Source organism: Phyllostomus discolor, chromosome 9 (genome assembly GCF_004126475.2).
Source record: "Phyllostomus discolor isolate MPI-MPIP mPhyDis1 chromosome 9, mPhyDis1.pri.v3, whole genome shotgun sequence".
Lineage (NCBI taxonomy): Eukaryota > Metazoa > Chordata > Mammalia > Chiroptera > Phyllostomidae > Phyllostomus > Phyllostomus discolor.
Window position 1 is genome coordinate 62,121,012 of NC_040911.2, and position 72,089 is coordinate 62,193,100.

Consider the following 72,089-nt stretch of genomic DNA (forward strand, 5'->3'; position numbering starts at 1 on the left):
TGGGATGTGATTCCAAAAATCCTTGGTAGGGTGGATGAGTGAGGTGGGAAAGGAGATGTAGAAGGTCTTCTATCAAGCACTGTAGGCAAAGCACTCTGGGCCATGAAGCTGCAGACCCTCTGGGGAGCTATGGGAAAGTGCATAGTACACAACAGTGATCTCATCCAAATATTTCCTGTCTGTTCTTGTTTCTGACTTGCTGCATAGTCCAGAAAAAATCTCCAAGTAGACTCCAGGTAAGAGCAGTCCTTTGCCTTTAGCAGGTACATTGAGTACCCTGGGAAACAGCATGTGTTGCAAGGTAGAGGTGGATGTCCTATGTAGTGAGTGTGGCCCAGGAGCTCTGTAGGCAAATGCAAAACAGGAACAACATAGGTACAGCCTCTGCTCCTGGAAATAGAACAGTAAAATGAGGGTGCCTGAGCCTCTCTTGCATCAATAACTTGTTCTCTTCATTCTTCTTAATCTAGCCTCCTGGATTCATGAACCTGTTAGATATGTAACTCAGATTTTGTAGCTAAAAAAGTACAAAGCACAGTTTAACATTACATGGAAGAAGGGCCTTACTTTGCGGTGAATCCTATCAAGTTTTTGTTTGTGTGTTTCTAAGAGAAGAACCTCAAAATTAAGGTCTTTATAATAATGCATCAGTGTTGCACAAGGAGAGGACAGGAAGAATGTACACCCATTCCCTTGAGAGATTCTGAAAAAGCTACTAAATGGCCAGTAGGTGGTATTGGCTGCCTCAAGTGTCCCAGGGCTCTATGAGACCAGCAGTTATATTTCAGACCCTGGGCTGGCTAAGTAGGCTGTCACAAAGACTCTTGCAATACATATTCCTTCTTTGCTAACTTTTGATTTTCAGTTTCCATATTAATAATTTAGTAATCCTCCTAAACTTTATATGAAACAAGGCCAGGTCACATTCTTTAAATCCTGTAATACCTTTGGGGAAAAACAGTATTTTTTCCTAGGGAATAACAAAAATGTAATAGCTTTTTTTAAAAAAATAACATAGCAAAACATGCCTCTCTCTCTCTTCCTCCTTTTTATGGGGGGTGTACAGTTTCATAAGTACTACAAATGTATAGACCCTAGTGAGCCCCAGCACACAATTTGGATTCAGTATAACTACCTTTTAACACTTCCTTTATCTCAGATAGATATTTATTACTTTCCACCTTATTCATTTTACTGTATCTTAGGAAAATATATAACTAGCACAATGAAACTGTGTTTGTCCTGATGTTATCATTTAGGAACCAGATATAATCAATGTATAACTAATAAAAATAAGTTGATTTTTAAAATAAGTAAAGGATAAGAGTTATTTAGATATGGCAAAAGTCATGGGGTGGGAGACAAATGACAGAATCCCTGGAAATGTTTTCTCTACCTTGCCCAAGAACAAAATGATTCAGCTTGTGCTGGGGGTAGTCTGGGTGAGGTGCAGGGAAGAAAGATGTCACTGTCTGGAATGGTAAGAATTTAATAATTCAGAGCCCAACTGCTTATCAACCTTGGGGAGCACCATGTACCCAGATTTGGTTTCAGAGGATGACTTGAAAGTTTGGGGTACAATGTGCTGCAGAATCAGGCACAGACATTGCTTCACCAGAGCCTCTCATGCAAAACCAGGTTTTTATTTAACTTGAAAATCATGACACTAACAGAAAACATCATCATCTTGCCAGCTACGGTTATCTATAAAATAGAGTGTGGAATTGTTTCCCTATGTAAGACAAAATGTTTATCTGAAAATTTGTTGATATTTGTTCTTTTGTCCTTTAATTTGAATCCCCATATTTACCTATGCTTTATAATATTTAAAATTCTGATTTTAAAAAAATTGCTGCTCTGGCTGGTGTGGCTCAGTGTATTGAGTGCTGGCCTGAGACCCAAATGGTCACCAGTTTGATTCCCAGTCAGGGCACATGCCTGGGTGGTGGGCCAAGTCCCCATGAGGGGGCATGTGAGAATCAACCACCCATTGACCTTTTTCTCCCTCTCCTTCTTCCTCCCTTCTCCTCTGTTTAAAAATAAAATAAATAAAATATTTTAAAAAATAAAAAATACTTATACTTTCTATTTTAAGTAGTTTTGGCCAAAGTGACCTGCATCAAAAATATTAAAATATTAAGACACACTCATTCAGTCTGTGATATTAAAATGAAAAATGAAAGCAAAAACAAAACAACACCTACAAAACCTCAGTTAATCAAAGTCCACTTATTTATAGTTGCCCCATTTCTTATAGAAAATTTCTAAAAAGTATATTGACAAAACCATGGATTGAAAGACTGTGGGCTATAGTTAACCCAGCTGTTCAACTGGACTGTTCCACTGGTCTTATGAAAGTCTCTGCCTGGGTCATAATTTCACTTTTCTTGTTTGTAGAACAAGTGTTTGCACTAGATTATCTGTTCAGGTCTTTTTAATCTCTAAAATTTCATAATCCTTTATTATTCTCAGCTTCCTGTTTCTTTTCCCCAATGATGAACAGCAGTGACTATTTTTGGAGCACTCTCTACACAAAGAACTGTGGTAGGTTTCTTAATATGCAGGACTTTACTCAGTCTTAGTCTTATCCTGCAAAAGAGGTATTATTTCCCCTGGCTTCAAGTGGAGAAACTGAGATGATGAGAAATTTACATTGTAAGCTTTAAGTCATAAAGCTCATACACAAAAAGTGCAGACAGAACCGAAACCTAGGCCACATTCATTACCCACTTCCCTTACTGTCACCCCTTGGATTGCAAAAGCAAATCTCAGAAAGGAAATAACATCCCAAAGCCAGCTTCCCAGGATTGTTTATTTTCCTAATGTGCCTTATTGGGAACCACCTTGCCTGGTTTCAGAATCTGTAACCCCGCCATGGCTAAGGCTGAGTGAGCTACCTTTGGGCCATAAGCCACTGAGGAGGCAAAGCTTATCTCCCTGGCAGGGATGCCACCTCTGCCCCTTTTACTTCGCTCTGCCTGGCCTGCAATGCATGATCGGTTAGCCAATGACAGGTAATACTCCTCAAGGGAGGGATGACCTAAGACAGGCACAATTGTGGGGGCCCCCAGGGAAAGACTTGGGGGCTATAGCAAAAGAGGGCGATGGACCCTTGCCCCCTGATTTTGACATAGCTTAAGTCCTCATTCTGTCTGTGAGAAGTCTTCTAATCTCTTGGCTGCCTTACTTCCCCTTCCTGAGTTAAGCCTGAAACAATGACAGAGGGTGGTACAGCCCTGTGCTGGAAAGGGCAGGTTCCCCAGGGTGATCAGGCCTAAGAAAGAATATATAAAATTCTGAGAAACCTGATTTTCTAAGAATGCTCTCAATTAAATGATAAGGGTCCAAGCAGGAAAAAAGTTTGTTTCCCAAAGTTTTGTAGCCATTTAGTTAACAGACCCTGAGTCAGAATAAGCCCTCATAGTTCTTTGCATGCTATTTATTGTTTGATCCTTACTGCCTGACAATGATTAATGAGTTTTACCTGTATTCCTGTGTAAAATGAACCCAATAAAAACCCACTGAGGAAAAGGCTCTTCGTCCTTCTCCTTTGAGAGAATGGCCACCTTTCCTACCCAAGCAGATCATGTCTTGGTAGACTTATTCTCATTCACAGCAGATGGGGGTGGGGCTCTGTGGAAAATGCTCCCCCACATTGCCTCAAACAACAAATGTATTTGGGACTGATAATGAACTGCCAAGGAGTAGTCCCTTCCTGTAGGTGAATTCTTACAGTAAATCCACAAGCTCAGAATGTAAATCCCATGTCCATAATCTTTCCTGAATGAAGCTGCTCTGAGTGCTCAGTAGACTATAAAGCCTGTAGGAGCAGTCTTGGTTCACTTTGGGAGGTAGATGGAGGGAAAGAAAACATTTAGGATTATTTTAAAAATGTAAAGCCTATAGCTGGGTGAATATTTATTCCTTGGGGCACCCTCTTAGGGGCTAACAGATCATTGGGATATATCAGTTATCTGTTTTTGTCAATTTCCCTCTAACTCCCATTATTTGAGAAGGATTTACAGTGGCTCAAAGTAGAGAAGGTGGTGGCTCAAGGAATGAAGTGTCCTGAAGACTTAGTGTTCCAGTGAATGAATTAAGCCAGAAACATTTTTGCTGTTGTTTTAATACCTGTTGTTAATTTGATTCAATTCAAAAAATATTTATTCAATGTAAAGAAAAAAAAGCAGGTTGTAAGACATGTAAGTCTGATTTTACAAAGAAGAATATATATGCACCTCATTTTATTAACTATAACATGTCATCTACTACTAGAAACATTTAATCTTATATTTCACAAAAGTAAAAATATTGCCAGTGAAATGTATTACAATTGTTTCTTATCCCTCAGCATTTTAATTTTATAATTAATGAATTTTAAAGACATTTTATACATAGATTTCATCATATATCACTCTTTTAAAAATTGTTTTATTGTTGTCCAAGTATAGTTGTCTGCATATATCTGTATTTTATGTAATAAAAAGAGAACATAAGTTAAATAAATGGGTTAATGGATTTCTAAAACCTGTTTATGTTCCAAGTTTGGCTCTGTTAGACCATTTTTCAACTCAGACATTGATGTTCTTGTAAGGTTTGTTTGCTTGTTTTCCCACATGACATTATCCCTTAAGCCATTAAGACATTGAATATACAGCATTTCTGAAAATAATGTTTTACTATTGTATCCAATATTGTCTTCCAAGCTGATAACATTCATTCCACAAACTTTGAGGAATATGTTCAGGAAATGACAATTATATCATTACTAATGCTTGGCCAAATACATTTATAATACATTGTAATTTTAGGGTGACAAGTTAAAAAACAGGGGGAGATGAAGAAAGGACTGTAGATAAATTGGCAGAGCCTTCTAAATGACAGTCTGGCATTCAGTGCCTAAAAATGTCCATAACTCCTGCTTTCTTCTAAAATCTAATTCTTCAACCTCATTCCTCATGCTTTAAACATAATCGTTCTTGATATATTTACCATCCTCTCAATTAGCTTTTTTTTTTGCCTCTGAACCTTCATATATGCATTATTTTGCTAGGATTTTGTACCTCTTTTCCTTCCACTCTCAATTCACCAATGCTTCTGTTATCTTTTTAACATGCATTTGTCACTAACTCTGGTTATCTTTCACTGAAGTTTCACTCTTCTCCTCAATGCCTGGTGTAGGTGCGTCCCCAGTGATCCCATCCCTTCAGCCCACTTAATGTAGTTGGCTAAGAATTGTCTACATCCACCCCTACTTATGCATGCTTTGTGGGAAAAGGCCTTCCAGCTTAGCTGCCATCACATACAAATTGCCTACACAATGGCACACATGTAGTAGGCTCCCAAATATATTTATTAATTACTTTTGGTAATTTAATTTTTTTGTTTTAAAGATATGTTAAATAAGTAGATTAAAATAATAAATATAATAATAAGTAATATGATACATAGTGGAAATAAATAATACACAGTAAATGATTTATGTATGTATATAAAAATGCAAACTATAGCAACAAATGAGTTTCCAGTCACTTTCTGCTCCCTGTCTACTCCAGACATATATTGCAGAAGCTCTCTTTTTTGAGCAATATTGTTTGCAGTTCTTATCATGGTTGCTTCCTAACTCATAGATTTTGTCACTTTTCATGATGTAAACATTACCATCATGACATATTTCAAGCTTTTGGTGGTTTAACAACTGGCTTATTAAATTACAGATTATTAAACAGAGACAAAAATCCACTGATTCCTATGGCAGATATCTCAGTGTTTTCGTTTTCCTTGCTCCTTGCTCACAATGTTTGATAGTTGTAGCATTATTCTTGTTTTTTCTCCTATCATTTACCATTATAGCTTTTAAAAATATTCTTATACTGTTATCTTTAGTTTTAGTCAGTTAAGTCACCATTTTCCATCACTAACTTGATACTGTTTCAATGACAGAAAAGGCGATATCCTGCTTTGCTTTCCACCAGGAACTTTTTATTTTATTTTATTTATTTATTTTATTATTTTATTTTATTGTGCTTCAAGCACAGTTGTCTGCATTTTCTCCCCACCAATCCCTCCCACCACAGCCATCCTCACTTCCCTGTCTTGCTTCCACCCGCCCCCCCCTTGGTTTTGTCCATGTGTCCTTTATAGTTGTTCCTGAAAACCTACCCCCCATTTATTCCATGACCTCCTCCCACTTCCCCTTTGGCTACTGTCAGATTGTTCTTAATTTCAATGTCTCTGGTTACATTTTGCTTGATTGTATCTTTTCTTGATTAGGTTCAACTTAAAGTTGACATCATTTGATATTTGTCTTCCACTGCCTGGCTTATTTCACTTAGTATTTCCAGTTCGATCCATGCTGTCCCAAATGGTAGGAGCTCCTTCTTTCTTTCTGCTGCATAGTATTCCATTTTGTAAGTGTACCATAGTTTTTTGATCCATTTAATTACTTAGGTTACTTCTAAGTAACCTAAGTTACTTCTTCTAGGTTACTTCTAGCATTTGGCTATTGTGAATTTTGCTACTATGAACATTTGGGTGCATAGGTTTTTATGGATTGGTATTTTGACAAAGGGGACAGAAGCATAAAATTGAGTAAAAATAGTCTCTTCAACAATTAGTTTTGGGAGATCTGGACAGCTACATACACATAAATGAAACTTCAACACCAACTCAATGACAGTACACAAAAATAAATTCATGGTGGATAAAAGACTTAAATAAAAGTTGCAACACCATAAAAGTCCTAGAGGAAAACATAGGCAGGAAAGTCTCAGGTATTCTGTGCAGCAATATTTTTACCAATGTGTCCTTTAGAGCAAGAGACATAAAGGAAAAGAATAAACAAATGAGATCTCCTCAAAATAAAAAGCTTCTGCACAGCTAAAAAAAACAGCATTAAAATGAAGAGAGAACCAACTGCATGGGAAAACATATTTGCCAATGATACCTTGGACAAAGGATTGATCTCCAAAATATATAAAGAACACACATGACTCAACTCCAGGAAGAAAAATAACCCAAGTTAAAAAAAAAAATAGCAAAAGACTTGAACAGACACTTCTCCAAGGAGGACGTACAGAAGGCCCAGAGACATATGAAAGGATGATAAGCATCACTAGCCATCAGAGAGATGAAAATTAAAACCACAATTAGATACCACATCATACTGGTGAGAATGGCCATCATAAACATATCAAAAAACAAGTGACGGAGCGGATATGGAAAAAAGGAACCCTAGTGCACTATTGATGGGAATGAAGCCTGGTGCAGCCACTGTGGAAAACAGTATAGAATTTCTTCAGAAAACTAAAAAATGGATTTGGGGGCCAGAAGATGGTGGAGTCCACTTCCTCCTGCACACAGGTGGAACACCTAGCTGATATTTTGAGGGACAGAGTGAACAGCTAATGGTATCCCCGAATATATGAAGGTTGGAGTTCAAAATTGTAGCAAACATTGAAAAATAGTTGGTAAGGAGATTGCTTTGGGGTGATAAGTTCCCTGGGACCAGTATGGGGACCAGCGCTGATGCAGTCCCAGGTCTGGTGCCTGCCAGGCCTGCTGCAGGATTCTTGGAAGACAGGCAAGTCAACAGCTTCCACCCCCACAAAACAGGGAGGATAGAGCAGCACCAGGATTAACCAGTATGCTTGAAGTCATGGGGGAGAATAAAGACAAAGTGGCAGACACACAGGGGTGGCACTCACCTGCTGAGACTATGGATGCTGGCAGGGTCATTACCAGAGAAATTGGGGAGGCAGGTTACACCTGGAGAAGGGAAAAGAGTTGGGCCATGATGGACCATGACCCAGATAGTCTCTGGTCTGTTTGGAAAGTTGGGCTGTGTAATAGGCTGGATTCATGTTAGGAGTGGCATGCTAAAAAAATTAAAAAAAAAAAAAAAAGAAAAGAAAAAAGGCTCTTGGTGGCTGTTTAGGGAAATCTCCTGCAACAGCCACCTCCACCTCACCAGCCACAGCCACAACCTCGGCTGCACACCTGCCACCACAGTGGCTGAGGCCTTAAGATGCATTGTACACCTGTTCCTACCAACACAGAGGAGCATGCCCATACCTGCCACCACCACAACTATGCACCTGCCCCTACCTCCACAGCTGTGGCAACCTCCCCGCTCCATGAGGCCAGATTGATTTACTAATAGAAAGGAGGAGGCACCATCCCCGTAGAAGAGCAGCAGGGCTCAGGGAGTTAGCAGTATCCAGAAAGATTTAACTCAGTGCGGGAGCTGAACTATCCTGAAGAGACTTTGAGACTGCCTAGCACCTAAGAGAGCAGAGCTAAAAGGTGGCATGTGAGTTGCTCCTAATTGGTGCGCCTCAAGGACAGGTCTACTGGTGGATTGAAGGCACTGGTCTGCTGCAGACAGGCAGTGGGGTCCCAGCAGTGAACTGAGGAACTGTGCTGGAGGCTGAGCAACTGTAAAAGGTGGACCCAGATGTGGCCCCCATCATCATAAAACCATAGGAAGGGAGAAAAGCAAAATCCAGCCCCCTCAGCCTGCTGCACACAGAAAGATCAACAGAACTAGCTTAGCTGGTTTAAACTCAGCAGGAGGCTTTCCTTTCTTTCTTTTCTTCTCCCTCCTCCAAGTGACACAATAGGACCTGGAGCTGTGAAAGGACTACAATCAGACCCAAAGAGGGATCACAAGGCTAATCCTAAAAACTGAGAAACTAAGACAAATTTCACTTTGCATGCTATTGTTTATCTGTATTATTATATTTTTTCATTATTTTTACTTCTTTTATTTTATTAGTATTTTTTATTTCTATTCTTTCTTTTTAACTTTTCTTTGTTTCATTTACTTTTTAATTGCATTGTTTGACTGGTTTTCCTTGTTCTCTCTTTCATAGTGTATGTTTAAGTTTCCTACTTTCACTTCACTTGTGTTACAATAACACAGTACTCTAGGTTGTGTACTCCCTATTCTTGTTATTCAGATCATATAGATTCTGTCATATGATAGTTGTTCCAATATTATTGTAAATAATTGTTATTCCATACAATTGTAAATACTACCCAGCACCCCTCCCAGATCTTACCTCATTTCACTGTCTTCGAGAACTTTATTATTGCTGTGGTTAATTCTAGTTTCTCACATACTACGCCTATTTTCTATCCTTTATTCTCACTATATCTCATAATATGAAGCCCACAAACTCACTGTTTTCTGAATTAAATTCACAATACTTTCCCTCTCTAACAAGAGTATTATCTATTTTCCATCCTTTCTAAAAAGTGGCTAGCTGGGCGAAATATCAGGGTTAACACTATACTTATCCAAAGGATACACTATCTCTTCTCTATGGCTTGATACATTAAATCCCATAGAATACACCCCTGTTGTCTTAATCCATTGTGCCTTTCCCCTCCAACTGATCACATAAAAGAGTAGGTGGGAGCTGTGAACATCAGTATACCTGCTAGAAGAGAGAAGCCGCCAACACAGGAAGCACCAACAAATAATAAAGGAAGATGGTGAAGGGAATAAGTGGAAGCCACACTAACCTTTACCCAGGACCAATCTGAAATTACAACTAAATGGTGGGGAAATTACTCAGATTAAACAACTATACAATAGCCAGAGAGAAGCCTCAAAACCTACTGCAGACAGAATAATGAGCTTCAACACAATCCGTCAGCATGTGCATTACAGCATACCAGATGTGGTGAGCAGAGTGACCCACAGTTAAACAGCTGTAGGGAAGGACCCACCAAAGAAAGACCCAACAACAATCAAAGCCCAAGGATATCCAGAGAACCACATAAATGCCAGTCAAAGAGTAACAACTTCAAGAGATCAAACAGACTGCACCACAGAATCTTAATGATTTCCTACCATAGAAATTCAAATCACAAACCCAGGGAGTCATAATTAATCAATTTAAGAAGCAGAATCTAACAAGAAGAGTCTCACAAACAATGGGGAGATGAAGAAACAAACCCAAAATGAGAGAAAATGAGGAAGCCTCAGAAAAAAAATGCTAAATGAAAGATAAGCGAGTCAACTATCACATACTGAGTTAAAACCAATGGTTATAAGGAAGTTCAATGAGCTCACAGAGAATCACTGAAAACTGCACAGAAACTACATGAACTAACTGCAAGCTATATGAACATGAAAAAAGGAATTAGAAACTATCAACAAGGGCCAATACAAAATGAAAAATACAATTTCTTAATTGAAGAACTCAGTAGAAAAAATCATAAGCAGACTGGATGAATGAGAGGATCAGATGAACTAACTGGAGGACAAGGTTAAAAAAAAAAAAAAAAACACCCAGAAAGAGCAATGAAAGGAAAAGAGGCTCAGAAAGAATGAAGAAGAGTTAAGGAAAATGCAGGAAAACATGAAACACAATAATAACTGTATAGTAGGGATACCACAATGAGAAGAAGAGCAAGGGATAGAAAATCTGTTTGAAAAAGTAATGAAGGAAACTTCCCTAATTTGATGAGAAAAAGTCACACAAATGCAGTGAATCAAGAGAGTCCCACTTAAGAGGAACACAAAGAGGCCAACTGTAAGACACATCATAATTAAAATGGAAAAATTTCCAAGACAAAGAGATAATCTTAAAGACAGGAAAGGGCAAACAGGAAGTAACATACAAGGGAGCCCCAATAAGACTAATAGCTGACTTCTCAGTGGAAATACTCCAAGCCAGAAGAGAATAGGAAGGAATATTCCAAGTAATGAAAAACAATGGTCTGCACACAAGACTACTCCAACCAGCAAGACTCTCAATTAAAATGAAAGGCCAAATAAGGAGATTCCCAGACAAAAGAAGCCTCAAAGAATACACCTCCACCAAACCAACTCTGCAAGAGATGCTGAAAGGTCTGCTTTAAAAAGAGGTGTGGGGGGGGGGGAGAAACATGAGAGAGAGAGGAACGTAGGTACAAAGGGGGGGAAAGTCAATGAATAAGTAAGTACCTATCAAAAATAACCTTAAACCTGAAATGTATTAAATGCTCCAATCAAAGACATAGAATAGCTGAATGAATAAGAAATGACCCACAAATATGACGCATACAAAGGACCCACCTCAGAACAAAAGACCAACACAGACTGAAAGTGAAGGACTAGAAACAAATATTTCAAGCAAGTGGACAGGAAAAAAAATCTAGAGTAGCAATACTTGTATCAGACAAAATAGATTTCAAAAGAATGGCTATAAAAAGACACCCAAAGGTCACATCATAATACTCAAGGGAAGAATCCATCAAGAAGAAATAAATTTTGTAAATGTGTATTCAGCCACCACAGAAGCACCCAAATATATAAGGAAAATCTTGGAGGAATTCAAGAAAGATATTGACAATAGCACCATTATAGTAGAGGATTTTAACACCCCACTATCTAAAATGAGTAGATCTTCCAAAGAATATATCAATATGTGCATTGAACAATATCCTAGATGAAATGGACTTAACTGATATTTATAGAGAGCTTCATCCAAAAGAAAAAAATGTATACATTCTTTACAATGCACATGGAACATTTTCAAAGATAGACTACATGGTAGGATATGAAACAAATCTTAAAAATTCAGAAAATTGAAATTATATCAACAATTTTTTCTGACCACAAGGAAATGACATGAGAAACCAACCTCAACAAAAAGAACTCAAAAACACTCAAACTCACATAAATTGAATAGCATGCTATTAAACCAAGAATGGGACAAGAATGATATTAAGGAAAAAATCAAAAAGTTTCTGGAAACAAGTGAAAATAAATTCACAACAACCTAAAACTTATGGGAATAGTGAAGGCAGTCCTGAGTGGTAAGTTCATAGCAATACAGGCCTACGTAAAAAAGAAAGAAACATTTCTAATAAACCACCTAACCCTACACCTACAAGAACTTGAGGAACAACAACAAAGACAGCCCAGAGCAAGTAGAAGGAAGGAAATAACCAAGATCAGAGCAGAATTAAGTGACATAGAGATGAAAATCACAATTCTAAGGATCAAAGAATCCAGGAGCTGGTTCTTTGAAGAGGTAAACAAAATCAACAAACCTTTAATCAGACACATCAAGAAAAAAAAGAAAGAGGAGCCAAATACACACAATTAGCAAAGAAAGAGGAGAGATTACAACTGTTACAAAAGAAAAACAAGGATTCAAGAAAATTACTACAAAGAACTACATGCCAGGAAATTTGAAAACCTAGGTGAATTGAACAACTTTCTAGAAAAACACAATCTTCCAAAACTGAATGAAGAAGCAGCAGAAAGCCTGAAAAGACCAATAATAATTGATGAAATGGAAACAGTCATCAAAATACCCCTGACACACAAGAGCCCTGGACCTGATGGTTTCACAAAAGAAAATCACAAAAAAAATTAAGGAAGAGCTAGCCCCTAACCTTTACAGACTATTTCTAACAATCAAAGAAGATGGCAACTCCCAAACTCCTTTTATGAAGTCAGCATAATCTCATCCCAAAACCAGACAAAGACACATGAAAGAAAAAAAGAACTTCAGGCCAATATTGCTGATGAAGATAGACACTAAAATCCTCAACAAAATATTGGAAAACCATATCCAGTGATACATTAGAAAGATCATACATCACAACCAAATGGGATTCATGCCAGAGATGCAAGGGTGGTACAATATTTGCAAATCAATAAACATAATGCCTCACATAAACAAAAGGGAAGACAGAAATCACATGATCATATCAATAGTTGTGGAAAAGCATTTGATTAGGTACAACACCCATTTATTTCTTGATAGAAATATTCAGCCAAGTTTGAATAGAGGAAACTTACCTCAACATAATAAAGACCATATATAAGAAATCTACAGCCAACATCACACCCAATGGGAAAAAGCTAAAAGCTGTTCCACTAAACTGTCAGTGTGCAGCTTAAAACTCTTTCCCAAGTGAACACACCTGTGTAACCCACACCCAGTAGAAGGCAGAGACATAAGCACACCTGAAGCTTCCCTATTCTCTTTCCAAGCCACTCTCCACACCCCAAGCTACAACTGTTCTGACTTCTAAGCATTGTGGGTTAATTTTGCTTGTCTAGAATTTAATATAAAAGGAAACATATGAAATATAATTTTGGTGGTCTGATTGCTTTTAAATTAGGAATAATATTGAAAAGTAACTCAATATTACTTTTGTGAGAATCATCATATTCTTGTTTATGATTATAATTAACTTATATAGTGTTCTATTGTATCAGTGCATATCTTTATTCAACTACTGTTGGATATTTGGGTTGCTTCAGTTTGAAATTTGTTACGGGCTGAATTTTGTCCCCCAAGATTCACATATTAAGTTCCTAACCTACAGAATCTCATAATGTGATTGTATTTGAAGTTAGGGCCTTTAAAGAAGATATTAATGTAAAATAGTGTCATTAGGGTGGACCCTGATTCAATATAACTGACCCCTTTATATGGGGTCACAGATCCACAGTATAAACACTCCTGTGTTTATATGAGGACACAGACACATAGAGACAAAAGACTAAGTGGGGATGCAGGGAGAAGCCAGACATCTACAAGCCAAGGAGAGAGGTCTCAGAAGAAACAAATTCTGCCTCACCTTCATCTTGGACTTTTAGCCTCCAAAATTAGGACAAAAAAAATTCTGTTGTTTAAGCAACTCAGTGTATGGTACTTTATTATGGCAACCCCAGCAAACTGATAGAGATAATTAAATGTAATACTGCTACGAACAGTTTGTATGTTTTGTTTTGTTTTTCCTGTGAGCATTTGTACAGATTTCTGCTAGAAATATTCTCACACACAGAACTGATATGTTCTGGAGTTTGTGTATGATCAGCATAATTAAATATCATCAAAGAGGTTTGAAAAGCGGTTGCATTGATTTATGTTCTCCCTGCAGTGTGTAAGAGTTCTCGTGGGTCCTTCCAATTCACTATTTAGCCTTGGGTCCCCTTCTACCTGAAACCTAGAACTTTGTCCTTTATTCTGACACCCTCCTCTGTACTCTCGCATTGATGAGTGTTGTTACAGCTCCTTCTGTAAGAAGTTATCTTACTCAAACTTGTTCTGATTGTATAAGTGCAGACTTTCCCCTTTCTTTGATTCACTAATTGCTTTCCTCCTAGGATGACTTTTTTCCCTTTCATAAAAGCTTATCTTGGCTTCAGCTAGATAACAGTAGGTAATTATGAATTAATCAGACAAACTGTTCATTGTAAATGGAGTAGGTTCCTTAGATGTTTATGGTTATATCCTTGGGTAATAGTCATATCCTGTTAAGTGTTAGAAATACTGGGCAATCAGACAAGAGACTATCCCATCAAGAGCTATTTTTGTGTTTCTCACAGTCATGATCAATACACAGCTGACTGTCCTTTGCAAGAGGTCAATTCTGGACATGGAAAGCAAGTTTATATGTTTTTTTTTTTTTTCACTCTATCAGGTCTGAATTTCCTGTTAACATTAAGACTCATTCATTTCCATGTTTGTTTTACTTTGCTTCATGCTAACATTTATTCAGATGTCCAACAAACTTAAGAAAGAGTGTAATGCCATTAACACCACAAATAATAATAAAAAAAACAACTAGTCACAGTAGGGCAATTTTGCTCATATAGCTTACAATTCAAGGCAATTTTGATCACAAACATGTGAGAGTCGATCTTCAGGAAAAAAAAAATTATATATAAGGGAAGAAGACAGCTTCCCTTAAAAGCCTGGTGCCTCTTGGAACAGCTTACTTGATGATGACTTAGAAACTATAGAACAATAATCTACTGTGCAAAACTCAGACAAAACAGCTGGAAGAACTACTTAAGGCAAAGGATAGAAGATGGGAAACTAACACTGATGTAGCCCTGCATGTAAAGTGCATGGCAACATGCTTTGCACTACTACCCTTTACCTTTCACACGAATCTATTCATTGGCAGCCTCAGTTCACTCAGGAGTATGTCAAAGTTCAGTATATTGAAATAACTTGCCCAAAATTACACATCCCTTTAGCTGTGGACTGGGGTTTGAACCCAAGCCTGTCTTTCTCTAAAATTCACATCTTTTTCACTCTAAAGATTCACTGCTATTGAAAAGACAAGTAAAGAGTCACAAAAAATATGACATTAGTCAAAGGAAATTAATGCAAAATGGTTTATATTGGTTTAAAAATACACAATTATATAAATGCAGGAAGGGTGAGATTTTTTTAACCTTTTTTATAATGAATGAAATGAACCTGAAATATGGAAAATAACTGACAATATTTGTAGTCAACAATAAAATCCAACCTTTCAATAGAAAATTAGACTTTTTAAATTATTGCTCAAGTACAATTGTCTCCATTTACGACCCAACAAGAAGGGTGAATGTGGCCCCACCAATTGCCACCTCCCACAGTCAATCCTCATCCACCAATATTTTTGTCCACGGGTCCTTTATAGACATGCAGGGACCCTTCTTTTTTTTTTTTTTTTTAAGATTTTTTTTATTTATTTTTAGAGAGGGAAGGAAGGGAGGGAGAGAGAGAGAGAGAGAGAGAGAGAGAGAGAGAGATCAATGTGTGGTTGCTGGGGATTATGGCCTGCAACCCAGGAATGTACCCTGGCTGGGAATCGAACCTGGGACACTTTGGTTCCCAGCCTGCGCTCAATCCACTGAGCTACGCCAGCCAGGGCTCAGGGACCCTTCTTTATTCCCCTGTTGTCTCCCTCACCAATCAGCTCTGGCTACTGTCAGATTGTTCTTTATATCAATGTCAGTAGTTATATTTCGTTTTCTTGTTTTGTTTATTATGTTTCATTTCTGGTGAGATCATATGTTATTTGTTGTTCACTACCTGGCTTATTTCACTTAGCATAATGTTCTCCTGATCCATCCATGCTGTCATGGAGGGTAGGAGAGCCCCTTCTTTCTTTCTTCTGAGTAGTATTCCATTGTGTAAATGTGCCATAGTATTTTGATCCACTCTTTGACTGATGGACACTTAGGTTGCTTCCAGTACTTGGCTATTGTAAATGGTGCTGCTATGAACACTGGGTGAACACGTTCTTTCCAATTGGTGTTTCAGGATTCCAAGGATATAATCCTCAGCAGTGTAATTGCTGGGTCAAAAGGCAATTCCATTCTGAGTTTTCTGGAGACATTCCTTACTGTTTTCCACAGTGATTGTACCAGTCTGCCTTCCAAAAACCAGTGTACTCAGGTTACCTTTTCTCCAAAACCTCTCCAACACTTGTTTATTGATTTGTTTCTAATGACCATTCTCACCAGCGGGAAGTGGTATCTCATTGTGGTTTTAACTTGTATCTCTCTAATGGCTCGTGATGCTGAGCATTCTTTCATATGTCTCTGAGCCCTCTGTATGTCCTCCTTGGACAAGTGTCTGTTATGTCCTTTGCCCACTTTTTAATTGGGTTATTTGTCTTCCTAGAGTGGAGTCATGTGCGTTTTTTATATATTATGGAGATCAAACCCTGGTCTGAGGTATTATTTGCAAATATAGTTTCCCATATGGTTGGTGCCCTTTTCATTTTGCTAATGTTTTCTTTAGCCATGCAGGAGTTTGTTTGTTTTTTTTTCTTTTTTTTTTTAGGGTTTTTTTTTTTGAACTCCCATATGTTTATTCTTCATTTTATGCCCCTTGCTCTAGGGGATATATTGGTGAAAACATTGCTACATTGAATATTTGAAATTTTCCTGGCTATGTTCTACTCTAAGACCTTTATGGTGTTGTGACTTATATTTAAGTATTTCATCTTGAGTTTATTTTTGTGCATAGTGTAAGTTGATGGTTAAATTTCACTTCTTTTGCATGTAGCTGTCCAGATCCCCCAACATCAATTGTTGAAAAGGTTATTTTTCCTCCATTTTATGCTTTAATTCCCTTTGAACAAACTATTTCAAACTATTTTTTGGAAGAGTTTGTTGAATATTAATTGACGGTAGAGACTTGTGTATATTTCTGGGCTCTCTATTCTGTTCTATTCTTAGATTGATTTCATTACCATGACCTTGTAATATAGTTTGATATAGGTATTGTGTTACATCCTACTTTGTTCTTTCTCAAAATTGCTGCAACTACTGATTCAGGGTCATTTATGGTTCCATACAAAATTTTGAAATGTTTGTTCTATATCTGTGAATTATGCCATTGGTACTTTCACAGGGATTGTGTTAAATCTATAAATTGCTTTGGATACAATAAACTATTTCGTGATGTTAATTCTTGCATTCTATGAACATGGTATACACTTCCATCTCTGTGTCTTCCTTAATTTTTCTCTGCAGTATTGTGTAGTTTTCTAAGTACAGGTCTTTTACCTCCTTGGTTAGGTTAATTCATAGGCACTTTATTTATCTTGTTGCTATATCAAATGGTAGTTTTTTGCTGATTCCTGTTTCTGATATTTCATTGTTGGTATACTAAAATCCCTTCAATTTCTGAATATTGACTTTGAATCTCATTGTTTTGCCAAATTCACCTATTAGTTCAAGTACGTTTTTAATGGAGTCTACAGGGTTTTCCATGTACAGTATCATGTCATCTGCAAACAATGAGAGTTTTGCTTCCTTCTTTCCAATTTGGATGCATTTTTTTTTTCTTGTCTGATTGCTGTGGCAAGGTCTTTCACTACTATGTTGAATAGACGTGCTTAAAGCAGACATCCTTGTCCTGTTCCAGATCTTAGTGAAACAGCTTTTAGCTTTTCCCATTGGGTGTGATGTTGGCTGTAGATTTCTGGCATATGGTCTTTATTATGTTGAGGTATATTTCTGGTATTCAAACTTGGCTGAATATTTCTATTATAAATGGGTGCTGTACCTAATCAAATGTTTTTCCACAACTATTGATATGATCATGAGATTTATGTCTTCTCTTTTGTTTATGTGAGGCATTATGTTTATTGATTTGCAAATATTGTACCATCCTTGCATCCCTGGGATGAATCCCACTTGGTCACATTGTATGATTTTTTTTGACATACGGCTGGATACGGATATTCAATATTTTTTTGAGAATTTTAGCATCTATGTTCATCAGCGATATTGGCCTGAAGTTTTCTTTGTTGTGCTTTTATCTGGTTTTGGATTAGGATGATGCTGGCTTCATAAAAAATGTTTGGGAATCTTTCATCTTCTTGGATCATTAGGAATAGTCTGTAAACAATAGAGTTTAGCTCTTCCTTATATGCTTTGTAGAATTCACCTGTGAAACCGTCCAGTCCAGGACTTTTGTGTGTCAGGAGGTTTTTTTTTTTTATTTTTTTATTTTTTATTACATCTTCAATATTGTAAGCTGTTATTCATTTGTTCAGTGTTCAGCTTTTTCATTCAGTTTTGGAAGATTATATTTTTTCTAGAAATTTGTCCATTTCATACTGGTTTTCAAATATCTTAGTATAGAGTTCTTTGTAATTTCTTGCAATATTTTGTATTTCTGTGGTATCAATTGTAATTTCTCCTTTTTCATTGCTAATTGTGGTTATTTGGGTTCTCTCTCTTTTTTTTTTTCTTGATGAGTCTGCTTGAAGGCTTTTTGATTTTGTTTATCTCTTCAAAGAACAAGCTCTTGGATTCTTTGATCCTTAGAATTGTGTTTTCAGTTTCTATGTCACTTAATTCCATTTTGATCTTAATTATTTCCTTCCTTCTACTTACTCTGGGCTGTCTTTGTTGTTATTCCTCCAGTTCTTGTAGGTGTACATTTAGGTTGTTTGTTTGAAATGTTCTATCTTTTTTAGGTAGGCCTGTATTGCTATGAACTTACCTATCAGGACTGCTTTCACTATGTCCCATAAGTTTTGGATTGTTGTGAGTTCATTTTCATTTGTTTCCAGAAACTTTTTTATTTCTTCCTTGATCTAATTCTTGACCCATTCATTTTTTAATAGCATACTAATCAATCTTCATGAGTTTGAGTGTTTTTGAGTTTTTTTCCTTGAAATTGGTTTCTTTTTTCAGTCACTTATTGTCAGAAAAATGTTTGATATAATTTTAATTTTCTTGAATTTGTTTATGATTGTTTTGTGTCCTATCATGTGGTATATCTTTGAAAATATTCCATGTTCTTTTGACTGTTGGTGAAATGAAGACTGGTTTAGCCACTGTGGAAAATACTACGGAATTTCCTCAGAAAACTAAAATAGAACTGCCTTTTGACCCAGCAATTCCACTGCTGCTATTTTATCCTAAGAACACTTAAATACCAATCCATAAAAACCTATGCACCCCAATGTTCATAGCAGCACAATTTACAATAGCCAAGTGCTGGAAGCAACCTAAGTGCCCATCAGTAAATGAATGGATAAAACAAACAAACAAAAAAACATGGTACATTTACATAATGGAATACTATGCAGCAGACAGGAAGAAGGAGCCCCTACCCTTTTCAACATCTTGGGTAGAACTGGAGAGTATTATGCTAAGTGAAATAAGCCAGGTGGTGAAAGACAAATACCATATTATCTCACCTTTAAGTGGAACCTAATCAACAAAACAAACAAGCAAGTAAATTATAAGCAGAGACATTGAAATTTAGAACAATCTGACATTAGCCAGAGGGGAGGTGGAAGGGGATTTGGAGTGGGCAAAGGGAGAAGGGTTTTCAGGAAAAACTATAAAGAATACATGGACAAAACCAAGAGGCTGTGGAAGCAGGGGAGGGAGGTGGGGATGGCTGTGGTGGGGGTGTGGGGGTGGGTGGTAAATGTAGACAATTGTATTTGAACAACAATAAAATAATTTAAAAAATAAAAAATAAAGAAAATGTTCTATGTTCATTTGAAAAGAATATTTATTTTCCTTCTTTGGGTGAAAGCCCTATAAGTGAAGTTCATTTGATGCAGGAGATTGTTCAATGCCACAATATCTTTGTTGATATTTCATTTGGGAAATCTATTCATTTTTGACAGTGGGGTGTTAAGTTCCCCTACTATAATTATGTTGATGTCAATATCTTACTTGAAGCCCTCGGAGATTTTTCTTATTTATTTGGGTGCTCTTATGTTGGGTTCATATATGTTTATATGTTTATAACTTCTTGATGGATTGTTTCTTTGAGTATTATGAAAAGTCCTTCTGGGCCTGTTTTCATCACCCTTGTTTTGAAGTCTATTTCGTTTGATTTGAATATTGCTACCCCAGCTTTTCTTTCCTGTCAATTTGCTTGGAATATTTTTTTCCAACCCTCCACTTTCAGTGTCTGTCGGTTTTTTGCTCTGAGGTGGGTCTCTTGTAGCAGCATATGTGTGGGTGATGTTTTCTTATCCATTCAGCTACTCTATGTCTTTTGATTGGAGCATTTGATCCTTTAACATTTAAGGTTATTATTCATAGGTATTTGTTCATTTTCCCCCTGTTTACCTGTGTTCCTTTCTCTTTCACTCCCTTCCTTTATCTTCTTATAACAGTCCCTTTAGTAAATCTTATAGGGCTGGTTTGGTGGATATGTTTTCTCTCAGCCTCTCTTGTCAGAGAAAATCCATATTTTGTCTTCCTCTGTAATTGGGGCCTTGCTAGGTAGAATAATCTTGGCTTCAGACCTTTGTTTTTTATTAGTTGGTATATCCCTTGCCATTCTCTCCTGAATTGGAGTGTTTCTGTTGAGAAATCAGCTACTAGCCTTATCAGAACACTTTGTATGTTAGTTTTTATTTCTCCCTTGCTGCTTTTAAAGTTTTCTTTTTGTCTCTAATACTTGGCATTTTAATTATGATATGCCTTGGATTTTACCTCTTTGGACTCATATTGATTGAGACTCTCTGCACTTCCTGAATTTCCATGTTTTTTTTTTTTTTCTCTCTCCAGGTTCTGAAAGGTTTCAGTCATTATTTTTTTCAAACAGGGTTTCTATCCGTTGTTCCTTTTCTTCTCCTCCTGGTATTTCTATTATTCAAATGTTATTGTATTTCATGTTATCTTGGAGTCCCCTTAAGCTGTCTTCATATTTTTTAGTCCGTTTTTGTGCAGATTCTCTATCTGTGTGTTTTCTTCAACTTTGTCTTCCAGCTCACTAATTTGGTCCTCTGCTTCATCCAGCCTGCTTGTAATTCCTTCTAGTATATTTTGTATTTCCAAAATTTTATTGTTAATTTTTTCCTGTTTTTTGTTTATAGTTTCTATTTCCTTTTTCATACTGTTGTCATTCTTACTCAGTTCCTTGTAATTGTCTGTGTCCCTTGAGCATCTTTATAACCATTTTTTGGATTCTATATTTAATAGTTTACCTCCATTTCCTTTAACTCTTTTAGTGGGTAGCCTTCCACTCCTTTTGATTGCAAGTTCTGTTTTTGTCTCTCCACTTTAGGCAACTCTGTTTTTTTTTTTTTTTTTCCCTGCACTCCCTGGTGTTTCACTTTGCTAGCTGTATTTGTAGAGGGAATTTCTATGGTAAGAATTCTATGGGATTCAGTGGTGTGGTCATTTTGATCTCCTTGTCTGTATGCTCTAGGTTTGCCCTTTCTTCTGTTTGTGTGGGCTTTCTCGTTGTACTTTGGTTTTTCCCCGTTGGTGGTCCCTTTGTTGGTGGCTTCTCTCTTCCAGCAGGTATACTGATGTTCACAGATCCCACCCATTCTTATATGTGATCAGTGGCAGGGGTTAGGTAAAATGGATTAAAACAGTGAGAGAATATTCTATGGAATTTAAAGTACCAACAAGTAGAGAAGAAATAGGAGATCCTTTGTATAAGTATAGCATTAGCCATTTAGACATTTCACCCAACTAGCCAGTTTTTGTAAAGTGAAAGAGAGATAAGACTCTTGTTAGAGGGGAGGAGCATTGCAAGCTGAATTTAGAAAACAGAGAACTTGCTGTAAGGTTAGATGTTGAGATATAGTGAGAGTAAAGGATAGAAAGTAGACATAGTGTGAGAGTGAATAGAGATGACCACAACAATAGTCATGCTCAGAAATAAAGTGAAGTGGGCTAAGATCAGGGAAGAGTAATGTGTAGTATTTACAGTCGTATGGAACAACAGTTTTTTTTTACAATAGTACTGGAAAAACAATACCATCACAAGAAATCTATGATTTGAATAACAAGAATAGAAAGTACACAATCAAGTGTTATTGGAACACAAGTGAAGTGAAAGAAGGAAAGTTAAAATACAATGTAAAAGAGAGAATAAGGAAAACCAGTCAAATAATCCAATTTAGCAGAAATAAAAGGAATAAAAGTAAACAGAAAGAAGAGAAATGAAACAATACTAATAAAATAAGTAAAAATAATGAAAAATAATAATAGTACAAATAAACAATACATACCAGCTCTATGGGATAGCAAAGTGAAATTTGTCTCAGTTTTTGAGGTTAGCCTTTTTCTTCCCATTTGGATCTGTCTCTGAACCTTTCACAACTCCATGTCTTATTGTCTCACTTGGGGGGAGAAAAAAAGAAAAAAAAAGAGAGAAAGAAAAGAAAAATAATAGCCTATTGCTGACTTTAAACCTACAGAGTAAGTTCTGCTGGTCTTCCTAGATGCCACAGAAAGAGGGGTCTGGGCTTCACTTTTCTCCCTTCTTAAGGTTTTGTGAAGATGGGGGCCAGGTCTGAGCTGAAATATTCACAGTTGCTCAGCCTCCAGCCCAGGTTCACTGTGAGCTGCTGGGCCCCCACTGTCCATCCACACCAGCCCTGCTCCTTTAATCCACCAGTTGCCCCAAGGTCCATGTGGTGTGCCTCTTCCTTGCTCTTTTCAAGCTCACCGTAGCCTGAGCCCACTGCTGGCAAGCAGCACCAGTCAGCACCGGGGTGAGCAGTGTGTCAAACTTGGGTGCATTGCTCAAATCTGCCTCATGACAAGTGGCACCATTAGTAGCCAGAATCAGCTGCAGGGCAAGCTGCACCAGTCAGCCTCCAGGTGAGTGGTTTGACTCATCTTGTGGGCTTGCAGCCAGTCAGGTTCAGGCAAGCAGGTTGAATCAACCTCAGGGTGAGCAGGCCAAGTCATCTGCCCAGCAAACTGCTGGAGTCAATCATGGGCATGCCACTGAAATCTAGTGTTGGGACACTGCCCTAGCCAAGCACAGGCTCACTGCTCAAATCACCCTCTGGGCAAGCCAGCCATGAGTTCCTAACAAAGCAGCTACACACTTTATTTTCTTTTTCTTTTTTCTTTCTTTCTTTTCGTTTCTTCTTTATGTCATTTATGTCTGTCTGGCTTTCTTCTTATTTTCTTTTCCTGTTCTTTCATTACTCCTTCCTCCTCCTTCCTTCCTTCCTTCCTTCCCCTTTTTTTTTCCCCCCCTTTTCTGTCCTTCCTCCTTTCCTTTCCTCCTTTCCTTTCCTTTCTTTCCTCTTTTCCTTCCTTCCTTCCTTCCTTCCTTCCTTCCTTCCTTCCTTCCTTCCTTCCTTCCTTCCTTCCTTCCTCTTTTTCTCTCTCTCCATCTCTCTCTCCCCCTCTTCCTTCCATCCTCCCCCTCCCTCCCTCCTTCTTTCTTTCTTCTTTCTCTCTTCCATTCCTTTCTTTTCTTTCCTCTTTTCCTTCCTTTCTTCCTTCCTTCCTCTCTTTCTCTCCATCTCTCTCTCCCCCTTGTCCTTCCATCCTTCCCCTCTCCCTCTCTCTCCCTCCCTCCCTCCCTCCCTCCCTTCCTTCCTTCCTTTCTTCCTTCCTTCCTCTCTTTCTCTCCATCTCTCTCTCCCCCACTTCCTTCCATCCTCCCTCCCTCCCCCCTTCCTTCCTTCCTTCCTTCCATCCTTCCTTCCTTCCTTCCTTCCTTCCTTCCTTCTTTCTTCCTTCCTTCCTTCCTTCCTTTCTTCCTTTCTTTCTTTCTTTCTTTCTTTCTTTCTTTCTTTCTTTCTTTCTTTCTCTTCTTTCTTTCTTCTCTTTCTCTCTCTCTTTCTTTCCTTCTTTTTCTTTCCTTCTTTCTTTCTTCTTCTTTCTTTTTCCCCCCCCCCCCTTTCTGTAGAAGCCTCTTCTTTAAGCCCACCACTAACACATGCCCATTTTTTCAAACAACCCAACTTTCTAAACAGACTGGAGGCTATCTAGGTCAAGGTCCCACATGGCCAAACTCTTCTCCCTTCTCCAGGTGTCTCTCGGCTCTCCAGTTTGCCTGTTAAAGACCTAGCTGGTGGCATCCATGGTCCCAGCAGGTGTACACCACCTCTGTGTGACTCCCACTTCATCTCTATTCCTCCCGGTGACTTCAAGCACCCAGGTCCCTCCTAGTGCTGGGCTGCCCTTCCTGCTCTGGTAGGAGAAGGAGCTGGTGTTCTAACTGTCCTCCCAGTACCCTGTGGCAGGCACTGGGCAGGGGGCCACAGCAGCTTAGATCTGCTTAGATCCCAGGGACCTAGGTATCCCAATGCAATTTCCTTACCATCTGTTATTCAATGTTCTCTGTAATTTTTGGCCTCCAAGCTTTACATAAGCTGGGATTCTGTTGGCTGTTCACTCTGTTCCTTGGAAGATAAACTAGGTGTTACAGTTGGGCACAGGAAGAAATGGGCTCTTCTCCCACTTACGTTGCCATGATCTTCCATCTCCTTATGCTGTTTGAGTTTATTTTTGTGTATGGTGTAAGTTGATGGTATAGTTTCATTTTTTTACATGTGCCACTCCAAAGATCCTAACATCATTTGTTGAAGAGGCTATTTTTACCCCATTTTATGCTTCTGTTCCCTTTGTCAAATATTAATTCAACATAGAGACTTGGATTTATATCTGGAATCTCTATTCTGTTTCATTGACATATGTGTCTGTTCTTATGCCAGTACCAGACTGTTTTTATTACAGTGGCTTTGTAATATAATTTGATGTCAGGTATTATAATCTCTCCAACTTTATTCTTTTTTCTCAAAATTGCTGAGGCTATTTGGGGTCATTTATGGTTCCATAGAAATTTTTGAAATGTTTGTTCTATTACTGTGAAATATATAATTGGTATTTTAATAGGTATTGTGTTGAATCTATAAATTACTTTGGACAATATGGGAATTTTGATGATGTTAACTCTTCCAATCCATGAACACAGTATATGCTTCCACTCTTTTGTGTCTTCCTTGATTTCTTTCTTCAGTGTTGTGCAGTTTTCTGAGTACAGTTCTTTTACCTCCTTGGTTAGGTTTATTCCTAGGTACTTGCTTTCCTTGTTGCTATATTAAATGGGATTTTTTTTCTGATTTCTGTTTCTGATATTTCATTGTTGGTTTCAATATTGACTTTGTATCCCACTTTTTTGCCAAAGTCACTTATTACTTCAATTAGTTTTTTGGTTGTGTGTAGACTATCTGGTTGTCTGTAAAGAATGACAGTTTTTCCTCCTCCTTTTCAACTTGGATTCTTTTCATTTATTTTTCCTGTCTGATCACTGTGGCTAGAACTTTCAATACTATGTTGAAGGGAAGTGGTAAAAGCAGACATCCTTGTCTTGTTCCTGGTCTTAGTGGCAAAGCTTTGAATTTTCACCCTCTGAGTATGAGTTTGGCTGTAGGTTTCTTGTATATGGCCTTTATTATGTTGAGTTGTACTTCTTTTACTCCTATTTTACTGTGTGTTTTTATCATACATGAGTGTTGTACCTTATCAAATGCTTCTTCTGCATCTATTGATATGATCATGTAATTTTTTTCTTCCTTTTGTTTATGAGATGATGTATTACATTTATTCACTTGTGAATATTGTACCACTCTTTCATCCCTTGGATGAATCCCACTTGATTATGGTGTATGGCATTTTTTTAATGTACTGCTAGATACAGTTTGCCAATATTTTGTTCAGGATTTTAGCATCTGTGTTCACCAGCTCTTTTACAGGTTTTGATTGCTAGTAAGAGTTCACATCTAAAACTCTGTTTTATTATTTGATTTTGGAAACCCACCCTGCCTCATACTATTCTATGTGGGAGGAGGAATTAACCATTACTGAATCTTGACACCGCAAATAGTGATCCTTACTTAGATTGTAGCGATGGAAGCCCATATTTAGGAATATAAGTTTCCACAAGGGGGTGTTAATCCTCACCACTCATCAGCATCACTGCTAGAAATGGTGGCAAATATTCACCAAAGAAACAGACTATCCTGGTAGGCAAGAAAAGATGAGACCAACATACATTAGAGGGCCAGAGCTTGATACATGTATAGGATACATGTATAGGATTTGCTAAAACAAGCCTAATGCTAAATGGAGTTCTAATCCTTTAACCCATGATTATTTTTACCTCTCCAACATCTCTCTGTAACCACCCTCTTTTGTTGAGAATGAATATTCAGTCACGCATATATCAGACATTTCTCACTAATCAACATTTAACAGGCTGCCCCAAACTGAGCCCAAACTGGGATGGATAAGTCAGTCCTTCACATCTTCCCCACATTGATGAGACTTACCTAATTTTTGCTTCTGGGAATGTAGAAGAGTACAGTATTCTCAAAACCATGGTACTTAAAGCATTACCTTCTCTGCTGTTTTTGTTAAAAAAAAAAAGGTAATAAAAAAGTTTTAAGATAAAAACTAATGGAGAGTTAAGGCAGACACAATTCATTGTCTGAACCACCTCAAATGATCTTAGGGAAAAAAGTCTCAGGTCTCTGGTCTGTTGACTAAAACAGAGAAAAAGTTTTGATCAAACTAGGGATAACATCAGACCCTCCTCTCTTTTTTTCCTAATGTAACTCCAATATGAGAAGGGATGGATTGTGTTTTTTTAATCTTACATTGTTCAACAAGTTGCCACATGGGTTCATTTAAATTTAAATTAATAAAAAGTTAAAAAATTAAAAATTCAGTTCTTTAGTCACACTAGCCACATTACTAGTGCTGAATTGATGCATGTGGTTAATAGCATAGTGGAACATGCAGACATGGAGTAGCCCCTTTATCATAAAAATGGTTTTATTACAAGACTGTCCAAGACAGTTAGGATACATTATTCTACATTGTCAGTAGAATTTTTCCTAGGATGACCACAGGACATGCAATTTTGGCTAATGACATCTGAGAGAGAATGCTTTGAAAGATTCTGAAAAAGGGCACTTTGCTTGAAGAGACAAAAGCGTGCTTCTCTCTTTCCTTCCTGCTTAGGAAGCTGTTATTGGAAGTGAGGATGTGGTACACAGGTGTGGGATTAATGCTAACAAGTGGAGTATCAGAAGGACTCAAGTGTGGACCTTTGATGGCCTCATTTGGAGCTGACAAATGTGCCTACCTACAAAATTCTTGCTAACTAAAAACTTTATATCCATAGAATTTAAGCCTAAGTTATTTGTGTTCTCTTTTACTTGTAGCTTAAAATGTTCCTGACTGAAATAAGAAATTTGGAAAAAGACTAGGAGAGAAAACATTTATTCTTAGTCCTTCTAACCCTCTTCCCTGCTCCCAAATCACGTTATTTTTATCTGTGAATGTATTTTATATGGCCATGTCATATTGTCATATGATATATGTACAAACATCTATTTTTTAAACATTTTTAAGATTAAACCATTGTGTGAACTGAAGAGTATAGATGAGTATAAAGAAAAATATTAAATCACCCAATTAGTTACTCACCATGAGAGAGAATCAATGTTAACATATAAAGATTTGCCTTAAAAAATTTCCATACATCTGATATACTTTATACACTGACTTAAGAATTATTAACACAGGGATTTCCACTATCTTAGATTGAAGAAGATGACAGATAGCACTACCATAATGTGAGTTACTAACCTTATTGTCAATTATAAACCCTGTCAAGCATGGGTTAGAGATGCAAAAAAAATGTGACTTAGTTTTTCTATAATGAATATAGATTGATTCTTTATGAAACTATGTAAAACCAAAATTAAAATATATACTCTAGACTCAGAACTATGAATTATACAAATTTTTTGGACAATTACTACTGTGGTAGGCAGTTAGACAGACATGAACAGAGCAAGGACGATGAGCCAGGTACAGAAGGTCACCAGGGCAGAAAGCCTCTGGTACTTAAAAGCAGGCAAAACTGGGAAAACAAGAATCTTTCCCCCAGGGTGACCTTTCTTCCTTAGCATGTCACTTGTCATGTAGTTTAAACCCCCTTTGATTTAGGCCCTGACAAATCCCTAGTCAAGTCATTCTACACTCCCTTGGACAAGGAACAAGGGGCCAGAGAATAATATCTTATGACTGACTGCCTTACAAGCCATTGCACAACCATTCCCTCAAGCATTGGGATCTCAAGAAAATGAAGTTCTGAACTGCCTCAAATGATCTTAGGAAAAAAATCTCAGCTCTCAGGTCTGTTGACCCAAACAGAGACAGAGTTTTGGTCAAACTAGAGATAACATTTAGGCCTCAGTTATGTTTCAGCTCCAAGTCCAGAAAACCAGCAAAACCATAGAAAGCAGCACCATGGCTGACATCAGGATCAGATGTAATGATTAATGAACTCCTGCCTTGGTGCCAACAAATGAGTGGAAACCATGACCCTGAAAGGACATACCCAGAAGGCTGATGAATATTCCATCGGGATCCTCCCCTGGGACCTCCCCTAAGATCTCCACCTTTAGAGCATGGATAAAACTTCTTAAGACAAAGGGCTCAGCATGCTCTCCTTAGAGCATGCCTGCATCCCTCCCTTTCTCAGGCCTGTGCTTTTGCTTTTTCACCTAAACTCTAAGGGTTCCCACAAATCTTGCAACAAGGAGAGAAGCAGGCACTGATAGCTCATCTTGTGCTACCCTCCTGAATCTGTCTCCAAGCCCCACTTTTCTCTAACTTTTCAGGGAGTTAAAAACATCATTGCTCTGGCCCACTTCTGACACTTACTTTGACTTCTCACTGAGTCCACACAGTCCTGGGTAGCTCACTTCTTTCCCAAAACATCACTAGAGGGCCAAAGAAGCACTGTCTAGGCACTTTCCTATTACTTTTTCTATCCTAGGTCCTTCATTTGTTTCATTGTCTGCAGCTTTAATAAACACACTCTCAGAATCCCCTGGACTCCTGCTGTAAAATCTTTCCTGCATAGAGTCAAGAACCCACCCACTACAGGCTGGCCTGGGGCAGACATCTTCTGTGCCCAGTTCCTTTTTGGTGACACTACAATCCTAAAAAAGGGAATATTATTTTTCCTTCTGTAGTTGCTTTATGATTTAGCTCCCCCCCCCAGGTTATTTTCTTATTGTAGCTTATATGCTTTATCAAAAACATAAAATCAAAACAACCAATTCTACAAAAGTTACATAGACATACTCTTCTCATTTTGATTTTTCTTTAAAAAACAAATCAAAACAGTAGAGCCCTGGCTGGTGTGGCTCAGTAGATTTAGTTCTGGTCTGAGGAACAAGAGGTTGCTGATTTCATTTTGAGTCAGGGCACATGCCTGGTTCACAGGCCAGGTCCCCAGTTGGGGATATGAGAGTGGCAACCGATTGCTGCTTCCCTCATCCATCATGCTTCTCTCCCTCCTTTCTCCTGTCTCCAAAAATAAATAAATAAAATCCTTAAAAAAAAACAGTAGAGATTATGCCTGTTTTGTTTCTTACTGTATCCCCAATGTTTGCTTAGCACAGAGCCTGGCATACAACAAGCACTTTACAGGGGTTTACCCAGCAGCAGGAGCACTGAGGACAAGCAGGAAAGGCATTATTTCCCTGGGTTAATTCCTTAATTAAGAAAAGGCCTTCAGGGAGAATTTTGGCAATTTTTTAAACATTAGAGGAAAGAAGTAAAAACAAAAACTAACAAATGAAATAATATTTGTGGACAGCTATTTGTAAAAAAGTTCCAAAATGCTATGGGGTGAGGAGATGAAAGGATATGAGAGATAAGTAGCATATATTTCCATAAAATTCTTATTCAATCTGTCTTTTAATTTCAAAATAAGAAATAATTTTCTTTCTAATATTTGTTTATATATTTTTTCTTTACTACTGCCTCCCTTAGTGGCCAGAAGTCTGAATTTTTCTTTGTTTTTCTAGCAATAAGTCTTTATTTATGTTCTGACTTATCTAACTATTAGCACCTGGCTTAATATGCAGCCCAATATTCGCTCTGCCTGTGCAGAATGAAAAGGTGAGTGGCTGCCCCTCACATTCTCCATCCTCACCTCCAGGGCTCCACTTAACTGAATCACCCTAAAGGGCCACTAGAAGCTGAGGTTCTGACAAAACAGGATGCCAGCAAAATCCTAAAGGGACAGCTGTTGGAGCCTATGCCATTTGAAAAACAATAGCTCAATTTAAGAAACAAGAGTGTTGCTATTGTTGGCTTTTGCAAAGAATAATTTAACTACTTAAAACAGTTCTAAGTGTTCCCAAATCCAGGAGAGTCTTGCATAAAGACATATACCTCAATACTGGGACCTTGATGCTATGCTCCTCTCCACAGCAACCATCCACTCTGGGACCAGTATTTGCTGTGGTTGACAACAGACCACCAAGTCTTATCCACTGATTTCCCTGAGGACAGGGAGCCTCACATTAGAACTGGGATGGAGTGTTTTAGATGGGGTTCCTGGGAAACAGTGTGAAATGGAAAATCATATATGGAAGGGTTATGGGGGAATGCTCTAAGGACATAACACCTGTAAGAAAATACAAAATGCAGGAAAAGGCAAAGGCAAAAAGTGACCCACAATTAGGGTACCACTGAAGCTTTAGTCAATTCCTGGGAACATAAATGACTCAGTAATTTTGGGGGCCAAGTGCAAAATGAGAAGAAGCCTCATGTTCAAAAACAGAAAACAGTTCTATCGACAACAGTAAAGTATACTTTTTCTTTTTTCTATCATCTTTCAAATTGTCATGGTGATTTTTATTTTCTATTTAAGATAAGAAAAAATAAAAATTTAAATTATCAGCATGAATTTTCTCATTCATCTTCATATTATGACTTGCCAGTTTTAAATGGAAATGTAAGAGCATTTAACTCTTATAGAAAATCACTAAAATACATTTTGTATTTTGTAGCAGCTACAATGTATCTCATGCATGCTTATGTATCTTGTTCTTTGTAGTAGACCATTCTGCATGGTATGAGCCAAGCTCCCACTCAGAGATGCACAGGACCCACGCCCACAGATAAGTTCTCCTGTGGGGAATCAGGCCTGCAATGTGCCTAGGCCACTTTTAGTCTTGCTTTTGCTAAAAAACTCCCTCTCCCTGAATTAAGGACATTCATGGCAAAGTAACTTCCTAAAATCCATGCTAAACTTCCAAGGATGAGTGTAAATGGTTTAACCACTTTTGCCTTTTCATTTGCAAATATCCCTCTTCTGTGATGTGATTAGTGGCATTGGCTCCTTTGTTTTCTGTAAAAGGTAACCACCTGTGCATAGCAAATGAAATGAAGACCATCATGTAATGGGCAGAAAAACCCAATAAAGGCCTGTCATGGCAGAGGCCACAGCTTTTGCTCCCCTTGAGAGAAAAGCCATGCTGTCCCTTTTCCTCCATTGGACTTGGTAATCCATGTGAATGTCTCATTTCATCCATAATGATGCGGACAATGTGGGCCGGTGTCTGCATCAGTTCTTACCTAATTAGACATGCTGCACAAAATTAACTCAATTTTTTAAATTGATTTTATTTCAATTCTTGATATGTTCATACTTTCACACTAGCATACTCTCAATTTTTGGGTACTGCTGAGTAAGGCACTACTGGAGGGAAAAGTAAACATTTGAATGTGGTTGGCTGAGTCAGGGAAATAATATGAATAAAAAAGGATATCATAAGATTACTGTTTCATAGAATGCCATTGTTCATGTTTCTCAGAAAGCTAATTATTCTCTTTCTGTATTTGAAAATAGTTCTGATCTGAATGCAACATATGGCTTCCTTTTATTTGCTCTAAATAAAAATTTAGTCTTTTTTAATTTATAAAACCAACATAGTCATTATAGTCTCAACACTACCATTTTGGTCAGTGTTTGTTTGTTTGTTTGTTTGTTTACATTTATTAACTACAGTTGTCTGAGTTTACCCACAGCCACTCCCACTCCCTCCACTCCAGCCATCCCCATACCCCTCCCCTCATTCTACCCACCTTGGTTTTGACCATGTTTCCTTTGTAGTTGTTCCTGAAAACGCTTACCATTTCCCCATCCCCCCATTAGCCCATCCTACCTCCCCTGTGGTTACTGTTAGGTTGTTCTCTTTTTTAAATTGTTTTATTGTTGTTCAAGTGAAGTTGTTTTTATTTACCCCCCACTACTCCCCACCCACCCCAGCTATCCCAAGCTCCCTTCCCTGCTTCTACCCTTCCCTTGGTTTTGTCCATGAGTCCTTTATACTTGTTCCTGAAAGCCCAGCTCCCCTGCCCCTGTATTATCACCTCTGGTTACTCTCAGATTGCTCTTAACTTCAATGTCTTTGATTATATTTTGCTTCTTTGTTTCTTTTGTTGATTAGATTCCAGTTAAAGTACAAATCATATGGTATTTGTCCTTCACCACCTGGCTTATTTCACTTAGCATAATGCTCTCCAGTTCCACCATGCTGTCTCAAAGAATAGGAACTCCCAATTTCTCACTACTGTGTAGTATTCCACTGTGTAAATGTACCATAGTTTTTTGATCCATTCATTTACTGATGGTCACTTAGGTTGCTTCCAGCACTGAGATATTGTGAATCGTGCTGCTGTGAACTTTGGAGTGCTTTTGGATTGGTGTTTCAGGGTTTGTAGGATATAATATGGACAATGGAATTGCTGGGTGAAAATGCTGTTCCATTTTTAGTTTTCTGAGGAAATTCCATACTACTTTCCACAGTGGCTGCACCAATCTGCATTCACACCAAAGTGCACTAGGCTTTCACTTTCTCCACATCCTCTCCAACACTTCTTGTTTGTTGATTTGTTTATGATGGCCATTTTCACTGGTGTGATGTGGTATCTCATTATGGTTTTAATTTTCACCATTCTGATGGCTAATGATGCTGAGCATCTTTTCATATGTCTCTGGACTCTCCATATGTTCTTTTTAGAGAAGCGCCTGTTAAAGTACTTTGTCCATTTTTTAATTGGGTTGTTTGTTTCCTAGAGTGGAGTCATGTGAGTTCTTCATATTTTTTGGGGATCAAACTTTTGTCAGAAGTATGATTGGCAAATATGTTTTCCCCTAAGGTGGTTTTCTTTTTCATTTTAATGCTATTTTCCTGCCTATGTTCTCCTGAAGGACTTTTATGGTATCATAACCTATATTTCAGTCTTTTATCCATCTTGAATTTATTTTTGTGTATGGTATAAGTTGGTGGTCAAGTTTCTTTTTTTGCATGTAGCTGTCCAGCTCTCCCATCACCATTTGTGGAAGAGGCTATTTTTGCTCCATTTTATGATTCTGCACCCTTTGTCAAATATTAATTGAACATAGAGACTTGGATTTATTTCTGGGATCTCTTTTCTGTTCCATTCTTCTATGTGTCTATTCTTATGCCACAACCAGGTTGTTTTGAAAACAGTGACCTTGTAATACCATTTGATATGAGGTATTGTTGTCCCTCCTACTTTCCTCTTCTTTCTCAAAATTGTGGCAGATAATCAGGGTCATTTATGGTTCCATATAAATTTCTGAAGTGATTGTTCTATATCTGTGAATTATGCCATTGGTACTTTAATAGGCATTGTATTGAATCTATACATTGCTTTGGGTAGTACGGACATTTTGAAGATGTTAATTTCCCCACTCCATGAGCATGGTACATGCTTCCATTTGTTTGTGTCTTCCTTAATTTCTTTCTTCAGTGTTGTATAGTTTTCTGAGTACAGGTCTTTTACCTCCTTGGTTAGGTTTATTCCTAGGTACTTTATTTTTCTCGCTCCTATATCAAATGGGATTTCCCCCCTGATTTCTGTTTCTGATATTTCATTGTTGGCATGCAAAAGTGCCTTTGAATTCTGAATGTTGACTTTATATCCTGCTGCTTTGTCAAATTTTCCTTTTGAAAATCAATTATATTGAGCATTTTTTTCTAGAGTCTATAGGATTTTCTGTGTACACTATTATGTCATCTGAAAACAATGACAGTTTTGTTTCCTCTTTTCCAATTTGGCTGCCTTTTATTTCCTTTTCTTGTCTGACTGCTGTGGCTATGACTTCCAATATGTTGCATAGGAGCAGTGAAAGTGGACAGCCACTTTCTGAAGTGATACTTGTCTTGTTCCTGGTCTTAGTGTGAAAGTTTTTAGGTTTTTCCCATTGAATATGATGTTGACCTAGGTGTCTCTTGTATATTCTGTATTAGGTTGAGGAATGCTCCTTCTGTTCCCACTTTTCTGAGTGTTTTAATTATAAATGGGTGCTGTACATTATCAAATGGTTTTTCCACGTGTATTGCTATAATCACGTGATTTTGTCTTTGATTTTGTTTATGTGGTGTATTACATTTATTGATTTGTGAATATTGTAGCATCCTCTCATCCCTAGGATGAATCACACCTGGTCATGATGTATGACCCTTTTAACATATTGCTGGATATAGTTTACCAATATTTTGTTGAGCATTTTAGTTTCTATGTTCATCAGTGATATTGGCCTGTCATTTATGTTGGTTCTCTGTATTTATTTAGATTTTGATTGTTGTTGGGTCTTACTTTGGTGGGTCCTTCCCTTCAGCTGATTAACTGAGGGTCACTCCACCCACTACATCTTGTATTCTATTGCTCAGGTATGGACAGGTTGTGTTGAAGCTCATTATTCTGTCTGCACTAAGTTTTGAGGTTTCTCTCTCACTTTTGTTCAGTTGTTTGTTCTGGATAATTTCTCCACCATTCAGTTGTAATTCCAGATTGGTCCTTGGCAGAGGTTAGTGTGGTTTCCATTCCCTCCTTCAACTTCTTCTGTTATTATCTATTGGTAGTCCCTTTGTTGATGGGTTCTCTGTACACAGCTGCCACATACTCTTTTATGTGATCATTTGGAGGGGGAAGGCAAAATGGATTAAGTCAGCAGGAGTATATTCTATAGGACTTAAAGTACCAACCCATAGGGAAGAGATAGGAGATTCTTTGGATCAGTATAGTGTGAATCATTATATTTCATCCAACTAGTTACTTTTCAGACCAGGTTTAAAATAGATAAGACTCTTATTGGGGGAGGAAGGATTGTGAATCGGATCCATGAAACAGAGAGATTGTGGGATGTCATAATATGAGGTGTAGTGAGAGTAAAATAGAAAATAGATGTAGTATATGAGAGACTAGAGTTAACCACAACAGTAATAAAATTCAGGAAGACAGTGAAATGAGGTAAGATCCAGAAGGGGTGCTGTGTAGTATTTACAATACAGTATTTACTGTGTAGTATTGTAAATAATTGTTGCATGGAACAACAATTATTTACAATGTTAATGGAGAAATGATCATATGACAGGATCTGTGTGATCTGAATAACAAGAATAGGAAGTACACAACCTAGAATAGTGTGCTATTAGAACACAAATGAAGTGATTAAGGGAGAATTAAAAATACACTGTGAAAGAGAGAACAAGGAAAACCAGACAAACAATGCAATTAAACACACAAAATGAAGACAACTAAACAGAAAGAAGAGAAATAAAAATTACTAATAATATAAAAGAAGTAACAATAATGAGAAAATAGTAATAATAATACAAATAAAAAATGACTTGTGAGTTCTCTGGAATAGCACAGTGGAATTTGTTTCAGTTTCTCAGTTGTTGAGATGACCCTTCTTTGGATCTGACTCTGGTACTTTCACAGCCCCAGGTCTTGTTGTCTTGCTTGTGGGGCTATGGGAAGAAGAAAGAAAAGGATGGAAGGAAGGAAGGAAGGAAGGAAGGAAGGAAGGAAGGAAGGAAGGAAGGAAGGAAGGAAGGAAGAAAAGAAAGAAGAAAGAAAGAAAGAAAGAAAGAAAGAAAGAAGAAAGAAAGAAGAAAGAATAGAAGAGAAAGAAGAGAAAAGAGAGAAAGAAGAGAAAGAGAGAAAAAGAAAGAAAAAACAAACCTCCTACTGGCTTTAAAGTATCCAGGTGAGTTCTGCTGGTCTTCCTGGCTGTGACAGGCTGAGGGGGGTTGGGTTTCACTTTTCTCTCTTACTGTGGTTTTATGTGAATGAGGGCCAGGTCTGAATCCTGTTCTTCAAAGTTGCCCAGTATCCAGCCCAATTTCTCAGTTCACTGCTGGGAACCCTGTGCCCTTTTTTGCTAGGCCTATGCCTTCAGTCCACCAGTTTTGCTGTCCTTGAGGTGCACTATTTATGGGCAACTCACACACTACCCGTTATTTGCTGTCCTAGGTGCTAGGGACTCTCAAAGCCTCTTCATGATAGTTCAGCTCTCTGACTGAATTATGTGTTTCTGGGGACTGCTGACTCCCTGAGCCCTACTGTTTTCCTCTTTGGGTGTGCCCCTGCCTTCCTCTTAATGAGCCAGTCCAGCCCCACAAGGCAGGGGCAGCAGGCACACTGCTGTTGCTGCAGGCATGGATGCACAGACTCTGCTGTTGGGTAAGGGGGGGGGGGGGCAGAGCAGCCACAGGTGCAGCAGGGTTGGTCATGGTACTTCTGCTGCTATGGTGGCGGCTGAGTCAGACACATGCTGCTGGGGCTACAGTCACAGGCAGGCACCCTCCACTGCTTTGGCTGTGGGGAGGATAGTAAGGTTACTTTTGATAGGTACTGATTCATTGCCATTCTTCCTCCTTTGTACCTGTGTTCCTCTCTCTCTTTCACTCTCCACCCCACCCCCGCCCCCGTCCTTAAAGCAGGCCACTTAGCATATCTTGCAGTGCTGGTTTGGTGGAGGTGTATTCCTTCAGCCTTCTTTTGTCTGGAAAAGTCCCTTCCATTTTAATTGAGAGCCTTGCTGGGTAGAGTAGTCTTGGTTACAATCTTTCATTTTTCATTTCTTGGGATATTTCTTGCCACTGCTTTTTGTCTTCTAGTGTTTCCATTGAGAAATCAGCTGCTAGCCTTATTGGAGCTCTTTTGCTGCCTTTAAGAGTGTCTCTTTGTCTGTGAATTTTGCCATTTTAATTATGATATGTCTTATAGTGCACCTATTTGGTTCATCTTGATTGGGACCCTCTGCTTCCTGAACCTTTGTGGCTTACTCCTCTCTAGGTTAGGGAAGTTTTCTGTCATTATTTTTTCAAACAATGTTTCTATCCCTTGCTCCTCAGGATGGGTGAGATTTGAAGTAGCCAACATTTTTAATATAAGCCTGCCATGTATCACAGTCACAAATTACAGATTAGTATTGACATTATAACCAATTCTGTGAAGCACATTTATAAAACCATACTCTCCTCTGAAGAGTATAAAGAAGTTTTGTGAGCCCTGGCTGGCGTAGCTCAGTGGATTGAGCGCGGGCTGGGAACCAAAGTGTCCCAGGTTCGATTCCCAGCCAGGGTACATTCCTGGGTTGCTGGCCATAACCCCCAGCAACCGCACATTGATGTCTCTCTCTCTCCATCTCCCTCTCCCTCCCTCCCTTCCTTCTCTAAAAATAAATAAATAAAATCTTTAAAAAAAAAAGAAAGAAGTTTTGTAGCATTGAAATATACTCTCAAAACAATGTTTCCAAAACATTTTAGGTGGTATTTCTGAGCCCTTATTTTTTTAATGTGTAAAGTGGGAAGAATCATGGCTCTTATTTCACTGTGTTGTTGTAAGGGATAAAGAGTTAAATATTTAATGGGATGCATGGTTCTTGGCTCATATTATGCATTTTCCCTGCTGTTATTTCATCTGGAATTTCTTTTCTAGCTCCAAATGTCACACATTAAGAGTAAAGAATCGCCCTGAGTTGTCTCCAGAAAGAGCTAAGTAGAGGTTTCCATCTGAATATCATCTCAATGGCACAAAGGAGCAGAATAAAGTCTGGTAATTTAAATAACAGGAAAGAAGAAAGATTATTTTCAGTTTTTCCATCATTTAACAAATATTTCTTGAGTGTCCAAAACTTTCCAGGTACATTCAAGACACTGTGAATAAAATGGTAAATGTTTTATTATGTGCCTTCAAGGGACTTCCATTACAATGAAGGATACAAGCAGAGATCAGTTAAATAGGCAAAATATGCAGGATATGAAGTGTTATGAAGGTGCAAATGACAGGCTAAGATAGAAGACAATAAACGAATGGACTGAATTAGACAGAGAAGTCACAGAGGCATTTTGAAGAAATTACAGTCAATCAGAGGCTTTCTAAATACAGACAGAAAGCACTCTTCATGAAGTAACAGTGTGGGCAGAGGCTTCCATTGGGAAAGAGCTTAGGCTGTTCAGGAAACTGAGAGAATACACACAGGAAGTGAGGTCAGAGAGTGTGCTGAGGGGGTTGAGGAAATATGACCATGCCTGTGGCATAGTGAGGCCTTTGCATTTTATTTTTATTTTAGTACAGTGGAAAGACATTGAAGAGCTTGGAGAAGAAGGTGGTGTTAATTGGGTGGCATAGATCAAATAGAGATTGGATTTAGAGAAAAAGGTAGCAGAAGCTCAGGTTAATTTATTCCTGAGATGTCATTGGCTTGAATAGGTTGTGGGAGCAGTGTAAAGGGGTGGATAGATGGGATTTGGTCATGCTTGCAAAGGAAATAGAGAGAGGTGATCATATTTCCCAATGATGAACAGGACCTTCTAAAATCCAGAGTGCTCTGCCTATTTAGAGAGTGGATAGCCATTGAGAATATTACTCTGTCAAGTTATATGTAGACAGTAATATCTTGACTTCTTTTTTAATTTACTTTTTATTGTTGTTCAAGTACATTTGTCTGCCTTTCCCTCCTTCTACTCCTCCCACACTCCAGCTATCCCCACCTCCTTCCCCTGATTCTACCCACCCTTGGTTTTGTCCATGTGTCCTTTCAATCTTCACTGTTGGTCAAGATGAAGGTGTAGGTAAACACAGCTCACCTCCTCAAACAACCACAGCAAAAATTACAACTAAACTACAAAACAAATATCATCCAGAGTTATCAGAAGATTGAGGTATACGGAAGTTTTACAACCAAGGAATTAAAGAAGTCACATTCATCCAGGTGTGTAGGAGGGGCAGAGACACACAGACACGCAGAGAGGTGCAGGAATGTGTAGAGACACAGAGATGCAGAAATGCAGAATTAGCAGTTCCAAATCTATGTTTAGCGGATAAAAATTGTACGAGATACCTTGGGAGTGAGAAATCCCAGTCCCACACCATACCATCCAGCCCAGGGTTGCAGTCCCAGGAAGATGTTCCCCTATAACTTCAGACTGTAAAAACTAGTGGGGGTTGGGACAGTGAAAGAAACTTCAGGAACACAAAAGTCTCTTCTTAAAGAGTCTGCAACAGACTTAGGTCTTATGCATACTCATTCCATCTGGGTTTCAGCACTGGGGCAGCAGCTGGAAGGGCACCAGTGTCATACAGGGAAAAAATGAAATGTCTGGCATCAAGGTGAGGCTAGGGGACAGCTATCTCCCAGACTAAACTCCAGAAACCAGACAGCATTTTCTCTTTTCTGAGTCCTCCACCACACAGAGCCACAGAGCAGCACCATACCTGAGACTCCATCAACCTGGTTCACATGAGTTGCCCAACCCTGGCCCATAAGACTCTGTCCCACCCAAATTACTGGTGTGCTTTTCTACAATAAGGCAAGCTAAGACAGGGAGTCAAAACATGTCTACTTAAAATATAGAAATAAACACAGGCAAGATGCCAAATTGAAAAGACAAAGGAATATGGGATAAATGAAAGAAGAGAATAAAATTCCAGAAAAAGAGCTAAACAAAATGGAGATAAGCAATCTTTCACAAGCTGAGTTCAAAACACTGGCTGTTAGGATTCTCAAGGAACTCAGTGGGTACTTCAGTGACATTAAAAAAAAGATCCAAGCAGAAATGAAGGTTACACTAAGTGAATAAAGAAAAATTTATGGGGAACCAACAGATGGAGTGGATGAAGCTGGGTATCAAATCAATGATTTGGAACATAAGGAAGGGGAAACATCCAATCAGAAGAAGAAGAAAAAAGAATTCAAAGAAATAAGGATAGGCTAAGGAGCCTTTGGGACAACTTAGAACATGCTAATATTTGAATGATAGAGGAGCCAGAAAGGAAGGAGAAAGAATATAAAATAAAAACTTTATTTGAAAAAAATAATGAAAGAAAACTCCTAATTTGGTGAAGGAAATAAACATACAAGTCTAGTATTCTGAGAGAGTCCCAAATGAGACACAAAGATGACTACACTAAGGCACATCATAATTAAAATGCCAAAACTTAAAGATAAATAGATAATTTTGTTTATTTTTAAAGAATTTATTAAATTATTTTATTTGTTCATTTTTAGAGAAATGAAAGGAGAGAGAAAGAGAGAGAGAGAAACAGCAATGTGTGGATTCCTGTCAAGTGCCCACTACTGGGGACCTGGTCTGCCACCCAGGCATGTGCCCTAGACTGGGCATTGAACTGGAGACCCTTGGATTTTCAGGCTGGCACTCAATCCACTGAGCCACACTGGCCAGGGCCAATAGAGAATTTTAAAAGCAATAGGAAAAAAGCAGATAGTTACCTACAAAAGAGTTCCCATAAGCCTGTCAGCTGATTTCTCAAAAGAAAATTTTCAGGCTAGAAGGGACTGGCAAAAGTATTCAAAATGATGAAAAGCAAGAACCTATAACCTATATTGCTCTATTTAGCAAAGCTATCATTCAGAATAGAAGGACAGATACAGTGCTTTCCAGGCAAGGTAAAGCTAAAGGAGTTCATCATCACCAAGCCATTATTTCATGAAATGTTAAAAGGGTTCATTTAAGAAAAACAATATCAAAACTATGAATGTTAAATGGCAATAAATTCACAACTATTTACAATGTAATAAAATCTAAAAAATGAACTAAGAAAATAACTAGACCAGGAACAGAATTATAGATATGGAGATCATTTAAGAGTTATAATTTGGAAGGGGGAAGGAAGAATATAGGGGGAAAGTGCAGGGATTAAGTACAAATTGATAGGTATAGAATACACATGGGGATGTTAAGAACAGTATAGGAAATGGAATAGTGAAAGAACTTATATGCACAACCCATGAACCTGAACTAAGAAGAGTGGATTACATGCAGGAATTGGGAATAGTGGGCTGAAGGTTGAAAAGGGGAAAATTGGGACAGTTATAATAGTATAATCAATAAAATATATTTAAGAAATAGAAATAAATACATGAATAAATAAATAAATAATAAATAAATAAATAAATAAAATCTTTTAAAATGTTATACCTATAGGGATCTTTAGAGTTTCTCTATTGTTAGTCTAGAATTGCTAAATACCCAAAATTTTATATGAGTTGCTCGTTTGGGGAAAATATAAAAAATTTCTTATAATGTTGATGGTAGTAGTGTCATATATTAAATCATCATATAGAGATATTTTAGGATTAATTTATTAGGTCCAATCTAAAATAACATTTCACAAATCTGCAGGTAAAATGGCTGAAAGGGGGAGAAATTCAATTGTAAATTATTACTTAGGCAGAGCAGTCTCTTAGTGAGTAAGTATCTAGATTTTACAAGCATTTGAGGAAAGGGTGCACAAAGCAGAAACAGCGGTGTGCAGAAGCTTCATAACACCTTCCAGGAACTTCAGGATATCCTTTTGGGATATCTCTGTCTCTAGCCTTTCTCATTTGATTTTCTTTTTTGTGTGTGTTTGTGAGAGCAGAATTTTTCAGGACTTAAGATCTTCCTTGTTAATAAATACTACCTCTCAAGCTATCTTCAGATTTTGTCAAGTTCTGGGGAATAGATGTATGTCAGTTATTTTTGAGACTCCTATGAAAGGTCAATTTTTTTACCATGCTTCAATTATTGGTCAGAAAAATAATTGGATTTCTGGCATAGATAGATATATGTTGTCTCCTCATACTACCAAAAGAAGGAAAAAAACAAATTTAAAAACAAACAAAAAATAAATAAATAGAACTAACAGAAAGTTGAGATGCAAAAAAGACCGAAACCGTGGATATGAAGAAACATTCATTCAGACTGGTAAGAAGGGTGGAGATGGACACATGACAAGGTAGCAGCTAGAGGGCCATACAGGTGAGGCAGTAGGTATTGGACCACACGGTCTCATATGCACCTCTAAATAAACCAGGAGGAACAACTGGGGAGTGAGAAAGATCATGCAACCCAGAATATCAGTGAAGAAAAAGAAAGTTTCAGGAGAGGGACAGAAGATGGTGGCAAGATAGGTGGGAGTGGAGTCCACTGTTCCCTGAGCAAGGGTGAAGCACCTAGCTGATCTTCAAAGGAACAGAATGGATAACCAACAGTATCTCAGCATATATAAAGATTGAAGACCAAAAATTATAGAGGACATTGAAAAATTAGATGATAAGGAGAGTCCTTCAATACAATAAAGTCCCTGGGACCAGCACAGGGACCAGGGGGACTGAAGCCCCAGGCCCAGCACCCTCTGGGTCTGCCACAGGATTCTTGGAAGAGAGCTGGGTCAATGGCTCCCTCCCCTGCCTAACAAGGTTTGAGCCACATCAGGAGGAACCTGGATGCTTAAAGTTGCTGGGGCAATGGGGATAAGGACTTAGCACCAAACATACAGGGGCAGTGTGCACCCACTGAGACTGTGGATGCCAGCTGGGAAGAATTGGGCTATGATGGACCATGACTTGGATAGTCCCCTGTCTGGCTGGAGAGATGGGCTTAGTGAGAGGCCAGATAGTTGTTTGGAACAGCAGGCTTAAATAGGAATTTTTCAAAAAGAAAAAGGTTTAAAAAAGCATTCAGCAGATGTTTGGGGAATTCTCCTGCAGCTGCCACCACTTCCTCCTGTTCCCTGATGCCCCCAGCCAAAGTGCCTGAGATCCTGTGGCAGCAGATGCCAAGCACTCTTGCCTGTAGCCCCAGTGGCAGAGCATACCTGACCCCACCACCATGGCCCAGACCCAGTGGAGGCTGCGTGCATATACCCAAAGCCCTGGGGATGGTGTACACACAAACCTGCAGCCCGGTGGTTTCCCATCTTGCCCCAGAAGCAGAGGTTAAGTGCTAAGCCCGAGGGACAGCCCCAGGGACAGAGTTTTCCTGACCCCATCACCCACAGACAACTCTCTACTAAGCCCAGAGCCCCCAGTGCAGCAGCAGAGGAAGTTCATGCCTGCATCTGCAGGAGCAGCCATGGTGGAGCACCCATCCTGCAGGGCCAACTGGCTTTCTGAGGGGAAGGCAGAGAGTCCTGTGAAGAGGAGAGCTGAAGGGCTCAGGGAGTCAGCAATCCCCAGAAAGACTTAACTCAGTGTGGGGGCTGAACTACTCTGAAGAGGTTGTGAGAGTCCGTCCCTAGCATGTAGGACAGGAAAGACAGAGAAGGTAGTGTATGACTTGCCTCTAATTGGTGCACCTCAAGGAGAGCACATCTGGTGGACTGAAGGCATAGACTGTGTGCAAAAGTGTACTGGGAGCCCAGCAGAAGTGTGGAACTTGGATGGAGGAGGGGCAAGTGCTAAGAGGGCAGCTCAGGAAGGGAGAAAAAGGAAATCAATCCCCATCAGCCTGCTGCAGCGAGTAAGACCAGCAGAACTGGTTTGGTCAGTTTAAAGCCAGCAGCAGGCTCCCATTTTTAAAAATTAATTCTTTATCCTGTATTCAGAAAACTACATAACACTGAGGAAAGAAATCAAGGAAGACACAAACAAATGGAAACATATACTGTATTCATGGATTGGAAGAATTAATATCATCAAAATGTCCATACTACCAAAAGCAATCTACACATTCAATGCAATTCCTATTAAAAGTACCAATGGCATATTTCACAGACATAGAACAAACACTTCAAAAATCTATAGGGAATCATAAACGACCCTGAATAGCTGCTGCAGTTTTGAGAATGAAGAGTAAGGTAGGAGGGATCACAATACCTGACACTAAACTATACTACAAGGCAACTGTAATCAAAACAGCCTGGTATTGGCATAAAAACAGGCACATAGACCAATGGAACAGAACAGAGAGCCTAGAAGTAAACCCAAGTCTCTATGGTCAATTAATATTTGACAAAGGCGGAAGCAACATAAAATGGAGTAAAAGTAGCCTCTTCAACAAATGGTGTTGGGAAAACTGGACAACCACATGCAAAAAAATGAAACTTGAACACCAGCTTACACCATATAAAAAATAAATTCAAGGTGGATAAAAGGCTTAGATGTAAAACATGACACCATTAAAGTCCTAGAAGAGAACGTACGTAGGAAAATCTCAAATATTTCACAAAGAAACTTTTTTACTGACTTGTCTCCTAGAGCAAGGGATATAAAGGAAAGAATAAACAAATGAGACCTCATCAAAATTAAAAGCTTCTGCACAGCTAAAGAAAACAGTATCAAAATTAAAAGAGAACCAACTGTATGGGAAAACATATTTGCCAATGATATCTCAGACAAGGGTTTAATCTCCAAAATATATAAAGAACTTACATGACTCCACTCTGAGAAGACAAGGAATCCAATTCAAAAGTGGGCAAGGAACTTGAACAGACACTTCTCCAAGGAGGACATATGGAAAATCCAAAGACACATGAAATGATGTTCAATATCTCTAGCTATCAGAGAGATGCAAATTAAAACTACAATAAGATACCACTTCCCACCAGTCAGAATGGCCATGATAAACAAAGCAAGAAACAACAAGTGTTGGAGAGGTTGTGGAGAAAAGGGGACCCTAGTGCACTGTTGGTGGGACTGCAGACTGGTAGAACCACTATGGAAAGCAGTATGGAACTTCCTCACAAAACTAAAAAATGGATCTGCCTTTTGACCCAGCAATTCCACTGCTGGGACTCTATCCTAAGAATACTAAAACACCAATCCAAAAGAACCTGTGCATCCCGATGTTCATAGCGGCACAATTTACAATAGATAGATGCTGGAAGCAACCAAGATGCCCATCAGCAAATGAATGGACCAAAAAACTATGGTACATTTACACAATGGAATTCTATGCAGCAGAAAGAAAGAAGGAACTCCTACCCTTTGCAACAGCTTGGATGGAGCTGGAAAACATGCTAAGCAAAACAAGCCAGGCAGTGAAAGACAAATACCATATGGTCTCACCTTTAACAGGAACCTAAACAACAAAACAAACAAGCAAGGAACATATAACCAAAGACACTTAAATAGAGGACTGGCTGACAATGACCACAGGGGAGCGTAGAGGGAATATCAGGGGACATTGGGAAGGGTTCACGGGAACAAACTTAAAGGACACATGATCAAAATCTAGGGGGAGAGTGGTAATGGGAGGGAAGTGGGGAAGGGTGGGAGGGGGGCTGGACTGGGAGTAAAAAGGAGAAAACTGTATTTGAACAATGACTAAAATATAATTAAAAAATTAATTCTTTCTTTCCTTTTTTCTTTCTGTATTCTTTCTTCCTTCTTTATTATTATAATTGTATTTTTATTTTTATTTTATTTTTTTAAATTTCGACAAGTGAGACAATGAAACCTGGAGCTATGAAAGGATCAGAGTTACACCCAAAGATGGGTCATTCTTAAAACTGAGACAGTGAGATAAATTTCATTTTGCTACTAGAGAACTTGCAAGTTATTGTATATTTGTATTATCATTTTTAAACTATTTTTGCATCTTTTATGTTATTTGTATTTTTAAATTTCTTTTCTTTCTGCTTAGTCTTCTTTGTTAGGTTTGTTAAGTTGCATTATTTGGTTTCCTTTGTTCTCTCTTTCATGGTGTATTTTTAATTTTTCTTCTTTCACTTCACTTATGTACCATTAGCACATTATTCAACATCCTACACTTTCTATTTTTGTTATTCAGATTACATAGATTCTGTCATATGATTGTTGCTGCATTAGTACTGTAAATAATTGCTGTTCTATGCAATTGTAAACACTACACAGGACCCCTACACGATATTAGTTTACTTCACTGTTTCCTGAACTTTATTACTCTTGTGGCTAAGTCTAGTCTCTCACACAATACACCTATATTCTATCCTTTACTCTCACTTTACCTCATAATCTGATCTAAACATTCACTGCTTTCTAGATCCAACTTACAATACTTCCCCGCCCCTACAAAAGTCTTATCCTTTTTCCATCCTTTCAAAAAAGTGGATAGTTGGGTGAAATATCACAGTTAACACTATATATATACAGAGAATCTCCTAGATCTTTCTATGGGTTGGTATTTTAAATGCCAAAGAATACACTCCCACTGTCTTAAACCATTTTGCCTTCCCCCCCAAAATGATTACAAAAAAAGAGTATGTGGGAGCTGTGAACATAAGAATATCTGATAGAAGAGGAAACCCACCAACAAAGGAGTCAGAATAGCAGGAGTTAGAATAGTTAACAATAGTAGAAGGTGAAAAAGGGACTGGAACCCACATTAACCTCATCCCAGAACAAATCTAGAAATACAACTAAATGGTAGGGAAATAACCCAGAACAAACTAAACAGTAGTGAGAGAGAAGTCTCTAAACCATGTACAGACAGAAGAACCAGCTTCAATGCAACCTGTCCCACAGCCACACAGAAGAATACAAGACATGGTGGATGGAGTAACTCTCAGTTAAACAGGTAGATGGAATGACCCACTGAAGAAATATTAACAGCAATCAAAACCCAAACACATACAGAAAGCCAACATAAACAACACCCAAGGATCAGTGAGCTCAGGAGATTAAAGAGACTGCAGCACTGAGTCTTACAAGTCTTCTATCCGAGAAGTTCACAGAAAAAACCCATGGAGTCAGAACAGATCAATTTAAGAAACAGAGGCTGACAAGAAGTATCTCACAAAGAGTGGGAAGACAAAGAAAGAATCCCAAAATGAAAGGAAAAGAGGGAGCCTCAGAAAGAAAGCTAAATGAAATAGAGGCAAGTCAACTATCAGATATTGAGTTCAAAGCGATGGTTATCAGGAAACTCAATGAGCTCACAGAGAATTATCAGAAACTAGAGGAAAACTATAATGAACTCACTGCAAAATATATGAACATGAAAAAGGAATTAGAATCTATCAACAAGGGCCAATAGAAAATGAAGAGTACATTTTCTGAACTAAAGAACACAGGAGAAGGAATCAAAAGCAGGCTAGATGAATTGAAGGACTGGATCAGTGAGCTGGAGGACAAGGTAGAAAAAATCACCAAGAAAGACCAAGAAAAGGAAAAGAGGCTCAGAAAGAATGAAAAGAAGTTAAAGAAAATGCAGGAAAACATGAAACATGATAATATCTGTATAATAGGGATACCACAGTGAGGAGAAGAGCAAGGGATAGAAAACCTGTTTGAAAAAGTAATGATGGAGAGCTTCCCTAATTTGATGAGATAAAAAGTCACACAAATCCAGGAAACACAGAGAGTCCCAATCAAGAGGAACACAAAGAGGCCCACTTCAAGACACATCATAATTAAAATGGCAAAATCCCAAGACAAAGAGAGAATATTAAAGGCAGGAAAGGAAAAACAGGAAGTAACATACAAGGGCGCCCCAATAAGGCTAATAGCTGACTTCTCAATGGAAATGCATAAAGCCAGAAGGGAATGGCAAGAAATATTCCAAGTAATGAGAACCAGAGGTCTGCAACCAAGACTACTTTACCCAGCAACTCTCTCAGTCAAGATAGAAGGCCAAATAAAGAGTTTCCCAGACAAGTAAGTCTAAAAGAATATACCTCCACCAAACCAGCACTGCAAGAGATGCTAAAGGGACTGCTTTAATGAAGAGGAGGAAAAGAGAGACAGAGAGAGGAACACAGGTACAAAAAATGGCAGTGATAAGAACCTATCAATAATAATCTTAAGTGTAAATGAATTAAATGCCCCAAACAAAAGATATAGAATAGCTGAAAGGATAAGAAACCATGACCCACACATATTCTGCCTACACGAGACCCATCTCAGAAAGACCTACACAGACCTAAAGATAAGGCTGAAAACAAATATTCCTAGCAAGTGGACATGAAATAAAAAGCCAGGCTAGCAATTCTCATATCTTACAAAATGGACTTCAAAAAAAGAGCCATGAAAAGGGACCCACCAGGTCACTTCATAATACTTGGGAAAAATCCAGCAGGAATACATAGCATTGTAAATATATATGCACCCAACATAGGAGCATTGAAATACACAAAAAATCTTGGAGGACTTTGATGTAGATATTGACAGTAACACAATTATAGTATGGAATTTTAACACCCCACTGTCAAAAATAGACAGATCTTCCAAACAAAATATCAACAAAGATATGGTGGCATTGAACGATGTCTTAGATCAAATGGACTTAACTGATACATATACAGACTTTCTTTTCAAAGAAGCAAAATATATATTCTTTTGAAAAGTACATGGAACATATTCAAAGATTGACCACATGATACAACACAAAACAAGCCTCAACAAGTTCAAGAAAATTGAAACCATATCAAGCCATTTCTCTGACCACAAGAGACTGAAAGTAGAAACCAACCTCAAGGAAACAAAAAAAAAAAACACTCAAACTCATGGAGATTAAATAGCATGCTATGAAACAATGAATGGTTCAAGAATGAGATCAAGGCAAAATAAAAAAAAAATCTTTCTGGAAACAAATGAAAATTAACTGACAACAATACAAAATTTATGGAACACACTGAAGGCAGTCCTGAGAGGTAAGTTCATGAAGAATCAGCCCTGCCTAAAAAAGATGGAAACATTTCAAATAAAAACCCTAATGATAAAACTACAAGAACTCAAGGAACAACATAGGCAGCCAAGAGCAAGTAGAGAGAAGTAAATAACCAAGATCAGAGCAGAATTAAATGATGTGGAGACTAAAAGCACAATCCTAAGAATCAATAAGGCCAGGATCTGGTTCTTTGAAAAGATAAATAAAATGGACAACGCTTCAAGCAGGCACATCAAGAAAAAAAAAAGGGAGAGGGAGAAAATCATGGCAGTGAGGTAGGAGGGAGCGGATTCCACTTTCTCCTACACATGGGAGAAAAAGCTAGCTGATCTATGGAGGAACTGAGCAAACAGCCAACAGTACTGAAGAATATATGAAAACAGGAAACCAAAAATTGTAGCTGACATTGAAAAAAACAGATGGTAAGGAGAGTGCTTCAGGACAATAAGGTCCCAGGGACCAGGGTGGGGATCAAGGTGGCTGCAGCTCCAGGCTAGGCATCCTCCAGGTATGCCACAGGATACTTGGGAGAGAGTTGAGTCACCCACTCCCTCTCAGACCAAACAAGGTTTGAGCAGCACCTGGAGAAATTTAGTTGCTTGAAGTCACAGAGAGGGGAATAAGGACTAAGTGGCAAACACACAGGGGCTGTGAGCACCCACAGAGTCTGTGGACATTGGCTGGGGAGACTTGAGAGTTGGGCTGAGGCAGGCCCTGACCCGGATAGTCCCTGGTCTGATTGGAGAATTGGGGTGTGTGAGAGGCCAGGGCTATTTATGGAGTACCAGGCTTGAGTAGGACGAATTTCTCAAAAAGAAAAAAGTGGAAAAAGAGACACTGTTTGGGGAATTCTCCTGCAGCAGTCTCTTCAGCCTCCTACCCACCCAGCTGGGCAGCACTCCCAAGGTGGCACTGAATTCCCTGCATGCACTCCCATAGCCCTGCAAAGGGTGCACACTGGAAGCTGAGAGACTGGAGGGATCCTGGACTAGCAAGCTCCTGCAACCCAGGAAGAGTGCACTCTGCAGAAGGCCCCAAGCCCACACCCAGTACCCTGGGGAGACTGCACTCTGAGGAAGGCCTGGATACCACACCCAAGGCCCCAGGGAGAGGCGCCGAGCTAGTCCTAGGGAGAATGTGCACCTGAAGTTGACTGAATGAGGATCAGGAAGAGAGGAAAGCAAAACCAATCACCCCTTAGCTTGCTGGAGCCAGCAAGACAAGCAAAATGGGTTTGGCCAGTTTGAAACAAGCAAGTGGCTTTTCTTTTTTAAGTAAGTCTTTATTTTATAATTTTTGTATTTTTATCTCTCAATTCCTTTTTCCCCTCTTTCCTTCTTTCTTGTTTTATTCCTTCTTCCTTTCTTTCCAATTTTGTCTCTTCCTCATTCTTTGTTTTTAACTACCCACAAGTGAGACAGAAAAACCTGAAACTGTGAAAAGAACAGTTGGACCCAAAGAGGGGGCATCCCAACAGTGGAGACTGTGAGACAAATTTCACTTCAATATTACAGAAAACCTGAAAGTTATTGCATATTTGTAGTATTATTTTTTCATTATTCTTACATCTTTTATTTTAATAGTAGTTTTATATTCCTCTTCTTTCTGTTTAGTCTTCTTTGTTTGGCTAGTTAAATTGTATTGTTTGACAGGTTTCCCCTGATCTCTCTTTCATAATGTATTGTTAATTTACTGTCCTTTGCTTCACTTGTGTTCCATGAGCACACTAGGCAAGGTCCTATACTACCTATTCTTGTTATCCAAATTACATAAATTCTGTCATATGTTTTTTGCTTTAATATTATTGTAAATAATACCTGTTCCATAAAATTGTAAATACTGCACAACTTCCCTTCCAGATCATAGCCTACTTCACAGTTTCCTGAACTCTATTACTGTAGTGCTTAACTCTATTCTCTCACACACTACACCTATTTACTATCATTTATGCTCACATTACCTCAGAATCTGATCTCCCACAAACCCACTGCTTTCTAGATCCAACTCATAATCCTTCCCTCCCCAACATGTCTTATTTTTTTTCACCCTATCTAAAAGTGTCTAATTTGGTGCAATAACATGGTTAACAGTATATATAGCCAAGGGATCTCCTATCTCTTCTCTATAGGCTGCTACTGTAAGTATCCTAGAATAAACTCTTGCCATTTTAAACCATTTTTCCTTCCCCCTACAACTGATCACAAAAAAGATTAGGTTGAAGCTGTGAACACCAAAAAATGAACATTGTAAATATATATGCACCCAATATAGGAGCACCTAAATACATAAAGAAAATCTTGCAGGATGTCAAGAATGATATTGACAGGAACACAATTATAGTAGGGGATTTTAACACCCCACTCTCAAAAATGGACAGATCTACCAAACACAATATCAAAAAGAATATTGTGGCATTTAACAATGTCCTAGATGAAATAGACTTAATTGATACATAGAGCCCTTCATCCCAAAGAAGCTAAGTACAAATTCTTTTCAAATGCACATGGAACATTTTCAAAGATACACCACATGACAGGACACAAAACAAGCCTCAACGTTTCAAGAAAGTTGAAATCATATCAAGCACTTTCTCCAACCACAAAGGACTGAAACTAGTAACCAACCTAAAGGAAAAAAAAAAACCCAAAACATTAAAAATTGTGGAGATTGAATACCATGCTATTAAAAAATGAGTGGGTGAAGAATGAAATTAGGGAAGAAATCAAAAAGTTTCTAGAAACAAATGAAAGTGAACTCACAACAACCCAACATTTACGGACACAGTGAAGGCAGTCCTGAGAGGGAAGTTCATAACAGTACAGGCCTACCTAAAAAAGATAGAAACATTTCAAACAAACAACCTAAACCTACACCTACAAGAACTTGAGGACCAACAACAAAGACAACCCAGAGCAAGTAGAAGGAAGGAAATAACCATGATAACAGCAGAATTTAATGACATAGATACTAAAAGCACAATTGTAAGGATCAATGAATCCAGGAGATAGTTCTCTGAAAAGATAAAGAAAATCAACAAGCCTGTAAGCAGGCTCATCAAGGAAAAAAAAAAGAGAGAGGATCCTGATAAACACAGTCAGAAATGAAAGAGGAGAGGTTACAAGTGATACCACAGAAATACAAAAGATTATAAGAAATTACTAAGAAGAATTGCACACTAAGAAATTTAAAAACCTAGGTGAAATGGACAAATTTCTAGAAAAATATAATTTACCAAAACTCAAAGAAGAAGAAGCAGAAAGCCTGAGCATACCAATAACAGCAGATGAAATTGAAGCAGTGATAAAAAAAAATTAGGGAGACACAAAAGCCTTAGACAGGATGGTTTCACAGGAGAATTCTACAAATCATTTAAGAGAGATATAACCCCTATCCTTCACAGATTATTCCAAAAAATCAAAATGATGGAAGACTCACAAACTCTTTTTATGAAACCGGCATCATCGTAATCCAAAACCAGATAAAGACATAACAAAGAAAGAAAACTTCAGGCCAATATCACTGATAAACCTAGATGCTAAAACCATCAACAAAATATTGGCAAACTGCATCCCACAGAACATTAAAAAGATCGTACATCTTGACCAAGCTGGATTCATCACAGTGATGCAAGGATGATACAATGCTCACAAATCAGTAAATGTAATACATCACATAAACAAAAGCAAAGACAAAAACCACATGATCATATCAATTGATGCAGAAAAAGCATTTGATAAGGTATAGCACCTATTTATGACAAAAACATTCAGCAAAGTAGGAGCAGAGGGAACATTCCTCAACATAATAAAGGCCATATACAAGAGACCTGCACTAAACATCATTCTCTTTGGGCAAAAACTGAGAGTTTCCCCACTATGATCAGGAGCAAGACAAGTATGCCCGCTTTCACCACTCCTATTCAACATAGTATTGGAAGTCCTAACCACAGCAATCAGACAAGAAAAATAAATACAATGCAATCAAGTTAGAAAGGGGAAGTAAAACTGTCATTGTTTGCAGATGATATGATAGTATACATAGAAAATTCTATCGAATCCACCAAAACACTACTCAACCTAATAAATAAATTTGGCAAAACAGTGGATACAAAGTCAACACTCAGAAATGAAACACATTTTTTTATATCAACAATGAATCATCAGAAACAAAATCCAGGCAAAAAATCCCACTTGATATAACAACAAGAAAAATAAAGTACCTAAGAATAAACTTACCCAAGGAGGTAAAAGACCTATACTCAGAAAACTACACAACACTGAAGAAAGAAATTAAGGAAGACACAAACAAATGGAAGCAAGCTTGTGGATTGGAAGAATTAACATAATCAGAATGGCCATACTGCCCAAAGCATTTGATAGATTCTATGCAAACCTTATTAAAGTACCAATGATATATTTCACAGATACAGAACAAACATTTTAGATATTTTTATGGAGCCATAAATATCCCTGAATAGCTGCCACAATTTTGAGAAACAAGAACAAAGCAGGAGGGATCACAATACCTGGTATCTAAGTGTATTACAAGACAACTGTAAGCAAAACAGCCTTCTACTGGCATAAAAACAGGCATATAGTCAAATGGAATGGAACAGAGAGCCCATAAAGAAAACCAAGTCTCTATGGTCAATTCATATTTTACAAAAGTGGAAGGAGCATAAAATGGAGCAAAAATGCCCTCTTCAGCAAATAGTGTTGAGAGGTCTGGACAGCTACATTAAAAAAAAATGAAACTTGATTACCAACTTACACCATACACAAAAATAAATTCAATGTGCATAAAGTACTTAAATATAAGTCGTAACACCATAAAAGTCATAGGGGAAAACATTGGCAAGAACATCGCAGACATTCCACGCATCAACATCTTCACTGATATGTCCCCTAAAGCAAGTGACATAAAAGAAAGAACAAATAAATGGGACCTCATTAAATTAAAAAAGTTTCTGCATGGCTAAAGAAAACAGCACTAAACTGAAAATAGAACCCACTGTTTGGGAAAATGTATTTTCCAATGAAGCCTAAGAAAAGGGTTTGATTTCTAAAATATATAATGAACTCATATAAGACTCCACTCCAGGAAGAAAAAAAAAAAAAAACAATTAAAAAGTGGGCAAAAGACTTGAACAGACACTTCTCTAAGGATGACATACAGAGGGCCCAGAGACATAAGAAAAATTTCTCAGCATCACTAGCCATCAGAGAGATGCAAATTAAAACAACTGTGAGATATCACCTCACACCCATCAGAATGGCGAACATAAACAAATCAAGAAATAAGTGTTGGAGAGGTTGTGGAGAAAAGAGAAACTTAGTGCACTGTTGGTGGGAATCCAGACTTCTGCAGCCACTGTGGAAAACAGTATGGAATTTCCTTAGAAAACTAAAAATGGAATTGCCTTTTGACTCAGCAATTCCACTACTGGGATTACATTCTAAGAGCCCTGAAACACCAATCCAAAATAACCTATGCACCCCAATGTTCATAGCAGCACAATTTACAATAGCCAAGTGCTGGAAGCAACCTAAGTGCCCATCAGCAAATGAGTGGATCTAAAATCAATGGTACATTTACAAAATGGAATTCTACACAGGAGATAGAAAGAAGGAGCTTATACCTTTTATGACAGCATGGATGGAACTGGAGAGCATTGTGCTGAGTGATGTAAGCCAAGTGGTGAGGGAAAAATACCATACCTTCAACTGGAACATAATCAACCATATAAAAATAGCAAACAAAATATAAGCAGAGACATTGAAATTAAAAACAATCTAACAATTGCCAGAGGCAAGGGGAGAGGGGATAGTCAGGAGAAGGATTTTCAGGAACAATTATAAAGGACACATGGACAAAACCAAGTAAGAGTGTGTAACCAAAGGAGCGAGGTGGGTTTGTCTGGGGTGGGAGGGATTGTGGAAGGAGGAGGAAATGCAGACAACTGTAATTGAACAATGAATTAATTAAAAAAATAATTGAATAATACACATTAGTTTTTGTAAAGTATAGACATTAGTAAAAGGGAAATAGAAAACTGTAAGACTTCCTCTCACATAATTACTGATTTTTGATTTATTATCTTCTATGTATGGATATATAAGCTAAAATTACAGTCATAACTGATATACAATTTTGAAACTATCTTATCACTTTTAGATTTTTTTATCTTGTCTAATCATACTTGTGGGTTTTTGTCATTATTCATATTACAGAAATAATAACATAAATGTAAGAATATACTAAAATGTTTTTGTCCTTACGTATTTTTATTGTATTTTTCCAACACTCTTTATCTCTCTTATACCCTCTTCTACTTCCCTGATACCTCCTGCAATCACCACACTGTTGTTTGCATGCATGAGTCCTTTTTATGTTTTCCTCAATTCCTCTATTCACCAAACCCCACTCTGTACAGAGCTGTCATCCTGCTCTCTGTCAATGAGCCTGTCCCTATTTTGCTTGTTAGTTTAGTTTGTTCATTAGATTTCACATATGAGTGAAATCAAATGGTATTTGTCTTTCTCTAACTGGCTTATTTCATTCAGCTTAATGTTCTCCAGGTCTGTCTATGTTGCCACATAGGGTAACATTTTCTTTTTTACAGCTGATTAGTATTCCATTGTGTAAATGTACCATAGTTGTTTATCCACCCATTTCCTGAGTGACACTGGGGCTGCTTTCAAACCTTATCTATTGTAAATAACACTGCAATTAACACAGTGGTACTTTTATTCTTTTAAATTATTTTTTTCAGGTTTCAGATAAATTCCCAGAAACAAAATCACTGGGCAATAAGGCAATCCAACTTTTAATTTTTTAATATAATTCCATATTGGTTTCCACAAAGGCTGCACCAATCTTCATTGCTACCAATATTTATTTCTAGTGCAAGTGTTCCTCTTTCTCCACATCCTTGCCAGCACTTGTTTGTTGATTTATTGATGATTGCCATTCTGACAAGTGTGAGGTGATATATCATTGTGGTTTTAATTTGCATTTCCCTGATGACTAGTAATGTTGAGCATCTTTTCATATGTCTACTGGCATCTGTATGTCTTCTTTGGAGCAGTGTCTATTCAGGTCCTTTTTCCATTTTTAATTAGATTTTCTGGTTTTTCTGTGTTGAATTGTATACATTCACTATAAATTTTGGATATTAACCCCTTACAGTTCTATTGCTCCCACTCAGTAAGTTTATTTTTATTTTGTTGATGGTTTCTTTTGATATGCAAAACCTCTTAACATCAGGAACAAGGCAGGGATATCCACTTTCACCTTTCTTATTCAACATAGAATTGAAACTCCTAGCCATAACAATCAGACAAGAAGTAAAAGGCATCCAAATTGGAAAGGAAGAAGTAAAACTGTCATTATTTGCAGATGACATGATATTATACATAGAGAATCCTAAAGAATCCATCAAGAAACTATTAGAACTGATAAATGAGTTCAGTAAAGTAGAAGGATACAAAAATTAATAACCAGAAATCTGTTACTTTTTATGCACCAATAATGAACCATCAGAAACAGAAATTAAGAAAACACTACCATTCATGATTGTTTCAAAAAGAATAACATATCTAGCCCTGGCTGGTATGGCTCAGTGGATTTAGCACTGGACTGTGAACCAAAGGGTTGCTGATTTCATTCCAAGTCAGAGCTCATACCTGGGTTTCAGGCCTGGTACCCAGTAGGGGGCATGCAAGAGGCAACCACATATTGATATTTCTCTCCTTCTCTTCCCTCCTCCCTTCCCATCTCTAAAAACAAATACATAAAAATATTTTAAAAATTATATATATATAATTATATATGTATATGTAATTATATAAATATATATATATATATATATATATATATATGTTTAACCAAGAGGTAAAATATCTGTACTCATAAAATTATAAGAAACTGAAGAAAGAAATTAAAGAAGATACAAAGAAGCACATACCATGTTTATGTATAGAAAGAATTAACATTATTAAAATGTCCATGCTACCCACAGCAACCTGCAGATTTAATGAAAAATTTATTAAGATACCACTGATCTGTTTCACAAAGCTAGAACAAATGTTTCAAATATTTATATGGAATCACAAAAGGCTCCAAGTAGCAATAGTGGTCTTAAGAAGAACAAAGTTGGAGGAATCACACTACCAAATATCAAACTGTACTATAAGGCCATAGTGATCAAAACAGTATGGTATTGATATAATGACAGACACATAGACCAATGGAACAGGATAGAGAGCCCAAAAATAAACTCCTGCACTAAAAGACAACATAAGCAGTAAAATCTTGGAGAGTTGCTCACAGCAGTATTTTTTTTTCTGATATATTTTCTCAGGCAAGGGAAACAAAAGAAATAACAAACAAATGGGACTATGTCAAACTTTTGTCTTAAAAGTTTTTTTAATATCATTAAATGTTTAAAAATGTTGCACAGATGGTGACATACATATATGTAACATTAAGATGTATAAAACTTAGTGGATTCTTTCTCCTGGTGAGTTTGTTCCTCTAGTTAAATTATCTCCCACCTTTTACAAAGTTTGCTTCAGGAAAGAGTCTTTCACCTTTGGCTTCATTGCTAATGATTTTCCTTGGAACAAATTATTTGAACAGGAATTAGGGAATCACCAGACAAGAACATTTGATTAGCTTGATGTATATATTACCAAGCTTCCTTCACAAAATATGGCACTTTCTACATTACACATATATATTTTATTGCAATTTTAAACAGTTGATGAGGTTTTAAGATACTTTTGGCATTTAAGACAATTAAATCTTCTTAATACTTTTGTGATTTACTTTATGTGTAGGAATTTCTCCTCCAATATTAAAACAGCTAGATTTTCATGTAATTTTCTGTACAGTATTTTTTTAATTTTAATTTTCACTTTTTCCATGTAGCTTTAACTTTTTTTAAGTTCATCGATTTTAGAGAGAAAGGAATGGAGAGAGAGAGAGAGAGAGAGAGAGAGAGAGAAAGAGAGATCAATGTGAGAGAGAAAAACATGATTGGTTGCTTCCCATATGAGTACACACCAGGTATTGAACCTGCAAACCAAGTGTGTGCCCTGACTGGGAATTGAACCCCCAACCATTTTAATGTATGAGATGATGCTCCAACTAACTGAGTCACACTGGCAAGGGTTCCATTTCGTTTTTTAATCCAGATGGAATTTACTTTCCTAGATCACATAATTTGAGAAAGTTTGTTTTATTTTCCCAAAAAAGGCAAGTAATTATTTAGCAAAATCTTTAAAGGTACTATATTATTTTATTGGTGGTGGTTCCTTTATCACATGGTTAATACAGAGTGTCCACTTCTGATGGTTATCCTTTCATTTATTGTGCACCTATGGTAGTTGGTTTGACTATACGTAGCTCATAACATAGTGGTTAAGGAGGTCAGTAATGAAGTTAGATTGTGCTGTGCCAAAAAGCTGCCATTAATTGTGCAAATTTGTGAAGAGGTAATCAAATTATCTTGTCCTTGCCAAAAGAGAGCTGTGGTCCCTTCTGCATAATGTTGTGGGAAGAAAGGTAATGTGACAGCTCAGAAAAGACAGGGCATATTGTTCACAGTGGTTAGTTACAAACCATAGATACTATCACTGTCTCCACTCCTGCTGCATTTCCTAGCTGCTAAGATAAGCCACTCTTAGTATAATTTTTTTTAAAATTCTGACTATTTTGCCTGGTTATTTTTACAGAAAAATTTCAAAAGAAATCCTTATTTGATTTAATTAAAGTTATAAAACGGATGCGTTCATTTGGAAGAAACTGACATTGTGCCATAATCTGTTATTCTCTATACACCATGACATGTCTTTCAAAATACTAGGATTTTATGATCTTCAGGTAAAACTTAAGGTGATTATGTTTTGCCTTTGCACAGTGATTCTTAAAGTCATTTCTTTCTTTTTTATTTCTTTATTTTTATGATCTTTTTTCTGCTTGTGTGATTCACATATTTCCTCATTGTTTTTTAATAAGTATGATTACTTATACTTGGAAAACCACTTAATTTTAGTATCCAAGTATCCCTTGCTTTTGCCTCTTTACTTTTATGACAGACTTCTATTGTACCTATTTTCACTACCTAAAAGAAATCCAAAGATGAGTTTTACATTTACATACAAAATGTGAAAAGCTAAAAATAGTGTTCAGTGTTTGTTTTGAAGCAAGTCCTTAGAGGCAGTGTGACCCTCAGACAGCAATAGTGGCACTACCAAGGTTTTTTTTTTACCTTCCTGCATTTACTACTATGTTAGTACTATTTTAGGTTTTATGTGTTATCTGGTAAGTTATTTGGGGGTTTGGAAATGCTCAAAGGTTTTTTCATATAAATTAATGGTAATTGCTTCTTTGTTTTCTAGGCCATTTCAACTTAGGAAAGTTTCATAAGAACACTCTGCTTTTGAACAGCAAGGGAAACCTGTGTTTGTTTTGTATTTAGTAACATTATTTGATACCAGTTCTAAAATCTTTAGACTTCCTAAAAATTCAGTTATATTTTCTGTAAACAATAGCTATGCTGTTTCTTCTCCATAGTCTTTGCTTCTTTTCTGTTACAGATCCTGCAGAATGGGCCACAATGTACAGAATGACAGTGTACAAGGTAGGCTGAAAAGTCATCCTGGATAGCTACGTGTCAAAATAGTTCTTCCTCTGACTTTCATCTCTACCATATGCTGAGGGATCTTACATCCATTTTCTGTATGTCTCAATTTCTTCATTAGTTTAAGGCAAATATTAATAGCACCCACTGATTAATCCTACCTTTAGTTCATTGCTGCATTTGCTTGTACCTGTTCTCCTTCCTTCTCACTTTTAACCACTTGATACTTTCTTTTTACCTGGAGTTCTTCCCTGTTTCTTTTAGTCCTGGTTTCTTATGTGGCCCTTATTCCTGGAGCCAGTTTTTACCATCTCTCTGAAACTATTCACATTTTCCTCTCTTATCAAAGAACAGGAGTTGCCTGTCCAGACTTGAGGAACTGGAAACCTCCTCGTGAGACCCAGTTTGAGGTTGGTGGTTGAATGGAAGACTTGAAATCCCTTTGTGGCCTGAGAAATTCAGAATTGTATCATCATACAAAGGTTTTCAACACAGAAAATCCTGAAAAGATATGTCTGGATTTGAACCCAGTTATTTTGGGATACTTTGCATATCAGCTGTGATGAATTAACAGGGATTGATTTTTAGTTAAAATACTACCACAGATTAATATTCTAAATCCTAACCAATGCTGTGATTACTATATTATTCATAATTGTTTGTCTCCTCTTTGTCCCTTTTCACTAGTTTTTCTTTAGAAATAAGATACATCACAATTTATTTGAATGTTTTTGTCTTGGTCTCTGGCCACATACAGCTATCTTCATGGTTTATCTTCGTAATTCTCATCTCATGAAAACAATAGTTATATAGCAATTGGCTGCACAATTAATTCAACTCTGATCTTATTTTGCTTCAATTTAGCAATTCTTTGATGGTCAATCCATTAATCTTAAATATGAGCAAGTGAGATGACAAATTGAATGAAGATGAGAGATGGATATAATTATATACTTAATATAAGGTTTCATGTTTGAGCCTAAAAGTATATTTTTAAATAAAAAGAATCAAAAAAGATGGTAATTCCTTCTGGTGACTTAACGTGGGTCATGAGTGGTAAGTATCAATATTAGGAGGGAGCAGGCAGGACCTGAACACTGAGACTTGAGAGCCAAGCAAACACAAGGGGCAGGCTGAGGCAGAGATTAAGAAGTCGTGGAAGCAAATAATCTTCCTCGCATCACTTATTGACTGTGTGACCCCACTCATTTCAATTATCTTCTCTGTGTCATGAATTCCACATTTGTAAAGTGGGGATAATAAGAGGATGGATGGGGTTATTACAAGACTTAAATGAGTTAACCTGTATAAAATGCTGAAGGTAAGTGCTACGTTTGCTTAATGCTTTCATTCAAGCTGCCAGTGCTGCCAGTTGTGTGCAGGTTGGGCAGAGCCACCACAGTTTCAGGTTTTCCATTTTGATGTGGTGATGGTAGTGAGGGAGGGGTCTAAGCATTTGCAGGAGTTGCCAGCTGAGGCCTCAGGTCATCAATAAAGTCATGCCAAATAGAACTTTTGACCTAAGGAAGGGAGGCACCAAGAGGTGAGAAGACTTAACTAAGGCACACAGGAGCAAGTGATCAGTAAGGTCATGGTGATAGAACATGGCGACAGTGTTTGATTAGGCAAAGAAGATCCTCTGTCATACCAGGCCAGGTTGGGAGATGCGTGTTTAAAACAAATAAAAGATCCTGTTGCTGTAATACTGTTGTTTCACAGCAAGAGGAACTGAGCAAATAGAAAGAAATGAGAGGAGAAAATACCACAGGAAAACACTTTCCTTGAATTTGTTCTTTAACCATGGGAGCCCCCCCCCCCGCAAATCTGTAAAAGGGGAGAATTCCACTAAAAATAGAAGAACATAATTTATACAGGATGAGTTACATAAAAAAACAAATTTCCCTTTACTGACTAAAATATATATTTATTCAACAGTGAATATGACACATCATTTATTTTTACCTCTTTTTTTACAACTTTTAAGGTGACAATTACATTGTCATAATTAGTCTATGAATATAAATTTTGCTAACTTAATAACAACAAAATATTTTTAAAGTGAGTAAAAAATTTGAAAAGAAACATTTCTTTTAAAATATACACAAATGGCCAATACACTTATAAAAAGATGTATCAATAATACTTAAGGAAATGCAAGTCAAAACTTTAATAAGATATTATTCACAACTATTAGAATAGTTATTATTTTTTTAAAAAATGTACAAGTGTTGGCAAGGATGTGAAGAAATTGGAACCCTTATGTAACTGGTGTTGGAGTGTAAAATGGTGCAGCAGCCACTGTGGAAATAAGTTTTGTAGTTCTTTAAAAATTAAATGTAGAATTATCATATGATTCAGCAGTTCCATTTCTGAGTTTGTGTCCAAAACAAAGACTTAAACAGATATACGTACACCAATATTCATAGTGACATTACTCACAATACCAAAAAGTAGATAAAATTCAAGTGTCCATTGGTGAATGAATGGGTAAAAAATGTAGTATATACAGGACCTAAGATGGCGTCAGAATAGGAGGGAGCAGATTCGGCTTCCGTCTGCTCAGGAGAGAAAATCCTGACTGATCTATGGAGTAGAGAAGCAAGCAACCAACATATTTCAACATATGTGAAAATAAGGGACCAAGGATTGTGGTGGGACTGAAAAACCGGACCTTGAGAAGAGTGCTGCAACATGGTAGGGTCCCGGGGAACAGCATGTGGTCTGGGGGCTGCAGCCCCAGGCCCAGTGCCTGCTGCTGGGTTTGCCACAGAGTCCTTGGGAGAGAGCTGGGACAACTGCTCCCTCCCCAGCCAAACAGGGTCTGAGCGGGACTGGGAGGAATCCAGGTGCTAGAAAACACACAAGGGTTGTGAGCACCTGTGGAGGCTGTGGACATCAGAAGGGCTGGGTCACACAGCAGGCCCTGATCCCCACAGTCACTGGTCTGGCTGGAGAGTTTGGCGGCTGGAGAAGATAGGCCACTGTGTGGAGTGGCAGGCTTGAACGGGAGGAATTTCTCAAGAGGAAGGAGTGAATAGACAGACACTGTTTGGGGAATTCTCCTAAAGTGATCAGTCATCCCAGCCTCCCTGCCACCCAGCCATGGGCTTGTGGGTGCACCTGCAGGAAGAGCATCCCCACACTCCAGTCCACAGCAGTAACCCTGGGGAAAGGACTGATTCCGACACCCCAGGTGCAGGGCTGAGGAGCCATGTTAGCTTCCCAGACAGTGTGCACCTCTGACCAAGGAAGAAAAGCCATAGCAATCACCCCTCAGTCTGCTGCACCCAGCAAGAGCAGAAAAACCGGTTTGGCCACTTTGAAACCAAGAGACTTTTTAACTTGATTCTATTTTTTTAAACAATTCTTAATTTTTAAAATTTTATTATTTTTATTATCTTTTAATTTCATTTTCCTCTCTTTCCTGCTTTATTGTTTTATTACTTCCTCCTTTCTTTCCTCCAATTTTATCTCTTCTTCCTTCTTTCATCTGCCTTTTCTATTTTCATTTTTTTAAATACCTATAAGTGAGACAAAACCTTGAATCTGTGAAAAGACCAAAGTTGAACCCCAAGAAGGGGCATCACAACAGATGGGACACTGAGACAAATTTCACTCTGCTATTACAGAGAACCTGCAAGTTATTGCATATTTGTATTATTACTATTTTTCCAGTATTCTTACATCTTTTTAAATAGTATTTTTGTATCTCTCTTCTTTTTGTATAGTCTGCTTTGCTAGGCTGGTTATATTGTATGACCTGACACCTTTCCCCTGATATCCCTTTCATAGTGTATTGCTAATCTACTGTCCTTTAACTCACCTGTGCCCCATTAGCACACTACTCGAGGTTCTGTACTCTCTATTATTGTTACCTGGATCTCATAGATTCTGTCATATGATTGTTGACCTAATATTATTGTAATTGCTGTTCCATGCAATTCTAATTACTTCACAACACCCCTCCAAGAACCTAGCCCATTTCAAAATTTCCTGAACTCTAATGCTGTAGTGGTAAACTTTATTCTCTCACACACTACACCTATTTACTATCTTTTACTCTCACCTTACCTTAGAATCTGACTTCCCACAACCTCACTGCTTTCTAGATCCAACTCACAATCCTTCCTTCCCCTACAAGAGCCTTATCTTCTTTCCATCCTTTCTAAAAATCAGCTAGCAGGGTGGAAGATCACAGTTAACAGTATACATAGTCAAAGGATCTCTGATCTTTTCTCTACTGGCTGCTACTGTAAATATCATAGAATACTATCTTGCTGTCAAACCATTTTACCTCCCCCTCCAATTGATCAAAAAAAAGAGTAGGTGGAAGTGGTGAACACCAGGATACCTACGGGAAGAAGAAACCCAACAACAAAGGAACAATTAACAGATAACAATAGAAGAGGGTGAAGGAGGGAGTGGTAACCACACAAACCTCAATCCAGGACCTATCTAGAAATATAACTAAACAGTAGAGACAGTACCCAATACAAAAAAAAAAAAAAACTGAACAAGAGCAGGAGAGAATCCTTAAAACCTTTTACACACAGAAGAACCAGCTTCAACAAAACCTGCCCTCACCAGCACAACAAAATACAAGAGGCGGTGGACAGAGTGACCCTTATTTAAGCAGCTGGTGGGAAGGAGCCACCAAAGAAAGAACCAACAACAATCAAAACCCAACGGCAAACACAAAGCCAACTTAAATGACAGCCCAAGACGAGTGAGCTTGGGAGATCAAGGAAACTGCATCACTGAAACTCACTGCTATTCTACTACAGAAGTTCACACCACAAACCCAGGGAGCCAGAACAGATCAATTTAAGAAGCTGAGGCTAACAAGAAGAGTCTCACAAACAATGGGAAGACAAAGAAACAATCCCCAAATGAAAGGGAAGGAGGAAGCCTCAGAAAGAATGCTAAATGAAATAGAGGCAATTCAACTATCAGGTATTGAGATCAAAGCAATGATTGTCAGGAAGCTCAATGAGCTCACAATGAGCTACCAGAAACTACAGGGAAGCTACAATGAACTCACTGAAAACTACATCAGCATGAAAAAGGAAATATAAACTCTCAACAAGGGCCAAGAGGAAATGAAGAATACAATTACTGAACTGAAGAACACAGTAGAAGGAATAGAAAGCAGGATCAATGAAGCAGAAGATCGGAATAGTGAGGTAGAGGACAAAGTAGAAAACAACACTCAGAAAGAGCAAGAAAAGGAAAAGAGGCTCAGAAAGAATGAAGAGGGATTAAGAGAAATGCAAGACAATATGAAACATAATAATATCTGTATAATAGGGATACCAGAAGAAGAAGAAGAAGAGAGAGGGATGGAAAACCTATTTGAAAAAGTAATGATGGAAAACTTCCCTAATTTGATGACAGAAAAAGTCACACAGATACAGGAAACACAGAGAGTCCCAATCAAGAGGAACCCAAAGAGGCCCACCTCAAGACACATCATAATTAAAATGGCAAAATTTCAAGACAAAGAGAGAATATTAAAGGCAGCAAGAGAAAAAAAAAAGGAAGTGACATACAAGGGAGCCCCAATAAAGCTAACAGCTGACTTCTCAATGGAAACACACGAAGCCAGAACAGAATGGCAAGAAATATTCCAAGTAATGAGAACCAGAGGTCTACAACCAAGGCTACTTTACCCAGCAAGGCTCTCAATCAAGATAGAAGGCCAAATAAGAAGCTTCTCAGACAAAAGAAGGCTGAAAGAATACTTCTCCACCAAACCAGCTCTGCAAGAGATGCTAAAGGGACTGCTTTAGGGAAAGAAAGGAAAAGAGAGAGAGAGAGAGAGAGAGAGAGGAACACACATGCATAAAGGACAATGAATAAGTACCTATCAATAAAAACCTTAAATGTAAATGGATTAAATGTTCCAATGAAAAGATACAGAATAGCTGATTGGATAAGAAAACATGACCCACACATATGCTGCCTACAAGAGACCCACCTCAGGATAAAAGATCTGCACAGGCTGAAAGAGAAGGGCTGCAAACAAATTTTCCAAGCAAATAGACAGGGGAAAAAAAAGCTGGGATAGCAATACTCATATTAGACAAAATAGACTTCCAAAAAAGGGCCATAAAAAGAGACTCAGAAGGTCATTTCATAATATTCAGGGGAAAAATTCACCAAGAAGATATAAATATTGTAAATATACATGCACCCAACATAGGAGCACCCAAATACATAAAGAAAATCTCAGAGGACTTCAAGAAAGATATTGACAGCAACACAACTATTGTGGGGGATTTTAACACCCCACTATCAAAAATGGACAGATCTTCTAAACAAAATATCAACAAAGATATTATGGCATTGAACAATATCCTAGATGAAATGGTCTTTACTGATATATACAGAGTCCTCCATTCCAAAGAAGCTAAATACACATTCTTTTCAAATGTACATGGAATATTTTCAAAGATAGACCACATGACAGAAAACAAAACATGCCGCAATAATTTTTTAAAAATCGAATTCATACCAAGCATTTTCTCAGATCACAAGGGACTGAAGCTAGAAACCAGCCCCAAGGAAAAAAAACCCAAAACACTCAAAATCATGGAGATTAAATAGCATGCTATTAAACAATGAATGGGTCAAGAATGATATTAGGAAAGAAATCAAAAGGTTAGTGGAAACAAATGAAAACGAACTGACAACAACCCAAAACTATGGGACACAGCCAAGGCAATCCTGAGATGGAAGTTCATAGTGATACAGGCCCACCTAAAAAGGTTAGAAACATTCCAAACAAACAACCTAACCCTATGTCTACATGAACTCGAGGAACAACAACAAAGACAACCCAGAGCAAGCAGAAGGAAGGAAATAACCCAGATCAGACCAGAATGAAAAGACATAGAGAATAAAAGCTCAATTCTAAGGATCAATGAATCCAAGAGCTGGTTGTTTGAAAAGATAAACAAAATTGGCATGCCTTTAGGCAGACTCATCAAGGAAAAAAGAGGGAAAACCCAAACAAACAAAATCAGAAACGAAAGAGGAGAGATTATAAAATATACCACAGAAATACAAAGGACTGTAAGAAATTACTACAAAGAACTGTATGCCATGAAATTTGAAAACCTAGATAAAATGGACAAATTTCTAGAAAAATATAATCTTCCAAAACTCAATAAAAAAGAAGCAGAAAGCCTGAACAAACCAATAACAGCAAAAGAAATTGAAGCAGTAATCAAAAAACTCCCAACACATAAAATCTCTGGAACAGATGGTTTCACAGGAGAATTCTACAAAGCATTTAAGGAAGAGCTAATCCCTATCCTTCACAGACTATTTCAAAAAAATCCAAAAAGATGGAAGATTCCCAAAATCTTTTTATGAGGTCAACATCATCCTAATTCCAAAACCAGATAAAGACAAAAGAAAGAAAGAAAACTTCAGGCCAATATCGCTGATGAACATTGATGCTAAAATCCTCAACAAGATACTGGCAAACCGCATCCAACAGTACATTAAGGAGATCATACACCATGACTAAGTGGGATTCATTCCAGGGATGCAAGGATGGTACAATGTTCACAAATCAGTAAATGTAATACATCACATAAACAAAAGCAAAGACAAAAACCACATGATCATATCAATAGATGCAGAAAAAGCATTTGATAAGGTACAGCACCCATTTGTGATAAAAACAGTTGGCAAAGTGGGAATAGAGGGAGCATTCCTCAACATAATAAAGGCCATATATGAGAGGCCTACAGCTAACATCATACTCAATGGGCAAAAATTAAAATCTTTTCCAACAAGATCAGGAACAAGACAAGGCTGTCCACTTTCACCGCTCTTATTCAATATAGTACTGGAAGTTTTATCCACAGTGATCAGACAAGAAAAATAAATAAAAGGCATTCAAATTGTAAATGAAGAAAGAAAACTCTCACTGTTTGCAGATGACATGATAGTGTCCATAGAAAATCCTATAGACTCCAACAAAAAAATGCTTGACCAATAAATGACTTTGGCAAAACAGCAGGATACAAAGTAAATATCCAGAAATCAAAGGCAGTTCTGTACACCAGCAATGAAACAGCAGATGCAGAAATCAAGAAAAAAAATCCCATTTGAAATAGCAAAAAGAAAAATAAAATATCTAGGAATAAACCTAACCAAAGAGTTAAAAGACTTTTATTCAGAAAACGATATAACACTGAGAAAAGAAATCAAGGAAGACACAAACAAATGGAAACATATACCATGTTCATGGATTGGAAGAATTAATATCATCAAAATGTCCATACTACCTAAAGCAATTTGCACATTCAATGCAATTCCTATTAAAATACTAATGGCATATTTTACAGACATAGAACAAACACTTCAAAAATTTATATGGAATCATAAATGACCCTGAATAGCTGCTGCAATTTTGAGAAAGAAGAGTAAAGTAGGGGGGATCACAATACCTGGCACTAAACTATACTACAAGGCCACTGTAATCAAAACAGCCTGGTACTGGCATAAAAACAGGCACATGGACCAATGGAACAGAACAGAGAGCCCAGAAATAAACCCAAGTCTCTATGGTCAATTAATATTTGACAAAGGAGGAAGCAACATAAAATGGAGTAAAAATACCCTCTTCAACAAATGGTGTTGGGAGAACTGGACAGCTACCTGCAAAAAAATAAAACTCGAGCACCAACTTACACCTTATACAAAAATAAATTCAAGGTGGATAAAAGGCTTAAATATAAACTGTGACACCATTGAAGTCCTAGAGGAGAACATAGGTAGGAAAATCTCAAATATTTCACGAAGAAACTTTATTACTGACTTGTCCCCTAGAGCAAGGGACATAAAGGAAAGAATGAACAAATGGGACCTCATCAAAATTAAAAGCTTCTGCACAGCTAGAGAAAACAGTATCAAAATTAAAAGAGAACTGACTGTATGGAAAACATATTTGCCAATGATGTCTCAGACAAGGGTTTAATCTCCAAAATATATAAAGAACTTACACAACTCCACTCTAAAAAGACAAGGAATCCAATTAAAAAATGGGCAGAGGACTTGAACAGACACTTCTCCAAGGAGGACATACAGAAAATCCAAAGACACGTGAAATGATGTTCAATATCGCTAGCTATCAGAGAGATGCAAATTAAAACCACAATGAGATACCACTTCACACCAGTCAGAATGGCCATGATAAACAAAGCAAGAAACAACAAGTGTTGGAGAGGTTGTGGAGAAAAGGGGTCCCTAGTGCACTGCTGGTGGGACTGCAGACTGGTAGAACCACTATGGAAAGCAGTTTGGAACTTCCTCAGAAAAACTAATAATGGATCTGTCTTTTGACCCAGCAATCCCACTGCTGGGACTCTATCCTAAGAACACTGAAACACCAATGCAAAAGAACCTATGCATCCCAATGTTCATAGCAGCACAATTTGCAATAGCTAGATGCTGGAAGCAACCTAGATGCCCATCAGTAAATGAATGGATCAAAAAACTATGGTACATTTACACAATGGAATTCTATGCAGCAGAAAGAAAGAAGGAATTTCTACCCTTTGCAACAGCTTGCATGGAACTGGAAAGCATTATGCTAAGCGAAATAAGCCAGGCAGTGAAAGACAAATACCATATGATCTCACCTTTAACAGGAACCTAAACAACAAAACAAAGAAACAAGCAAAATGTAACCAAAGACACTGAAATAGAGGACAGGCTGATAGTGACCAGAGGGGAGAGAAAAAGGAATTTCAGGGGAGAATGGTTAGGGTTTACAGGAACAAATTTAAAGGACACATGGACAAAAACCAGGGGGAGGGTGGTAATGGGAGGAAAGTTTGGATGGTTGGGTGGGTGGGCTGGAATCGTACTAAAGGGGAGAAAACTGTACTTAAACAAAGATTAAAAAATAAAAAAAAATGTGGTATATACATACAATGAAATGTAATTCAGCCTTCAAAAGTAAAATCATTTTGATATATTCTGTAATGTGGGTGAACTTGACAATATTTTGCTAAGTTAAATAGGTATACATTTCTACCACTTATGTGAGATACCTAGAATAGTCAAATTCATAGAACAAAAGCTGAATGTTGTTTTTCAGATGCTCAAGGAGTTGTTTTTTAAGGGTACAAAGTTTTAGTTTGGGGTGATGAAAAACTTCTAGATATGCATAGTGGTGATGGAAGCACAGCAATGTGAATGTATTCAATGTGAATGAACTTGGTCAATTTTGTGTCATGTATGTTTTATCACACTCAGAAAAAATTCTGTGTACTCTGACACATTTCAGCTACTAGCTGCCTGAGTGGCTTTCTTGTAAATTCTCCATTATCTTCATGTGGACCTTGACATTATGAATCTTTCTCCTGGTAAGAAAGGTACCAAGGAGACACCAACTGTGGATACCAATACAGAGGGCCAATAGGCACATAAAAAAATGCTCAACATTACTAGCCATTAGAGAGATGCAAATGAAATCCACAATGAAATACCCCTTCACACCAGTCAGAATGGCCATCATTAACAAATCAGCAAACTACAGGTGCTAGCAAGGATGTGGAGAAGAGGGAACCCTAGTACACTGTGGATGGGAATGCCAACTGGTACAGCCACTGTGGAAAACAGTATGGAATTTCCTCAAAAAACTAAAAATGGAACTGCCTTTCAATCCAGCAATTCCTGTGCTGGGACTATACCCTAAGAATCCTGAATCACAAATTCCAAAGAACCTATGCACCCCAATGTTCATAGCAGCAATACCTACATTAGCCCAGTGCTGGAAACAGCCTAAGTGCTCATCAGTAAATGAATGGATCAAAAAACTTGGTACATTTACACAATATATACTACGCAGCAGAAAGAAAAAAGGAACTCCTACCCTTGGTGACAGCATAGATGGAAATGGAAAGCATTATGCTAAGTGAAATAAGCCAGGTGGTAAAAAACAAATGATCTTACCAATAAGTGGAACATAATCAACAAAACAAACAAATGAGCAAAATAAATCCAGAGTTGGAAATGAAGAACAAATTGACAGTGACCATAGGGAGATTAACAGGGAGAAAGATGGGGTAGGGGCAAGCAAAGGAAAATGAATTGAGAACTGCTCTTATGGGCATGGACAATGAGGAGGGTATTGACTATGGGAGTGGGATGGGGCAGGATAGGTGTGAATAATGGGGAAAATGGTGGGACAGATGTAAATGAACTACTATAAAAAAGAAGAAATGTGATAAATAACCTCTTTATAAGAGTCAAATTTACCCTCATGTTGCTACTCATTCCCTTAAATAATTTGGCTGATTATTATATCTACCTTCAGAAATGTTTTTCTTTAACTTCTGATTGTTTTGTATTAAATTTATTAAATTTCCAATGCCGTTTGCTCACATTTTGCCTTTAGTTTGTGTGCATGTTTTTTTATGCGAGGGAGAGAGGAGGAGATTAAAAGTGTGCCAAAATATAAATAACTAGAAGTTATAGAAAATTTCAACTCATGGACAGTTTAAATATATCTAAAAGAAACAGATTTGTTTGCCTTACTCACCCTGACTCAGGATTTTACATTTAGAAATACAGGCCTAGTTTTAAGCAGTTTTGAATGTTGTCAGAGCATGTTTATGGATCACTGTATAAGAAAAGCAGAACTTTCACAGGAAAATTTTTCTTGTTAAACAAATTAAAATGCTGTGCTCAAATTGAGCTTGAAATCTAGTTTTCATTTAGATATTACCCCAATGAGCACTTTCAGGTGCATTTCCTTCTCAGAACAATGTACAAACCTTGGAAAGTTAGAGCTAGCAAGGGCTCTTAGGGGAAATGCCTTAAAAATTCCCAGGAAAGAAGAGACTGTGTGCCCTATTTGCTTAGTTCACCTTTTAAAAGATCATTTCTGAGTTCTGGCCAAGATGGAGGCATAGGTAGAAACCCTTCACTTCTTCTCACAACCAAAAGGAGGATAACAACCAATCTAAAATCAATAAACCAGAAGAACTATAAAACCAAACTGCATGGAATTCTGACAACCAAGGAATTCAAGAAAAAATCAACCAGAACAACCAGACCAGTAAGGTGGACCCCAAAGGGTGGGCAACTCAGAAAAACCACCGGGAGGTGGCTGAGGGGTGGGCCTGACTGCTGACTCAGTGGAGCTGCAAGGGCGGGACTGACTTAAGGGGAAAACTGAGACTCAGATCGAAGTCTGGGGTTGCCCCAGTGGGAGGTACTTCCAGTCTGAAGCAGGAGTCTGTTGGAAAGTGCGCTAGAGACTAGCAGGCCAGCTGCATTGCTCCCACTCTGGCCCCTCCCCCACAGGCACTACAGCAAGGAGAGTTGCCCTGCCTGGGTGAATAATAAGGTGCCACCCCTTACAACTTATCAGGTGTGCCAAGACAAAGAAATATCGCCTTAATGAAAGAATACAGCAAAATCTCAGAACTCAGTGATGAGGACATTGCCCACTTAACTGATGGAGAATTTAAAGCCCTGGTAATCAAAATGCTGACAGAAGTGATTGAGCTTGGTCAAAAAATGAAAGAACAAATGAATGATACCCAAAATCAAATAAAACAAAATATTCAGGAAACAAACAGTGGCAAGAAGGAAACCAGGTTTCAAAGCAATGATTTGGAACAAAAGGAAGAATTAAACATCCAACTGGATCAGAATGAAGAAATAAAAATTCAAAAAAATGAAGAGAGGTTGAGGACTCTCTAGGACAACCTGCAATGTTCCAATATCCAAATTATAGGGGTGCCAGAATAAGAGCAACAGCAAGAAATTGAAAACATATTTGAACAAATAATGAGGGAAAACTTACCCAATCTGGTGAAGAAAATAGACTTCCAGGAAGTCCAGGAAGCCCAGA